The sequence below is a fragment of the Elgaria multicarinata genome, chromosome 1 (assembly GCF_023053635.1).
Source record: "Elgaria multicarinata webbii isolate HBS135686 ecotype San Diego chromosome 1, rElgMul1.1.pri, whole genome shotgun sequence".
Classification (NCBI taxonomy): Eukaryota; Metazoa; Chordata; class Lepidosauria; order Squamata; family Anguidae; genus Elgaria; species Elgaria multicarinata.
Genome location: NC_086171.1, coordinates 58,514,721 through 58,586,436, shown reverse-complemented (window position 1 = coordinate 58,586,436; position 71,716 = coordinate 58,514,721). Strand labels below are relative to the sequence as shown.

The 71,716-nt window shown below is 41.2% G+C and overlaps 3 protein-coding genes across 6 annotated transcripts; 2 read left to right on the top strand and 1 right to left on the bottom strand.

Moving 5' to 3' along the window:
• Positions 1–30,972: 30,972 nt before the first annotated feature.
• Positions 30,973–39,004, top strand: NFE2L3 (NFE2 like bZIP transcription factor 3). The gene is made up of 2 exons (XM_063115938.1): positions 30,973–31,053; positions 37,659–39,004. The coding sequence occupies exon 2, from the start codon at positions 37,668–37,670 to the stop codon at positions 38,853–38,855; it is 1,188 nt and encodes a 395-aa protein (XP_062972008.1). The 5' UTR covers positions 30,973–31,053; positions 37,659–37,667; the 3' UTR covers positions 38,856–39,004.
• Positions 39,005–41,378: 2,374 nt separating this feature from the next.
• Positions 41,379–58,524, bottom strand: HNRNPA2B1 (heterogeneous nuclear ribonucleoprotein A2/B1). Of its 3 annotated transcripts, none has more exons than XM_063128949.1 (13): positions 58,256–58,523; positions 53,012–53,122; positions 50,383–50,529; positions 48,717–48,927; positions 48,428–48,529; positions 48,257–48,337; positions 47,964–48,026; positions 46,678–46,797; positions 45,231–45,353; positions 43,721–43,803; positions 42,648–43,560; positions 42,269–42,373; positions 41,379–41,673 (listed from the first exon to the last, which is right to left on the bottom strand). In XM_063128949.1, exons 1-10 carry the CDS (start codon positions 58,292–58,294, stop codon positions 43,742–43,744), a joined length of 1,059 nt encoding a protein of 352 aa, XP_062985019.1. In that variant the 5' UTR covers positions 58,295–58,523; the 3' UTR covers positions 41,379–41,673; positions 42,269–42,373; positions 42,648–43,560; positions 43,721–43,741. The 3 variants fall into 3 exon arrangements, with proteins under 3 accessions (XP_062985019.1, XP_062985027.1, XP_062985010.1); XM_063128957.1 differs by having other exon boundaries at positions 58,265–58,523; XM_063128940.1 differs by lacking the exon at positions 42,648–43,560 and having other exon boundaries at positions 46,678–46,799; positions 47,963–48,026; positions 58,256–58,524.
• Positions 58,525–58,613: 89 nt separating this feature from the next.
• CBX3 (chromobox 3) lies at positions 58,614–69,120 on the top strand. Of its 2 annotated transcripts, XM_063128969.1 has the most exons (6): positions 58,633–58,719; positions 60,372–60,422; positions 64,174–64,316; positions 65,641–65,806; positions 67,071–67,165; positions 68,504–69,120. In XM_063128969.1, exons 2-6 carry the CDS (start codon positions 60,399–60,401, stop codon positions 68,628–68,630), a joined length of 555 nt encoding a protein of 184 aa, XP_062985039.1. In that variant the 5' UTR covers positions 58,633–58,719; positions 60,372–60,398; the 3' UTR covers positions 68,631–69,120. The 2 variants fall into 2 exon arrangements, with proteins under 2 accessions (XP_062985049.1, XP_062985039.1); XM_063128979.1 differs by lacking the exon at positions 60,372–60,422 and having other exon boundaries at positions 58,614–58,719.
• Positions 69,121–71,716: the final 2,596 nt, after the last annotated feature.

Genomic DNA, 71,716 nt, shown 5'->3' with positions numbered 1-71,716 from the left:
AGTAATTGAGTTGGATCCAGGATCCAAGAGGAAGGACTCAGCCTGTGGAAGTTCCCTTTGCCCACTTTGGGGGATCTGCCACACACAGACCACTGCTCACCCCATTCAGCAGGGACTCCTGGCTCTTTGTGTAGCATTTTCAGGGGGCTGGAGGGAGTGCCATGGGAAGGAGGTGGGAGGTGGAAGTCAACTTATATACACCCAGGCGATATTTGTGAGCACCACAGAAGGTCTTGCTGGTCATTCCAAAACAAACAGAAAGTCGCCATGAACAACCTTGATGGCGGGACATCTCTGTAGTGGCACCCACCATCTGAAAAACTACCCTTCCTTGTGTGGTTCAGGAGGTGGAAAATGTAACATCCCTTAAACAACTCCTGAAAACATATCTTTTCACACAGGCTTTCCCTAGGCTGTAACTGCTGCTAGGTTTATTTTGGTTTTATAAGGCATTTTTAACTTTTAAAGCTTTTAAATTATGTTTGTGTCTTGCTGTATTTAATGGTTTTAATTGTAAACTGGCCAGAGAATCTCAGCTATTGGCAGTATAAAAATGTAATATAATAAATAAATACTTCCAGCAGCACAGCTGAGCCAGTGTAAATCCAGATTCAAACCGTCATTTCTAAATGTGCGTCTACACATATAAATTAGTGTATGTGAATTTTGTGCAAATCCATCCTCCCTTAACCTCTTTTTTTGGGAGGGGGGTGTTAACGCATAAGTGGCCAGCCTCCCTTCATGATGAAAGCTAGATTTTCCCCATCATCATATTCATCTTAATACCAAGGCCTGGACTCCAATGGCCAGGTCCAGCCCTCCTCATGACCTAATCCAAAACTGGACTGCCTTTATCAGAGCCAGAGCATTAGGCAGGAAATCCATATATTTCCAGAAATCCATCACCATCTCTCCTTTGGAATAAACATCTTTCATCAAAGGAATGCAAAATGTAAGTGACATCTTAAGGGTGCTATCCTAGGCATATTCAGACAAATAAGGATCAACAATGTCCAGCATTCCCCAGCCAGCCATGTTGTGGGACTGTTTTCTGTCTGAACATGCATAGGATTGCATCATGATACAATATGCTGTATCTCTGGGCTATGAAAACATTGTAGGCTGTGCTTCCTGGAGCTTTTCTCAATGAGTGATTTATTGCACACTCATGATTGGCCACTCACAAATGTTTGCGGGTCTATTACACAATGTTGTCAACATCTATTACACGATGTTGTCAACATCCAAGATGTCTCCCACACTATCCCCAGGGAATCCCACTTTTTCAAAACAACAACACAGAGATAATGGGGCATTATTTGGGATGTCACAGGATCTCTCTGCCGCTAGATGGAACTGTCTCATTAAACACAATGGAGCCTTTCCGAGAGGGGAAGTTTTCAGTTCAAAATAATGTGGTTGCGTGTAAAGGAGTGCATTGCGATAGTGGAAAGTCTATGGGGGATGAAAGATTTGGTAAGGCTGTGGAATTTTTGCTGTGTGTAGAGAAGCTCTTGGTCTCACTCTCAATTGGCTTTGCATCTGTTTGACTATATGTTCTCAGGACATCAGGACATTCACTGTGCTATCTTCAAGGGGTTGCAATCACAACCCCAGGAACAAGAAGAGGCAGGGATGGGGGCGAGATGGATGAATAAATCATATAGGCACAAAAAAGATAAAGATTGGGGAACTTGTGGAAATATTTCACACCCACACACACAGCTTCCCTTTTACAATAAAAAAAAAAGTTTGCTTCAGAACGTTTGGTGCAACTCTGGGGTCAGTGTTCGCTTGGATATGTCTGAAAAGTAGTGAAATATATCTAATGTCTTTATTCCATTCATAAAATTAGTCTGGGATTGCCAGTATTTACAGGCGAATGTTAACATTCGCCAAATTTCAGACATTCGCTGTAACTATATTCCATTGTGTAGCAGGTGGCTTCAGTCTATAATTAAAGTGAGACATGTGATAAATTTAGTACATGCACATTCAGGATCTCTGGTTTAGCCCTGTATTTGTTTGATTCAGCATAACATGCTTGAGTAAGGTAATCCAATTCTTCCTCATTTTTAATGTTATTTGAGCCCTTTAATATAATTTGGTGGGCTATTACAGTTGTTACAGCTGCTAGTTTTGCCCTCAGTACTGATTTCACTTATGACCTCAGTCAGAACAAGATTTAAAGTTTGAGATGATGTAAGTGAATAAGGTTTATTAGATTTATTCATGGGGCAATTTAAATAAGAATCTGCCTGGCTTAGAATAAGATTCAAAATGAAAAATGCATGTGATTTATGGACCTGTCTATTTTAAAGATTTATATGTAGTGTAGGATGATTAAGTAAGAGACAGACCTGATTATATGAAATATGTAATTTTTGTAATGCAATATTGGAAGCAAGCTGCTAAACAGCACTGGCATAACAATGACTGGCCAAACATTTTTATTACAATATTACTGCACAGCTGGAATGCAGAGTCATATAAGTGCTGAACGCATAACCATCTAACAAAGGTACACGAATATCTTCAAAGGATGGAGGCAACTCCTCTGCTTCACACAATGAAATCTGTATTCATTTTGTCTGCCTGCCTAATCTCTCTCATGGAGCTTCGATAATTTATTTCTGATGTTTGTTACATTACATATAAATACACTTCAGTGCAAGGCCACATGCTTTAGATCAGAACTTTTAAAGTAAAACGGATCTCCCAAAGTATATACACAAAGAAATCGAAAGGCCAATTCACACAAATCTTTCTTATCTTCTTTTAAAGCGGTTGGTTGACATTTAATTATTTTGAACATTCAGTTCTCCAGTCTTAGTTTTTTACAAATGGGCCCATTTTATTGTCATCTATCATGCCTTGTTTGAGATTTTAGCCATTTCTTGGGGTGTTTTGGATTTCTAACATTGAAAGACCATGTTTTGTAAGTCTATGTTTGATAGCTTTTGCTTTCAAAACTCCTCATTCCTCAAGATGTGCCTCTGTGCATGTACAAAGCACCTTTCACTCAGAGGGGAAATAGATTTCACCACCAGCACCTTTCTATTCTCCAGCAACAAGTCTATCCAGTACAATTTGCCAGCCCTTCCTACACTGTGCATGCAATAGTGACGTGAAAATGGCGATGGTCCCACTAATAAATTCATAGAATCGTGGAATTGGAAGGGAACACAGGGATCATTTAGTACGACCCTCTGCAATGTGCAGGAAAACCAATGAATCCATCCATGAGAGACTCTTCTTGAAAACCTCTAGAGATAGAGAAACCACAACCTCCATAGGTAGACCTAACACATGAATATCGGTTAATATATATGTCCCACACACTATAGTTTAAGTAGCGATGCAGAATAACAACTCAAATTATCTCACCATCTCCTGTATAAATTACACAGCTATAATGTCATAATTTCACACAAGTAACAGAACTTGTCTAGAGACAGTTGACTGGTGCTTTCCACACCTCCCCTGCCCCAGGCAGTTGATTACAGAATGAAAGTGGGATCATTGTAGGGGTGTGTGCTATGCATTGGGAGACACATTTCAATCTTTTTGAATGGGAAAATGCCAGCAGAAAAGCCAGGAAACCACCGAACAAGCTATGGTTGGGAGGGAAGGGGTGGGGTCAGGTGAAGTGGGAGTGGCCTTGTGGGTACCCCTGAGGGCCAGACTGGCCACCCAGGCCTGAAACTTTCTCCAACCCTGGTACAGTGGATCAAGCAGCTTCCCCAACCTCTAGATGTATTGGAATGAAATTCCCATCGTAGCTGGCTGGGTATGATGGGAATTGCAGTCCTATATATCTGGAGGGCACCAGGTTAGGGACATCTGGGTTAGAATGGTAGCCCAGGGCAGAGGAGATCTAAGGTTGAATCCCCTCTCAGCCATTAACCTTGCTGGATAGCCTCGAGCCAGTCACTATCTTTCAGCTTGACCTACCTCACAGGGTTGTTGTAGGGATAAACTGAGTGGGGGGGGGGGGGGAGAGAGCCATGCGTGCAACTTTGAGCTAGTTGGATGAAATGTTCTATATGAATGTAATAAATGAGGAAAGATAAATGGTGTGACTACTCCGAGGTGTTCTAGGAAAACCTAACAGCTTTGAATTATAGTGGTTCTGGTAGGCATAATAATATAGGCAACTGCCTTATACTGAGTCAGACCATTAATCCATCTAGCCCAGTATCGTCAATACTGACTGGCAGTGGCCCTCCAGGCAGGAATCTTTCCTAGCCCTACCTGGAGATAGAAAGAGACCTTTTATAAGCAGAACATTATTTATTTACTTATTTATTCATTCCATTTCTTTACCGCACAAAAGCTGAAGCTCTCTGGGCTGTTCACAATGATTCACACACAGGAGGGGAAAATAAAAACTACAGCATGAAAACATTATACGACATTATAATAAAAGAGTCTAAAATTGGTTGAACATACAAAGTTTTAAAATAATTTAAATAGCTAAAAACAACTTCACTCAACAATTTCAGTAGACCTGCTCAAGACAGCTGACATAAGATGCCCATCATATGCTGTTGTTAAATGCCTGGAAGTAGAGAGTAGTCATAACCAAGTGCTGAATAGATGATAGTGTTGGTGCAGGGCCATCTTAATGCATGGGCATGCTGGGCAGTTGCCCGGGCCCCCCACGAGCATAGGGGCCCCATGCTAATCTATGCACAGACCAGAATTTAACACTAATTTTAACATTCCGAAGTTAACTTCCAAAGTTAACGTCTTGATTCAATCCAAGTACAATGTCAGCCACTAGTACTGCTCCTTCAACTATATCATCCACATCTACTTCCACTCCCGCACCCAATCATCCAGTTCCAGCAGACATAATGGTATCATTACCTGTTCCTGCAGCTGAGGACATTCCACAAGAGGAAATGCCGTGAAACTGTGAAGGAGTTTGCGATCCAAGACACAGATCCGGGGTTATGGGGCATGAGCAATACTAACACAGTGAATCATTACTGGATTCGAAGTGGGCCGACATCATGTCAGAATCATGACAACAACCTTTCAAACTCACGCAGAGTGTATAAAGAAGATGGAGGAGAGAATACCTGGACAAGGTATACCCGGACTTCAAGCCAATTATAAAGGAATACCTGGACTTCAAGCCAATTATAAAGGAATTCTCTGCAAAGAAATTTCGTAAATGTTTGTGTTGAACACTTGATCAATAATAAATAATTCAAAGTAATTTCATACTGTGCATTTGTGCCATCTCCGTCAGTATGATTTACCAACTAAGTACCATTTTTATGTTGAAATTTTTGTTTTTCAAGTTCAAGGCTCATGTTATATTATCTAAACATTTGTATTGATTAATCTTTGCTGTACAGCATTTTTTTTTAATGTCAAAACACTGATTTTGTTGGAGGTACCAATAAACGTAAGTTTATTTTGTCGATAATTTACGTTTTTATTCCTGTGAGTGGTTGTGTAGGCAGGGCCCAGTGCACTGCTTTGCCCGGGGGCCTGTAATGCTGTTAAGACAGCCCTGTGTTGGCACCAGGCAGGCCTCATTGGGGAGCTCATTCCACTGTCAAGGGGCCACCACTGAGAAGGCCCTATTCCTTTTTGCCACTTTCCAAGCCTCCGTTGGATGTGGCAATAGGAGGAAGGCCTCAGATGTCGATTGTAGTGTCCAGGTAGGTTCATGTGGGGAGAGGCGCTCCATCAGGTACTTAAGTACCAAGCTCTGTCCTCTGCCACAGAAAGAACAACAGCGCTTCCCCATCTATTATCTACCATAAAACAGATTGATTTAGAGTGGAAATTCAATTCTGAATTTAGGCCGATATTTATACACCAAAGGTCAGTACAGAACAATGCACAGAATGGTCCTTGCTATGGTTTAGCATCCCTGCTCAGCTGTACAATTCAATCCTATGTGTGTTTACTCAGAAATAAGCCATGCTAAATTCAATAAGACTTACTTCTGTGTGTGTGTGTGTGTGTGTGTAGGATTGCCACTTTGGACATAATGACTGACCTACCTTTACTCACTGCCAGCTTTAGTTTTCCACCTTTAACTAACATTATTATTATTATTATTATTATTATTATTATTATTATTATTATCATTATATTGCATTTATATCCCACTTTTTTTCCTCCAAGGAACCCAAGGTGGTGTACATAATAATCCTCCGCTCTATTTTATCCTCACAACAACAACCCTGTAAGGTAGGTTGGACTGAGAGTCTGTGACTGGTCCAAAGTCACTCAGTGGGCTTCCATGGCCAAATGGGGACTAGAACTTGGATCTCCCGACTCCCAGTCCAACACTTTAGCCGTTACACCACACTGGCTCTTGGGAATAATTTGAGAATAATGATGAACTGACTTGCAGGGTTACTGTGAGGGCAAATACAGAGAGTTAAAAATTGAACAGTTTGATGTAAATTAATTTTCTACTTCAGGGTTGAAATGTGGTCAAAGCCACACAAAGATACCACACAATGTTTACATTTTGTGATTAAATGTGTTAATACTCTGCTGGTGTAAAGAAGTCCATGCTGGTAATCAAGTCTAGAAACATATAACATGATAAGTGAAAGAAATATACTTCTGATGAGAAAGCTTCCCAAATGTATTCTAAATCAAGGGGTTACACTAGTAACACAATTTGCATGAAACAAAGTTTCCCCAGAAAATTATAACCTAAATTTCAATCTAATTTGTATAGAGTAATTTAATTTCTTCCCTAGTAAACTACATGGATTTTATCAATTACACTAATTAAGTTGCCAAACAGATTTATTGGCCAGTCATTTTCAAGACACATTCTTTAATATACTGTTCCAAAGTCATCAATTGGCCCAGCCTGTTTCGTTTCAGATTTTGATATCTTTATGTGTATTGTAAAGCAAATAATCGGAATGTTTCATTTTCAAAGAGGGCTGTTCCAGTGCAACTTAGTGAACATTCTACATATAAAAAAAAATCTCAATTTGGCATTGATTTGTTTTGATAGTAGCTCTGGGGTATTTATTAATGATATAAATTTTGATTCATGCTATCAATTTTAATCCCTAACTGTTCAATATGTGGAACTACAAATGAGTTCCCCAAATAACTTTTAATACCTTTATCAAAGTTAGCAATCCAGGGGATGAATCGTAAAACAGGAGGAAGATGATTGCTACCACCTGAAAATGGAATTTAACTTTTGGGGATTACATATCCGCTAGGTATTACTATTCAATTTACCTTCTATTGACGGTTTACCCAGTCCACCACCTAAAATTAATATTCAACTTTGCTAATATAAAGATTGCCATGTTTCTCTTTACTTTTGCTCTCTATCCCCCTTCCCCCCCCCAACAAGGGACACACGTTGTTCCACTTGGAGATGGAGAAAAGTCTGAGTAAATGCTAACTAACTCCCCCACAAAAATTGAGAAGTGGCCATTGTTGGGTTTTCACCCCAGTTAGAGATGTGCAGAAATGACCTATTGGAATTCTTTGTGGGCAGAGAAATTGGGAGGACAATTTTGCCTCCAAGGAGAGGAGAAATTTCCTACATTTTCTCACAGGTACGGCTCGCCTTTGTGAGGGTTGTAACACAGCTTCTTTCTTTTTTCTCTCAAGGATTTGTTATGGGGTTTTTTGTTTTTGTTTTTTTGCATTGTTACTGCAAATGGCAACAGCATCAACAGTTTTGCATCCTCCACAATGCAGGTATGGCAGGGTGGTGCTATGCCAACATCTGGCCTCCAATTTCTTGAAAGTTTTCAATGGTCATGAAAGAGGCTTCCATTTTTCTGCCTCATTTTCAGGGCATTCTATTATTTATTTTGAATTTGTTTTGGTGCTGTTTTTTGAGCTTACACAATCACTGCGAGGTGGCTGAGGGAGCTGTGTGTGTGTGTTTCTTTCATTATACCTCTCCCCATTGCGCTACACCTTCCCAGGCTGTGTACAATTCCTGATCTGAAAAAGCCCTATTGAGGAATTATTTATTTATTTATTTACAATATTTATATACTGCTCCCCATTCAAAATTTCGGAGTGGTGTACAAGATAAAATTACCTCAAGATGTCTTCCTCTAGGCTTTAATTGAAGTGTGGGAAGCTGAAGAGGCTACAGGTTTCCAAAGAGATGATTGTACAATGAAAGACAAAACACTCTCAAACACTTCTCGGCCACTTCATAAGGTAAGCACAAGGACCCTGAAACCATTTCCCCCCAAAATTTTCTTCTCCTTTTAATTTTCTTTTCAAAAGCAGCTTATTTTCTATCAAATTGAATGAGATAGGTTAAAAAAAATGGGAGAAATTTTTGTACAGCAGAAAAGGGAATTTCAGCAGGTGTTACTTATATGCAGGCAGCACCTGGTGAAATTCCCTCTTCATTACAACAGTGATGCAGGAGCCCTGCCTAGCATGACCAGATACAAAAGACAAGTTCAAGGTAATCAAAAGATTGAGTCAACAACTTGAATCCAAGTGGTGGAGGATTTGTAATGAATATGGTACTGAATGCTAAGAATCCATCTTCGGGCTTATTCTGTGTTGGGGATGAATGATGGCGAAGAAATTTTACTCCTCCTCAACCATACCTTCTGCACAATGTCAGAGTTATTTTGAGTGGTGAGGGACCTACTCAATACAGGTCTGGGAGATCAGATGGTAGAGCTCTCCGTGAAGGTCGACTGTGGCCAATTTGTATTGCATTTTGCAGATAAAAATGCTCATGGCCATGCTGACTTGGACGCTAGCAATTTAACAGAGCCAGAGGTGGACGCAGTTTGGATACTATTATGGATATTTTTCAGTGTGTGCAACATCAGGATGTCGAGTTGTTAACTTGCAGGACTGAGGCCTACAATACGTGCTCTGGGCCCTTGCTCTTCCTGGCTGCTGAAATCAACCAGAGCTGGATTGGAATAGATCTCAGTGCTTCTCTGAGAGAGGGGGTAGTTCCTGCTGCCCTTACGGAGGCAGCACTGAAACCCCTTTTGGATTAAAAACAAAAACAAGTCATTTTATGATCAAGCACAATTACCACCGTGTCCAATCTTCCATTTTGGAGTGGGTGGTGGCCTCTCCACTCTAGGTAGTCTTGGCAGAAACTGATTATTAGGATCAATTACAAGCTGGTTTCAATTATTAGGATCAATTACAAGTTGGCCTAATTTTGGATGTCCTGGTGGATTACGTAGATCAGGAAGTGGATTGCTGGGGGCAGGGTGGGGAGGAGTGTGGTTCTACCAGTTCTCCTGGCCCTCTTAGCAAAGCTTTCCCCATTCTAGTGCCCTCCATGTGTTGGACTGCAAGCACCACAATTCCCAGCCAGCATGGCCAATGGAATTATGGGAGTTGCAGTCCAGCATAACTGGACGGCCCCAGGTTGCAGAAGTCTATCTTAACAGGTTTCAATGCTATCAATAATGGTGTCCTTCTGGAACACTTCAAGAGGCACAGTACTGCAGTCACTCTTGTTCTTCCTGGAGGATAATCTCAGAAGGCCTTTGGTAAAAACTCTATCTCGTTCCCCATGCTTTTTAATAACCAAATGAATGCTGGGGGAAGTCATTCAGAGGTTTAGACTGTGGTGTCAGCATGCTGATGACTCACAGCTCTGTCTCTGCTGTCCACCTACAAATCCCAGCGAGCTGTGGAACTCTTTTGAACAGGTGTCTGGAGGCAGTTTGGGCATGAATGAAGGTGAGCGAGTTGAAACTTAATCCTGACAGGGCGGAGTTGCTTATGGGTAGGGAAACCAGTTGATCTGGCTAGAAGGGTGCATCGGGTTCTGGATGGTGTTGCACTCCTTCTGAAAGGCAAAGTTCACAGTTTAGGGGTTCTTCTGGAATTAGCACTGTCTGTGGAAGCACAGGTGGTCGAGAATGCCTTTTACCAGCTTGGACTGGTATGTCAGCTGCAACCCTACCTAGAGAAAACAGATCTAGCCTAGGTCATGCACACACTAATTACATCTAGCCTTGATTACTGAAATGTATTCTATGTGGGGCAGCCTTTGAAGATGGCCCAGAAACATCAGCTGGTGCAGAATGCAGCCCCTCATGAGTTTTGGGGAGTAGTTGGTCATTGGTCATGCTTTATTTAGGTTTAATTGCCATGACTCTGAAAAAAAAAATTTTTTAGACAGGCTGAATTATTCTTTAAATGCATTGCTGGGGTTTTGTATGTTATCATTTTATTATAATATTATCACTGTATTTGCATTTTCTTCATCTTGGGTGGACTTGGCTTAGACAGAGGGCTTAGAAATATTTAAATCAATAAATTTTATATCTCCAACTGCACTTGAATGTTCAGTCTAAAGTGTGTTTAGTGCTTTTTGGAGAATGTTTTAGCTTTCAGGCTAATGAACAAGCTCTTTCTTGGTGTGCTGGTATGCTTAAATCTTCCTACCAACTGTGTCTTTATAATGTCTTCATAGGGAAGGGACAGAAAGGCTGCCGAGAAATAAAAACCATAAAAATACTTTTATTTAGGAATGCAGGTACCTACTGATGGCATGGAAGCCTCTGATATTTTCAATTTTAAAACATAAGAAATGAACTATTGTTGTTTAGAACCCTGTGCACACCAATGTATCATCACAAGCTGAAACTGGGTTGTTTTTATGTGAAAATGCAAATACTCCTGAAGAGAACGTCTAATGCCCCAGTTAATATAGCTGTACCATGTATTTATCATTCTGCCAGGAGGACCAGTCCCCATAATGTGCCTGAAGGGATCACATCTTGTGCATGATGGGACTTCAAGCATCGAAGTCAAAAGTGAAATGCTTAACAGGGGAGTTAAGTTGCAATCCAACACATGCTTAAGTAAGAGTAAAACCCCACTGAATTGAGTGAAATTTACTTCTCAGTACACACATGCATACAATCATGTTACACATGATGGATTGGAATGGGGTGATTTTCTATCTCACTGGCCTTCAACCTCAGCTAAAGGGCAAAGGATATTGGTTTCTGGTCAAGGCAGGTGAGGCTGTTCCCTAATCCCTAAATCCTGTAGTATTGCTACTGGATCTACTCACTGCTTCAGGAAGTGGGGAGTTTGTGACAATATTGTGTTTCCTTCAGTGCTTTTGATTATTGGGTTTTCTTCATAAACCAATGAAGGCCCAGCAATTGGTTTTAATTAAAATGCACAAAAGAATAATCTAGGCAAGTAGGCACTGGCAGAAGCAACTCAAAAAAAGGTGGTGGTGGGGGGAAACCATGAAGCTAAAACAATGATCTGCTAACATCCCCCTTTACACCCACACAAATATATATTGTATCTTGTGATGGATTTTAATTATAAGCTGCCTTGGGGTATAAATATAAATTAATAAATACTTTCTTGTATAAAAGACAGAAGAAGTGGGATGCGGAGAACTTAAGAGTGTTTGTTTCGTATGCATGGCTTTAATTTAAAAGATTGCCTTGGTCTATGCTAGATGTGCTGTCTGTAGCGTTAAGCTAGTTGGCTAGGAGGAGTCCCTGAAGAAAATAGGCTTTTAGAGTGCTTGTTAATAAAGAATGGTTCTGGTAGTGGCAGCAATATCCCAATCTGAGAACCCGAAAAGAATCAAGATACACAATTGGGTCTGGGGCTGGTTACAGGGAGCATACAACTCTCCTGTTAAAACAGCTCCACTGGCTTCCAGTCTGTTTCCAGGCACAATTCAAAGTGCTGGTTATGACCTATAAAGCCCTATATGGCTCGGGTCCAGGTTATCTGAAAGACCATATTCTCCCTTATAAGCCTGCCCGTGTTTTGAGATCTTCTGGAGAAGCCTTTCTTTCAGTCCCACCATCTTCACAGGCACGCTTGGTGGGAACATGGGAGAGGGCCTTCTCAGTGGCTGTTCCAGTGCTTTAGAACTCTCTTCCCAGGGAAGCTAGACTGGCTCCCTCCTTGATAGGCTTTCGGAAGCAGGCTAAAACTTGTTTGCTCCAGCAGGCCTTGTTAAGGACTTGTAATATTGTTAAGGACTTGTAATATTGTTGTGTATTTTAAACGTTTATGTTTTAATATTATTGTGGTTTTTTTAAAAAAATTTGTACATTTCCCCCCTAGGTTTTAAAATGTATGTTTTAAATTTTGTAAGGCTGCCTTGAGGCTCAGTATTGGGCAAAAGTAATAATGATGATGATGCATGGACATGGCAAAGAGCTACACCTAGCCCGACAGATAATGCACAAGGATTTTGAAAATGTAAAAGTTTCATTGAACCTGCACACAATTAAAGAACCACCATACATTACTGTGATACACTGAAATAAATTTCATGACAGTGAGGAAAATAGCATTTTGTTCGTCATATTGAGGAAATGATAAATAAACACCTTTTTGGTGAAATGTCAACAACTACAAATGCCCATAAAACCCAATTCACTCTCAAAGTAGGTGTTCAATTTAATTAAGGGCTTACAGATTTTGTACTGTCAAAAGGACCAACCCTATTGTAATTCTGTTATCGAGTCCTTTCTAATACGATTCTTACTTTTCCCCCCCTTTTTTTGCAATTTATAATGACAGAGGTCTCAAGATGGTTAGAGAAAGGGAAAGTTCTGGAGTCTCCAATTTCAAATACACCCAGAAAGATTTAAAATTGTTAAAAGGTGAGGAATAATTGCTTGTATGATCCTGGGAAACACAGCTCTGCCCTGTTAAATATGTTCAATACCAGAATCCAGTCTTCCCCAACCTGGTGCCCTCTAGACATATTGGACTGCAACTCCCATAATCCCCATTGGGAGGGTCCAGGTTCGGGAAGGTTAGTGTAATCTTATACATGTTTCCTTAAAAGTAAATCTCACTGTGTTCAATACGACTACTCCCAGATATTGTATGTCTGCATAAGAAACAACCTAAAATAAATGTGATAAGCAATATCAGCCAGTAGAGGTCTCTCTATTTCTTTTACACTGCAAAATTTATTTTAAAAAACAACCAATAATAGTTTACATGCAGAAAAAAATATTTTGCTGATCTATAATATGTTCAAAACTGAAATGCAAAATTGTAAAGATTACTTAAATATATATTTTTGAATTCTTCTCAAAAAGCTCTCCAAATCAAGTACAATTTTTAAATGTGTATACTGAAGCACAACATAGATTCTGGCCTTCTTTACATGAGCGAAATAAGGCAGTCTTGTGACTAGCCATTCATGGAAGTTCACAGGTCTTTTTGACAACATCAGCAACCTCCTGCATGCCTCCTGCGCCTTCTCCTGGTAATTCCATTTAAAAAACCAAAAAACTGTGAAATCCTGATTCTGCTGAAATATCTTGGGATTTCCCACCGTGTACAGGGGAAGTTGCACTACAAATCACCCACTAGAGGGTGCTGTCCCATTCTGGGCTATGACCAGCAAAAGGAGGGGAAGTTTTCCATTACAGACCGTGTGATCACCCCTCTCCGGCCATGTAATGCAGCCTCATTATGATAACGCAAGAAAAGCAGGAAGCAAAGCCCGGGTAAGGAAGATGATTTCCACTTAATCTAAAGAAGCCCTCTCATACTATGCTGAATGTGTGAATACTGATTATATATCTAGAAAGAGAGGCTGGAGAACCTCTAAGCCTGCTTTGCTAAGACTAACTGTAAAGATCAGTTCTTGTGGTCGAGTTTCTGTAAGTCAGCCTGGAATTGTAGCCTAACACAGACTACTATATGCAGCACTGGTTGAGCTTGTCCTGATAGCCTATTAATTTATAAGCCCCGATTTAACTTCTGTGTTCAGCCTTTTTCGGATCATTTTTGTAATTTGATATCTTCCTTGAACAATGATCCTTTTCATGTATATTCAGAACATAATTGTACATTTCAAGTTCAAGAATTTGTTTGTTACATCCACAGTTTTCAGGAGGGGGTAGGAAAGAGGTAACATACATTCATTACAGTCACTGTAAGACTGAAGTCTTAAACACACTTAACTCAGAAGTAAACCCCACTGAACACAGTGCAACTTACTTCTAAGTAAACATGCATAGGATTGCATTAGATATGGTCCTACTTTTTTAAGATGACGAGATGAATAGCCCACACTGGCAGTGAAGCTGCTTGCTCCATATGTCAAAAATGAACACTGTGTGCAGTGAAAACTTTCAGCCGATCAAATTTCATCATAGAATTACTGTAAGTGGAAATATCCGGCCAGAATATTTATATGCACAAATAATGTAAAATTTGTCATCTCTGACAAAGCTCTGATGGTGATAATGAGGTGTAGAAAGAAAAGGAAACAGAGTAATGGTTTTGATAATGGGTGATTTGCAGAGAAGGTGTAAGAATGTACTTGCTGGGGCTAATGGGCATTGTAGTCCAAAACATCTGGAGGGCACCTGGTGTGGAAAGGCTGCCCTAGGCAATGTTAGAGTAATTAAGAAATCAGGATAAATTAGGGTGATTCAGTGTAAACCACAGTTCGGAGGAGGGCACTTCTTCACAACTTCTTTGTTACACCTTAAAATACTTCAAAACATGTCTGATAACAGATTCTATTAACCTTTATGATGTGCTTTGTAGACCCTTTCCCACATTTGCTCCTCTCCTGCTAATCCTTTCCAGTTTGCTCATCACAACGTGGTGGCCGAAACTGACTTTAGGATTCTGGGAGAGAAGAAACATCAAAGCAAGGCAGTTTGCTTTGAACTCAGGAAGGGCTGCAGAAGAACTAGCAGAAGGCATAGTCTGTGCATGTATAACGCGAAGTACACAAAGAAATGTAAGAGCTTGTAAATACTACAGTGGAAGGGTCAAGTGCACTTACAAGATAAAGGCATTGATTTGGGCATTGCCTCTTATTGATTTTCTTATTTAGAGGGCCTCGCAAATACCCCCTTCTTAGGGACCGACGAATCTGTCAATTTCAGTTTCTCTCAGTTTCTCATTTTTTTATTATTATTTATTTATTTATTTATTTATATAGCACCATCAATGTACATGGTGCTGTACAGAGTAAAACAATAAATAGCAAGACCCTGCCGCATAGGCTTACATTCTAATAAAATCATAATAAAACAATAAGGAGGGGAAGAGAATGCACCAAACAGGCAGTATAAAAGTCAGAGCAAAATCAAGTTTTAAAAGCTTTAGGAAAAAGAAAAGTTTTTAGCTGAGCTTTAAAAGCTGCGATTGAACTTGTAGTTCTCAAATGTTCTGGAAGAGCGTTCCAGGCGTAAGGGGCAGCCGAAGAAAATGGACGAAGCCAAGCAAAGGAAGTAGAGACCCTTGGGCAGGTGAGAAACATGGCATCAGAGGAGCGAAGAGCACGAGCGGGGCAATAGTGTGAGATGAGAGAGGAAAGATAGGAAGGAGCTAGACAGTGAAAAGCTTTGTAGGTCAACAAGAGAAGTTTATATTGGATTCTGAAGTGAATTGGAAGCCAATGAAGAGATTTCAGAAGTGGAGTAACTTTTTCAGTCTAAAGTTCAGTTCGTCTGAAAGTTTGAGATTTTTGTGCATGTTTCTCCTAATACCTGCATTGTATCCATTGTTACCTAATATACACATTTTTGCAAGCAATTTTCCTAATATAATACTGCTCTTTTTCTAATGTTTTTGTATTACAGTTTTTGTATTGGTGAACTGCATCACAAAATTCGGATAAGTGTAAATTTTGAAGGATAAACTGACTTTTGGTGTGCATGGTGGGTTGAATATGTGAAATTACCTAAGTTCACAATAAAACACAAACTGAATTAATTTCTCCCCTATCTTTACCCCCGTTCTCTATCCAATGTATACCTGATTTCCTTCTCTTACTCTTTCTGACACAGACTACCAGCAGCCTTACAACCAATGCATATAACTCCTACAACCCATGGGGCAGTGTGGGGAGGGAGGTAACGAAGGAGGAAGAAAACTAGAGTTTTCCCCACAGTTTCGAATAGTACTTTCCAGACACAGGCTTACTACCTCATCCATTGTTTGTTTGGACTCTACCTCATACTTAACTCTACACTGTGTCCAAATTCGTATTTGAAATGCTCCAGCCTACTAGAGCCAGGCAATCAAAATGGAACTGATCCATACATATGCCTAGGAATAATAACAACTATAATTTATTTTAGCTATTTCCTCCAAATTGCTCAGAGGTAGGCTAGGCTAAGAGGTCAGGTAGGATGGCCTATGACAGGGGGTATGCAACCAGTGCCTTCCAGATGTTTTGGACTTCTGAACATTGGCCATGCTGGTTGGGGCTGAGAAAGAGCTGTGGCTGAGTGGTAGAGCAGTTCCCAGGTCTAATCCCCACCATCTCCAGGTAGGGCTAGAAAAACTCCAGTCTAAAATTCTGGAGAGCTGCTGCCAGTCAGTGTCAACAATACTGGGCTATAATAGACCAATGATCTAACCCAGTTTAAGGCAGTTCCCTATGTTCCTATGATGGGAATTATAGGCCAAAACATCCTGAGGGCACTAGGCTGGCTACCTGTGGCCTAAGAGATAGTGGCCCTGTTCAGAAGACATCTTAAACCACAGCTTTAATCATGGTGAATAAGGCAAAAAGCCTTATTCACCATGGTTAAAGCCAAGGTTTAATATGTCTTCTGAACAGGTCAACTGATTGGCCCAAGATCACCCAGTGAGCTTCAAGGCTGAGAGGGGCTATGAACAATCCATTTTACTACATTGGAATACTGAAAGATGGAAACATAATTCTCTAACCTATCCCAGAAAGAGATTTGACATACCTCCAGTACAGCCAGATAACATGTTTCTAGGGGGCTGGACAGATCACAGAGACAGCACAGGTTCAGCTGAATGGATGACTACAGTTGCACAGCCTTGATGTCAGATAAGCTTTGGTTGTGCATGAGTGCTGACACCTCTCATTTAATGAACATGAAACTTGCCCTCTTGATGGTGCTGCATTTTCCGGGCATTTGATATGCGGCAACCTGAAAGAGGGCGGTCTCCACACAGGCACCCTGACTGTGCAACTCCTATCCCTCTACAGGTGGTCCAAGTCTTAATTTTTTTTTGGCACTAGCTAAAGACCCAGGTCTTTGGGCTGAATTTTCCTCTTTTCTGTTGCTGCATCGTGTACACTGTTATTTATCTGTTATTATTCTTCCCTGTCTGATAAGGTTTTTGTGGGTGTGTTATTTTACTGAGTTTTATAGCTTGTACTCTGCTTTGGGATTATTTTATAATGAAAAGTGGGTAAGAAACATCTTAAATAAATACTTATGAGGTTTGTGAAATGTAACCAGTCTGCCATTTAAAGCACCATCCCCTCTCTTTTATAATATCATATGCATGCTCCCTTTCTTACACCGCACGTCCAAATTGTGTAATATTAGTAAAATGCATGGACCCATCCCCAAAGTAGCCTTCAAATATGTACCTGAAGTTCTCTCACAAGTCACACAATCTACTGGTATTTTCACAACTGGTGGCACCCCAAGAGCCCTCAGCTTGACACTGATCAATGCTACTTGTAAACCTGCTCTCTTTTGCCAAGCCGCACCTATTTCACACAATGGCATGATGAGACAGGCTTGCAGACAAAAGGGGGACTACTACAGCAAAATGATTTGGGGGTTTTGTTTTCTCCCATAGCACCAACCAGTTTGGGAAACAAATGTAATTACGTCCTGTGCTGACGTCAATCATAGAAAAGGAAGGTCGTGACAAAAGCTGTCAGGAACACACATACGCACACACATTGGGTGGCTTCCAGTTAAGGAAATCCCAGGCTTCCATCAGTTGAGGAAGCGACATTTTCCCAGGCCCTCTCCCTTTCCATCTGACCTGCTTTCTCCTATGCAGTGGCCAACAGACAAGGCCAACAGGTGAATTGTTTGCCATTATGTTTCCTTAATTACACAAAAGCAGGTTTAGTGTGGGGGTGGGTGGGGAGGAGTTAGTACTCAGGGAAGCTGACTTATGTCAAAGTTTGAGCACCATTGCTTTGGAAATAGTATTCAAACACAGTATTGCGATTCCTAATTACAGGCTTTTCTTCCAGTGGGAGTGAATGCCAAGACAGCCACTGATGAAACTATATAGTTTAGAATGCTGTTAAAACTCTTTGCTTCCCTTACTATACAGACAGGGACAAAACTCTGCTCAAGCCAAAAAGACCTGGGCCAGATCTACACCAAGCAAGATATAACACTTTGAGAATGGTTTGAAAGCTGTATATGGAGCGTGTCCTGGCCCCAACAGTTGTCAATCCCCTTATAAACCATTTTAAAGCAGTAGTGTAGACCCTGCCTTGAATCGAATACCCTGTTTACTCCAAGTCTTGAAGATCAAGTGGGTGTGCACCACTCACAAAGCTCCCATTACCCCTTACAAAAGACCATATATTGCACTTGTTTAATAACTGAAAAGCTTGTGATTTCTCTAATGTAGCAAAAACACCCAACAACTAGCAATTGATAGTAGCATTACAATAGATATTGTGATGGATCCAAGACCTGCCTTTTATTGACAGAAGGGCTCCACTCATGAAAGATGCCTCCGCCCAATTTTCATTGACTCCCTCCCCTCCTGCTCAACCCAGAGCTCACCCCATTTAGCAGGGCCCTCTATGTAGCATTTTCAGAGGACTGGGGAGGGGCTGCCTTGGGGAGGAGGGATCAGCGAAGTCTGCTTCCACCAGCAGCCCAGTTGCACATGCGTAACTCTAGATCTAACCCATGTACTGGAGGAACAAGTAACATCTGAGTACTTACTCAGGCTAAAGCTACAAATTTACTTAAAGCAGTTTGCATGCTATGCTATGGGGTAGAAAAGCCAAAGGGAGGGCAGCATCCAAGTCAGGACAGAAAAAAGGAGAAACAGGTTCGCAGGATGCAAGACATTCTTTATTTCAAAGCCCAACACAGTCCGAAACATGTAGGACTTTGAAATAAAGAATGTCTTGCATCCTGAGAACCTGTTTCTCCTTTTTTTCTGTCCATGCTATAGGGTAGCATAGAACGTACCTATGCACCTTCCTTCTGACCAATCCCTGGACCTATATTCCAATAGGGGAGGGGCTGTGGTTCAATGGCAGAGCCCCTGCTTTGCATGCAGAAGTCCCAGGTTCAATCCCGGCATTTCCAGGTAAGTCTAGGAAAGGCCCGTCTGAAACCTTGGAGAGCTGCTGCCAGTTAGTGTCAACAATACTGGGCTACATGGACCAAGGGTCTGGCTCAGTATGAGGCAGCTTCCAATGTTCCTAAGAATACATCTTTAGCTGCTAGCATGATTGTCTCTTTCCACCTCACATATTACCTGCCAAAATTAAAATAAAATAATTTCTTAGAACAAGGGTGGGGAACCTCAGGCCCAGGGGCCAAATTTGGCTGTCCTGTGACCCTAAGCCCTCCAGGGTTTCCCAATGCCCATGTCCCCTGGTGCAGTTTTTCCGCCTTCTAAAAAGCTCAAATGCCTCGTAAGGCCTAGTTATCAGCAGCAAGAGATGCTACCAACTACAATATGCTGGTATTTGGGGTGCCTTCCCTTTCCCTCTGCCTCTTTTTCCTTTGGCCTCCACCCACCCCTGGAAAGTGGTCTCCAAGAGCCTCTCGGAAACTGAATTTGCCCCCTGGCCTGAAAGAGGTTCCCCACCTATCTTAATGAACTTGATTGCAGTCGATAGCAGCTAGACTCAGTCACCCCCTCTGTCTATGCCCTTTACCTTGGGAGAAACTGAACTGGGAAGTTAGCTGGGTTATAAGTACCGTAGTACTACCAGGAGCAGTACTTGACAATGGGGCAGCAACCGTAAAAGCATCCCCACCTAGTACACTGTGATAGGAGAGCTCTACTAAACTAACCCAAGCAAAACACCTGCTTCATCAGAAACCACCATACACCAATATATGCTTGAGGCAGAAAGAGCGCTATCTGGCTTGGCAGCCCATCCCTGGCAAAATATCTTGCTTGCTTGCTTGCTGGCCGCCCTGCCTCTCTTTTGCTGGCTGCCACTAGACATATGTCTTTGTCAGCTCATCTGACTTGAGTCCTTGAAGTTTTACTCTATTTCTTGCTCTGTATACTTACTGCAATGCATTTTGTTTGTTCTTTTGATTCTTAATGGTCCTTGAATTTTTGTTCTTTTTAAAAAAAAAAAGTCAGCTCTGTACACGGATGAAGTGCCTATAGAAAAGGCAAAAATATGTCAGAAATGGCATAATTTTTTTTAAAAAAAAAAGTGTGAGGGGGGAGGAGACTTGAGATCTACAAGCATGCAAAACATCTGGAGATTATGCAAAGCCTGGGATGAGTACAGGAGAGAAAAGTGGAAACAAGTTGTTTTGGTGGAGATTAACTTCTCAAAAAGTCACTTCAAATAGCCAGACACTACTAAAGTATGCTTAACTTAAATAATTGCCTATTTTCTCTGCTTTTTTCCCTGCCTCCATTTTCTGCCCTTTGCTCTATTGCAGTGGTTCCCAAAGTGGGCAGTACTGCCCCCTTGGGGGTGGTGGGATAGCATAGGGAGGTGTTAAGAGGCAAAGGGGTGGCAGGGGGGCGCTCGAGGTGGTCTCTCCAGAAGGTCCTAAAACCCAGGGACCGAGCAGGAAAGAGCAGCTGCTCTCCCCACACTGCTCCTGCTCAGGAAGGACTTTCTCACTCACGCAGCCGCTCTCTCCTCCTATCTCAAGCCCACAGCGGCCCTTCCAGAAGTAGGGGGTGGGGGAAGCGCCCACAGAAGGCAGCAGAGCAGGAAACAGCGGCGAATTCAGCTGCTCTGCCCACTCTTCTCCTGCCTAGGAGGGCCCAGGGCTTCTTTCCTGTTGGAGCCACTGCCGCCTGCTCGCTCGCTTGCTCCCTCGGCCAGAGCTGCTCCCTCCTACAAGCTGCCCTGGCAGACCTCTCGCGATAGTTGCTGCACAAGGCGGGAGCAGCAGCCCTGCAGCAGAGAGGAAGGGGCACGTGGAGGATGGGGGGGCGGTGGAGCAGCTGCCAAGAACAGTGGCCTTCTAGCTGAGTGGGGAGCAGGACTGCTTGTGCTGCTGCAAGGTACCACCAGGCTCCCTTCCCCCATCAGGAGTTGCAGGTTGGGGCCATCTCCCCTCTGAGCTGCTGCCTTCCTGTCCTAATCAGCCCGGCAGCTATTGTGAGGCTTGGGGGGAGGGGGCGTTGGAGAGGGAGGGAGAGAGAGAGATATGTTGTGTGTCTGTGTGTGTGCTCCCACCCCCCAAAAAATCTGGACTACAACAGGATTGGGAGAGAAAAGAAAAGGGGGAGGGAGAGAGAATTGCAATTCCCCAGGTCCTTCCTGGCTAAAGAAGATTCAGCAGCACCTTTTTCCAGAATGCTTGCTGAAACAATTCCTATCTGCCCTTGCTTATTTCAGGGTGTCCAATCCTCTTTTTTCAAGCGTTCTTTTGGTAAACATGGTATGTGTGTATCTTGTGTCACCATAAAAACAGAGCTGCAGCACAATCCTAAGTATGTCTACTCAGAAGTAAGCCCCAACTTACTCTGAGGTAAATGTGCATACGATGCAGCCTGAAAACGAAGAGAGGGTGACGAAAAGACAGGAGAAAATGAATTGTAGAAACAGAATAGCAAGGTAACTGTGGGATATTTAACCATATTTAAAGACAATAAGTACAGTAAAATTAGTGCCCCTCTACTTCAGTCCCAGCCAGGTTTTCCATAGGAAAACTCTGTACCAGGTGGCAGATAATTATTTTTAAATTTTAATAAAAATATGTTATCTTTTCCTATAACAAAATGGTGCTTACTCCTAAGTAAGTGTGTTCCACGGAAGAAGGAAATCCTATTTGATTCCTGTATTCATGCTAGTGTGACATGATAAGTAAAAGGCACAATTTTATGCATGTTTAGACAGAAAAAAGTCCTTCAACTCCTAGAATCCCCTCTAAATGGAAAGCACCAGCCCCAGGCTTGCCGAGGGAGGGAGGGAGGGAAAAGAGAGCGAACATCTGTTTGCAGCCAGCGTGGCGGGGCACACCAATTGGATTTTGAATAAAGTATTCAATTAATTGTTACTGTTTTGAATTTTATTGTTATTATCTTCCTTGGTAGGTCGTTAAAAACCGCTATTCTGAATAATGTTTTTTATAGTGTAGGGTAGGGGGGTGCTGGGCATGAGTTTGTGGAACCAAGGGGGTGGTTACCTGAAAAAGTTTGGGAGCCACTGCTCTATTGTTTCCCTGTGTCGGCTTTTAGATTGTAAGCCCCTTCAGAGTAGAGACCTGTCAAACCTGTCCGTAGTTTGCACATATATATGTAATGTTAATTTACAAAAAGGGAACATTCAGGCCTCACATGCTACTACAGGTTTCTTAATAGGGCGGGTTTCACCGGTGTGATGCATAACCACACCATCCACCTTAATCTCATTGGCACAAGCAGGGAGTGGTTTGGAAGCAGCTATGGGATAGCAGCAACCTCATTGTTGCATATACTATACAAAGTGGGATCAGACTGAGATGAAAACTTGCAAGAGGTGCATGTCCCTAAAAGTACTGAGATGTCTTCATCTATGGAGTGGAAAGGATCTAAAAAATGGGGTAATCTATGGGTCCCTTGGTGTTTCGTGCAAGTGTGAGTTGAAGTCCCAAAAATCTGGAGGGCTCCAAGTTGGGAAAGGCTGGTTCTCCACATGGGATAAAACCACTCTTCCGCCCCGTGTATTGCTGTCCTCGTGCTATGTCACAGAACGTCCCTTCTTGGAGGAGTGTGCATTGAAGGGTGGTCTTGTTGACCAAAAATGAGGGCGGAAGTGGTTCTCCTCCAGCGCGCCAAGTAAGTCGAACAGACTTTTGCTGCTCCAACCCCTCTCATTGCTCTATCATCCACCTGTTTCAACTTCCCTCCGGTTTTTTTGCCCGCTGTACAAGGTGCCCAGCCAATGAAACGCTAAATTGCTAACTTTAGACAACAAAACTATGTCCATCAGAATGTCCATCAACCACAAGAACCAATGAACTGGAGGGGGGAGAAGGGGCGGGGCAGCGATACCAAGAAGTGCAAGTTGGCACCATGGAAAGGTAAACAAGGCGAAATAACACAACAGTGCATGCACGTGAAAGTGTCCAGTGCTTGACACGCTAATGAGATGGAAATCACAGATGCATACGGGGGAGGAGGAGGGGGAAGTAGGTGTGATGGATCACGGCTCATCTTATGTTCTTATGACTCAGTTCTACCAAGAGGTGGCCTTTCCTGAGCTCAGCTCAGCCCAGCCCAGCCCAGCCCTCCACTCTGCCGTCCTCTGCCATTCACACGTGCTTACTTCCCCGAGTTCTCCTCCCGTCTTGCCCTTCTATTGGAAGGATCTAGTCGTGGCTGGGGCTGGCGGAGCCGCAACAGAGAACCAGTCGGCGAGTTCCCAGCAGCCTCCGCCCGCCGCCCGCCTCCCGCTCCTGTTGCTGCCTCTCCGCCCAACCGAAAGACTCGGCGCGGCAATTGCGGGTGTGCGCGCAGGTGCAGCGGCAGCAGCCGAGGCGGCCGAGCGCGCAAGCGACGGGAGTCGAGGGGGACGACGCAGGGCGCTCGAGCCCGCCTCGCTTCCCGCCGGCGCACGTGCTCTCCTCTCGCTGGGCACGTACCGGGCGGCAGGAGGAGGCATGAAAACGCCGGAGCGGCGCCGGCGCTGCTTCTCGGAAGAGGAGCGTTGGCTACGAGCGACCCTCCTGCTCAGCCTCGTCGTGGGACTCCGGCTGGACGCCGAGTTTCCCCCGCTGCCGCGGCGACTTCTGAGCTACAAGAAGGACGCGCTGGCGGCGCAGCAGCTCCTCTGTCCCGGCGCGGTGAGGGAGCCGAGGGCGCCTCGCTTCCCCGCCACGCGGGCGGGCGCTTGGCTAGTGCGCGAAGAGGAGGGCGAGGCGCCGGCGCAGCCCGCGCCGTCCACCGCAGCGCGTGGCCAGAGGAGCCCCGGGGAAGCGCGCGGGCTCCGGGACTGGGGCGGCAGCGGAAAATGCCGGTGGCCAAGCGGCGAGGAAGGAGAAGCGGCCGCCTCTGCTTGCGGAGAAAGGAGCAAACTGCCCGGTCAAGAGGTAAGAGCTGCGGAGAGACCGGAGCTTCCTGGAAACCCTCCTTTTGTCGGATATGGCGCTCGAGGGGCTTTGGGGATGGAGACGGTCCCTCAGCTATCGCGTTCAAACAGCGGCTTCAATCGGATTTTTACCACACCGTGTGTGTGTGTGTGTGTGTGAATTGGCTTACCCATTGCCGGGATGTTTTGTCTTGTCAGCTGCAACTCAGTGGCCACTGTTAGCAACGTGAGGGTAATCGTCTGTACTGCCTGCCTTTAATTTCCTTCTTGAGCTCATGGGGTTGGATCCAGATTTAGGGTGGATCAACTGTGCTGATAGAAGCGGGCTCCCTGCCCTCTCTTTCCCAGGGCAACTTTCAAAAGCCTGCTGAAAATGATATAAAAAGAAGTCAAGAGACCCTGCTGAATGTGGTGTCTCTGGCAGAAGGCAGATCCAAAATCCAACTCACTGTTTACAATTTCTCTACTGTTATTACCAATAATGACACTTTTATAACAATATAATAAAATCTTTAAGCACTTTACATAAAAAGTTATTTAAAACCTTCCTCCAGTATTGCAGAGTGACAACCCTACCCCAAGTGCATTTTACATTGCAGAATTTATACAGAAGGAGACCTACAATATAGTCCTCCCCAAGACGTTGTAATCTGTCATCTGCATAATGTCTCCAAATTTCAACCACTTACCATTGTTTGCCTTCTGGAAACAAAAATATGCCTGGGGCATAAAATATCCCATTAATCTATTCATTTTGCCATTAGTGTCTTTATAACGTAAACACAAAAATTGTACTGGGGTATAAAATTGTCCCCATGGGTTTTTCCAAAGAAAACTGATAAGAGGGAAACAAGTTTAAATACTCTGAATGTCAGTAGGAAGGCACAAACCATAGGATATCATTGGGAAACATTTACCTATTTGTTATAAGGGAAGGAAAATATTCTAAATCTTAAATGTGTTTTACCTTGAGAATGTTTAACGTTTTTTTTCCTAATATTTTCAGTTTATAACATTTTCTGACACCACAGACACATAAATATTTGTGGGGCCATTTACCACTCCAGGATACATTGGAAAATGGCTTTAAGGTAGTAAAATGATCCACAAACATGTTGCTTATATTTTTTATAACTACATGATAGATATCACATATATATCCCTTTCATATACACATGTGTACACTGTACATATACCTGAAACCCTTGATAACACCCCATGCATCTGACGAAGTGAACTATAGTCCACTCAAGTTTATGCCAGAATAAATTTGGTCATCTTTAAGGTGTCACAAGACTCTTTGCTGCAATAGGCTAATATGGCTATACCTCCGGAATTTTTTTAGATTTTGTTCTTATGCTCCTGTCCACTTCTTTAGGCTGTAATGTATATTATTTCACTTCAAATTGTGGTAAGCCAGCTTTGTTGGATTTGGGCACTGCTCTTGCTCCTTCTGCTGAGTGGGGGACTCTAGAGATCAGCCCTAAAGTCATGGTCTCAGTGCATCACTGAGTTTAAACAAATGGGTGAGACCATTTCACTTCTTGCTTTTCCAGTGTTTGGGCTGAGAAGGGAAAGTGTCTCTTAACATGGAGGAGAAGAGCCCAGGTCCACACCCTAGTTAAAGGATCTTGGGAATCGTTATTTATTTATATATTTCATCCCACTCTTCAGACAGATGTCATCTCTTAAAGTGGCTGTGCAAGAGAGCACAGGTCCTGCCCTGTCAGGCTTGTAAACTAAAAAAAGAAAAGAAAGATATGACACACAAGAGAAGGGGAGTGGGGGGAATAGGTAGAGGAGGGAGAACAGATTGACAATACCAGAACAAGTGGTGGGTTGTAAACAAACATTTATACATCCAGTTGGGGACAGACAGATCTTCCCCTTGCTGATAATCTGGCTTAGATGGTGGTGCTGCAAGTGACCCTGCAGCCCTTGTTCTTCTTGGCTGGTGTCAATAGATAGCAAGTGTTGTCAGCTCCCATGCTGGATATCCATTTTCTGTCAAGGTACACTGTATTGGACTGTACACTAGTGGTCCAGCATCTCCTTATGGCTTTTTACAAAAGAAAACATAGGGAGCTATTGAATATGCTGCTATGCCATACTTTGCTTTAGTTCCAAAATCTGTTGTGCAGAAGGCTCCAGCCTGCTTAGAAGTTGCATCCTGTGAATGCTTGTCCCTTCTCCCTTATGTGTAGAAGCTAGTGGAACATGTGAGTAGTCTGCACATGTTCAGAGGTACTCTGTTCCTCTTCATAGGATTTTGGGCTGAGTGCTGGCACTGAGAACAGATCTCAAAATTAAGCCTTCGTGAGCTCACTGAGTTAGATTCTGTTTATGATACAGCAGTGCCTGTGGTGTGGCAACTCCCAACTTCTACTTGCTATGAAATATATCAGGGTGTTGCTAAAACTGTTGGAGTGGCCTTGGGCATTAAACAGAAATATCTCTGTGCTCAAAACTGGGGGGAAAGGAAGGAAAGGAAAGGGGGAGTTCAGGCTTTGATCCACCAGGCATATAGAATATTTCTGTTATTCTTTATGTTAAGGGTGGGAAATGTGTGGTCCTCCCGATGGTAATGGACTACAACTCCTATCAGTCCTCACAAGCATAGCTGATGGTGAGAAATGATGGTAGCTGCAAACCAAAAGCATCTGGAGGACTACACGCTCCCTATACCTCCTTTATGTATTGTCTCTAATATTCTGGGGCTCCGCAGTATTATTTTGGAGAAAATGTATTTCCGAACAAGCTTTTCTTGCAACCTAATCCCCTCTGTGTTTACAGAATTAAATCCCACTGAATTCAGTAGGACTTGTTCCCAATGATAACTGGACAACAGCTTTCAAAATAAAGCACACTGTAGTATACATTTGAAATTTGATGGAGCTGACTTTCAGAAATAAGAGATGTCTTTCTGTGAAGCCATGAGACTCTGAAATAAGATCACCCTTTACATTTGGGAACACTTCACTACTGTTCATCAAAAATACTGCACACACCTAGGAAACAGCACAGGTTATCTTTTTTTAAAAAAAGATTGGTCATTCACACTCACATACACTGACTTCACAGCAGAACAGCTGGAAGGTTAAAGAGATGGAGGTCTCTGCAGCTGCACCAGATTGTCTTCCAGAAGTGATTTCCCCCTTGCCTAGTAGTTTATTCAGTTGCATCTTTATTTGGTTTTTCAGATGTCAATGCAAGTTTCATCTTTATATTTAAAATTGCATGTTTTCTGGCAGTTCTCACTGAAATCCAGGGGAGTAGCCCTGTTGATATTACTGTGAACTGGTTTGTGCTTTGTAATAATCTCTTGATTAAAAAGAGTAAAATGCTTGCAGATCAAAGCTGCTCTGTAATTAAATTGAGCTACTGGAAAGCAGTGTCAAGTTTACACATTAATCATAATCCTACAATGCGCTGAGCATATATTCCATTTAAAATTCATATCCTAACTTTGTTTCCAAACGGACACAATGCTCTCTATCCTTTCAGGGTAATTTATAAGGCAATGCTCAGTCTATTTGAAAAATATAAAAGCAAATAATACTGAAGTATAACAAATATGTGAAGATATAGATCGCTATCTAGCAGAGATAAAGGCACTTTTAGCCCATTGAAATCAATGGTTTTAAACTTGCCTAAGAATGTATTGGATTATGATCATGGCGTGTGTGTGTGTGAAATTATCATTTTGTACCCTTCCCACCAAATGTTACATTTGCAATATGCAGACTTTAAATTCAGTAGATTCAAACAGAAGGTATTTATACTGTGATTCCTGCATATAGATATATTTGGGCACTCCATTGATACTGAGGCCATTCTTCATGTTAGTACCTTTTGTAGCACAAATTTATGTTCTTTCCAAATGTGTAGTATTGTCAGTATGCATTTAGTACTAAATCTTTGGGTATTTTCAGAAGACAGGAGACTTAAACTTCTGTTTATTAGTCTGCTCTGCAAATGTAAACCTCTGTCAGCAAGCACGTATTTTTGATTTCTCTTCCATGTTCTGCCCTGAATTCACTCTTGGAGCAGAAATATTACTCAAGAGAGCTCTGCTGGATTAGACCACAGATGCACCTCATCCAGTGTCCAGTGGTACAGATGTGACCACAAAGCCCCCAAGCAGAGTGTGATAGCAATGGGTTGAATCCCGATTTATGTTGGACCAACTAAGCTGATGGAAATGGATTTCCACACCTCCTCCATCTCATGGCAACCCCTCCAGCCCCCTTAAAATGCTAGACAAGCGTTAGGAGACCCTGCTAGATGGAGTGAGCTGTGGTGTGTGACGGATCCCCAAAAATCAGGCAGAGGGACCTTCCGTGAGCGGAGTACTTCCCCTCACAGAAGGCAGATCTTGGACCACCTAAATAACTATGGCCTGGTTTAGACAACACACTAACCATGCTGCTTAACCACAAAATGGTTACTCCTCAGCAGTTGAGATTCTGTGGTATACTGCAGGTCCCATATAGCAGTCACAAGTAAAGAAGTATTGGTCATAGCTCACAGATCCTTTTTAATATCTTGTGGGCAAATGCCTTGGATGTCACAAAAATACTAGATAAAGTATTTCACACATCTGTCTGAAGTTTGCAAGAAGGCATGCTTGTTAATGAAGGCTTTGTTTTATTTCTGTTGAATCCATCCCATAGTTGACAGAGATTCAGGCTGCAATCCTATACTGTCATTTGCCTGGCTATAAATCCCATGGACTTTAGTGAGACTTAAAGGTTTACAAACAGTTGTAGTAATCCAATCTTTGTATTCAGTGGAACGTATTCCCAAGTAAATGTGCACAGAATTGCAACCTTAAGCAAAGATATGGATCTTTTGGCATAGAAAGCATCCCACGCAGTGTTAACGTTAATATGTATTACTATACTATATTACAGATTATATTATATATTATGTTCTTAATCTAGCTTGGTCTTGACACATATTTTGTGGATAATCTGAAGACAATAATTTTCTTTTTTTTTTAATATAGGAACTTTATGAGAAATATAAACTAATAATGCCTTTCAAAGTTGATTTCCAAATATAAGACAACTCTAGTCCTAATTTTCAGTTAGTTGTCACATGAATTGTGTTTCTATTTTAAAAGTATGTTTTTACCCATTTGTAATGGAATTTTGAACAAGTACTTACTTGGCTATGATTCCAGAGCTGTTACTTCTGCAAGTAGCTGTATAACGAGTTTCTCCACCCTAACCTAGAGGGATCTGTGCATAGGAGCAAGAGATGACTAATTTTCTATTCTAGTTAATGCTTACCTTCTCATGAGAACATACATTTTAGTGTCTAAAGATATACAGCATAAGATAATGTTCCAGTGCGCTTAATCCATTTGAGGAATGACATGACTTCTTTAACATTATTTTATCAGCCCTATCATGCAGTTTCCTAATACACACCCCAATTAAAAGCCATTTATCTCCTTATTAATTGTAAATATTTCTGCCCTTTGGCCCTACAAAACTGAATGTGGGTGTTTATACAGTATAATAAGCACTTGTACTCTAAAGTATTGTTTAAAGTTTTGTTTGTTTAATGGGAAAATAGTATTCTTTTTTAAAGCCTCAGTTTCTGGAAAATAAAAAGGGTTACACTCCTCTACCCATCTCCTAGCATAGATAATTTACCAGAGCAACCATGGCACTCCCAAAACCAGGTCAGAAGCCAACTTGAAAAGGATCAAAACAGATGGTTTCTGCCAGGAGTACCTTGAGCTGGCCTCCATTACATGCTTGAGTATCTTGCCCAAGTTTGGTACATTTGAGGCATATTGATCATTACTTTGATTGGTGAAGACTTTGTTTTAGAAAGAATCTTGTAATGCTCTCCTTCAGGGCTGCTGGGACCACACTTTCTCCCAGGGACAAATTAACCATCTTTTCTTCTATGGTGTTCCTGCCACAAAGTTACAACCCCTGCCTTAGCAGGAGCAGTCCTGTAATTAGTTCAAGGGTCAAGAAGGTCAGGTTCTTGTCAATTTCCATGTAAGTTTTACACTTGGTTCCCTTTGACAGCTGAAACATGCAAGGCTATATATATTTATGGCAGCTGCAAATGTGAACTTGTGAAACTGCAAAAAGCTGACCAGAAAATAATAATATAATGAATACATTTGTACAAATTCCTGGGGCCAATTCCACCCCTATTTGCACAAATGTCAAGGCCTGGTGGGGGGGAGCCAGGGAATGAAACTGGGGCCATGATAGGAACAGGGATGGGGACAGGGACAGGACAAGAAGACAAGATGAGTTTGGCCACAAAGTTCTCTGGGATATGTGGTAGAGCAAACTGTAAGACTAAGAGGGGGAGAAGCCCACAGTAAACCTGATAGTTTGCCAGGCTCACTGTGGGGTGTTCAGTAAACAACCCACACTGCGTAGCTTATTTGCAGGGTGGGTTGTTGTGTTACTCAAATTTCCCCATTTATTCATTCCATGCAAGTCTTTATGAAAATTAATTATTGAAATACATTTGTTCACGAATACAATGGGTAGGTTTTACCTTTCATGTGTTAAAATGCAGTAAATAGTAATATTACTTCTGAAAATCACCAAATTCATATGAGCAGTCAAGCTTTTTGTCTCGTCAAAGTTTCTGACTTATTTAAAAAGTTAATTCTAAAACTAAGAAGCATTTTTCTTGAAGACATTTAAATTTTATTATAAAAGAAGGTGGTGTTGGTTTGTGACTTTTCTGCTGCTGCATGGAAACCAAATGCAATTGCATGCTTGTGGGTGGCAGAATAAACAATAAAAACATAATAGAAATAAAAACAGACAATGCAAAAATAATAAAAGTAGTAATAAGGAGTAACAGGTTTGAGCAGCCCTAGGTGATTTATTCTTCCCTACTGCCTGCAGTGGCCTAAATTGTTTCTCTCTCCTGGTCTTCCTTACAGTTCTAAGTAGCCATTTCCATTGCCTATTTCAGTGTGTGCTTAACTTTTTTTCCAGAATCACAGAAGCAGTGCTGATTCTTCTTCCCCACTGGAAGGTTACTTTCCACTGCTATCATCACTGTCTGAAAATGTACTGGAAGTAAGTGTGAAAATTAAAGTTTGTAAACTATCCCAAACAGTTGTTGTGCATTTTCTACTATAAATTGTTTTAAGGGCTGAAAAGTAAGCTAATAGCAATCCCTCTTCAAATTATGATCTCAGAAAACCATACAGTTCACCTGTACTATGTCAATCTTAACAAGTTTGCTATTTGCCTTTTTTCAAGTGGTTTGACTTTTAGAAGTAAATCTGAAGAATCTTCTAAAAATATCTCCCCCTGCCTTCCTAGTTATTTATTTATTTATTACATTTATATACCGCCCCATAGCCAAAGCTCTCTGGGCAGTTTACAAAAGTTTCTGGGCGGTTTCCTAGAACTAGCTGTTGCGACAGAACCCTCTGCTTACACCAGGGTTGGACAACTTGTGGCCTACCAGATGTTGGACTGTAACTCCCATCAGCTTTAGCCAGCACAGCCAGCGGTGAGAGACTGTGGAAACTATAGTGCAACAGCAGTATATGGTATAATGCATGGGTGGGAACTTGTGGCCCTCTAGATGTTGTTTGGACTTCAGCCCCTATCAACCATAGCCACCATGGCCAATGATCAGGGATTATGGGAGTTGTTGTCCCAACATCTGGAGGGCCACAGGTTCCCCAACCCTAGCCTAATGTATAAAATTGCACTTGTGGACAGGATAACCAAATTTGCATGAAAGCAGGTTCACCCATTAACACACTTGTTTAGGTCAGTCATTCACTACAGCAACAGTGATTTGTGCATGGAAGCAGACTTTCCATGAGTTATCTTGCTAGATACTTTCCCTGTGCACAAAAAAGGTTGTGGAAACTCCATATCCAGTCCCTATTACTTCTCCACCTGTGATGTTCAGCTGCCTTGATATGCATTAAATGTAAATATTTGCAAAGTTATTGTTTAGATTATGCATAAAGTTCCAAGAAGTAAGTAGGCCTCAATGTACTTAGAATTTGTATTCACGGGTTGGCGAAAGTATGAAACGGGGGGGGGGGGGGGGTGAATGCCTGAGTGCTGATTGGATGGTGGAGGGGGAGTGCTTGGATTGGCTGGCTGTGTGAGAGAGAGAAGAGCTGGAAAAATGGAGTGTTCTCTCTTATATCCATATTTCTTTGATTGTAAGATGCCATCAATTGTAAGACGCACACTAATTTCAGTACCACCAACAGAAAAAAAAAACACCTAAGACACACCCCATTTTTAGAGATGTTTATATGGGGAAAAAAGTGTCTTAGAATCGAAGAAACAGGGTATATATATATAGTTTTGAGCTGACAAGACAGAAGTGTATGATTCTTTGAGTAGAAGTGTATGATTCTATAGAAGTATATGATTCTGTGAGAACAGAGATAGAAGTGGATGATTCTGTGAGAGAAGTATATATTTCTGTGAGAGAAATGGATGATTTTGTTAAGAGAAAAGAGATATATGATAGTAGTATATGGATGATTCTGTAAAGAGAGTGAGAGGCAGATAGATACTAGATAGGAAGGATTGGTGTGGCGTATTGTTGAGGTTAGTAGAATTCTGTAGTGGAACCTTTTAAGAAAGAACTTACAGAAACCAATATGCAAAGAAGCCTTATAACCATGCACATTGCAACTGAGGAAATCATTAAGCTTACGTACACACAATTACTTATATTAATAAATTCCAATTAATTTCAAACAACTGGTGTGGTCTGTGTAGAGTGACTAAGGAGGGAACAGTTAATGGTGGTAGTGGAATTGGAAACTGAGGGCTGGGTCGCAGGGCGGTGGGGCCTAAGAGTAAAGGCGAGACAGGATCAGCAGCAATAAACCTCTTTTTTTTTTAACATACAAACTAAACAATGGATACAATCAAATACATCACAAATTACTTGAATATATAAATGTTAACTACTTGTTATCCATAAACAGTCAACATAATCCAACTAGTGCACCCCCTTCCCTTCGGGATCACTCCTGTTTCCAGAATCTTAACACCTCCTCTGGTGGTGGATTTCCACTTCCCTTAGAAAACACAAAAGTTAGGAACTGTTTCCATATCACATCAAATTCATTCGTCTTTGCTATACCTCTTCTTACCTTAATATTACATGTCAATTTATCATTAATAGCAATATCCCAAACTTCTTTATACCATTCTTCAATATGATAATCCCCTTGAATCTTCCAGTTCCTAGATATAATTAACCTTGCAGCAGTCAGCAAATTTGTTATCAACTCCTTAGTTTCTTTTTTACATTTTAGATTTTCAAATAGTGAGAGTAATGCCACTCTTGGTGTCGCTTCAATCTTCATTCCAACTATTTCTTTAATCTCATTAAACACCATCTTCCACAATTTCTGCACAAATTTACATTCCCACCACATATGTAAATATGTTCCCTTTCCCCCACAACCTCTCCAGCAATTTGCTGAATGCTGGTTGCTCATCTTATTTAATCTAACCGGAGTTAAATACCACCTCCAAATAATTTTATAATAATTCTCTTTTATTCTCACTTATTTTTCAACACTTTGTCTCCATAATCCTTCCCAACTCTGTTGCCCTATTTGTTCCTTCAAATCTATCTCCCACACCATCTTTCCTGAACTTCCCATCTCCCCTTCCCCGAGCATTATTCTATATATTTCACTCATTAATCCTTTTATTGGTGTATTTCTCCCTTGTCAATTTCTTTTTTAATAATTAATTCCTCAAACTTCGTTAGCTCTCTACAATCCCCATGATCTCTTAACCAATTTTTCGTCCAATGTTCCAATTGTCTATAATTTAACCATGTTAATTTCTTTTCTTTTAACACCTCTTGTAATTCCTCTCTTGTTTTCATCCCAATTAACCAATCCCTTAATTTCATTTTATTTTTCTCTATTAAAATTTTATTCAAACTAATCTTTAAATTCTCGGGGAAATTCTTTAACATTATTACCGGTGATAGAGGGGAGTTATTCAGGAGCAACCCCCCTTTAAGTAGCAGTAAACCTAAACCCTCACATGCGTCATCAGCACAGTGAGGATTGAAGTAGGTCCTGAATGCTAGTGGTGTGGATAGTCCTGTCACATAGCCTGCGGGTGGCACAGGTGAAGACAAGAAGTCACACCGCCATAAAAATATTTTGGTTCTTGGATCTATTAATTACAGACCAGTATCAAATCTTCCGGTTTTGGGCAAGGTGATTGAGAGGGCAGTTGCCTTCCAACTCCAAGCATTCTTGGATGATACAAATTTTCTAGACCCATTTCAAACTGGCTTCAGTGTGGAGACAGCTATGGTCACCTCAGTGGATGATCTCCACTTGAGTATTGACAAGGGGAGTGTGTCCCTGCTGGTACTTTTGGACCTCAGTGGCTTTTGATACCATCGACCATGGTATCCTTCTGGGTTTGGGAATTGGGGGAACTGTGCTTCAGTGGTTCTGGGCCTACTTCTCGAGTAGGTTCAAGACGGTGATGCTTGGGGAGAGATGCTTCTTAAAAAAGCTGTTGTATGGCGTACCACAAAGCGCCAACCTATCCTCAATGCTGTTTAACATCTGCATGAAACCGCTGGGAGAGATCATCCGGAGGCATGGGGCAGGGTGCTATCAGTATGCCGATGACACCCAAATATATTTCTTTACGCTTTCGATAACAGCATCAACTAAAGATAGTGTGTCTCCTCTGAATGAATGCTTGGAAGTGGTAATGGGCTGGATGAGGAAAAACAAACTGAAGCTAAATCCAGACAATACGTGTCAAGGGCCCTGACCTGTTTTTTTTGGGGGGGGGGGGTCAACCAGTTCTGGATAGGGCTACGCTCCCCCTGAAAGACTGCGTTCACAGCTTGGGGGTGCTTCTGGATCCGGCACTCCAAATGACAGCCAGATGATGATGATAATTAATATTTTTATTTGTTACCTGTCTCTCCTTCTGGATTGAGGCGGGGTACAACACAAATGCAAAACACCATAAAATATCCTGCGATGGCCAGGAGTGCCTACTATCAGCTTCAGCTGTTGTGCCAGCTACACCCTTTTCTAGAGTTGGAAGTCCTAAAGACAGTAGTGCTCGCACTGGTAACCTCAAGGCTCGACTTCTGCAATGCGCTGTACGTAGGGCTACCGTTGTACAGAGTTCGGAAATGTCAATTAGTTCAAAATATGGCAGCCAGGTTGGTCACAGATACATCTAGGGGTGAGCATATTACCCCAACATTAAAATTACTCTACTGGCTGCCAATTAGTTTCCAGGCAAAGTACGAAGTGTTGGTTGTTACCTTTGAAGTCCTATATGGTTTGGGTCCAGGTTGCTTGCTGGATCACTGTCTCCCGTGCAGTCCGCCCCACGTACTTGTCCTCTGGGGAGAACTTACTTCAGTTAGCCAGAATTAGGCTGACAACTATTACCCAGAGGACCTTTTCTTCTGTTGTCCCTAGACTGTGGAATGGCCTGCCATAGGAGATTCATTAACTTAACACTCTCTCTCTCTCTCTCTCTCTCTCTGGATTCAAGACAGCTTTAAAGACTAGCCTTTTCTGGCAGACCTACCCAGGTGAATGTTAAACCAATAATTTTTAAGATGTGTTGTTATTTTGATGTTGTATTGGTTTTATGTGCTTTTAATTTGATATATCTGATTTATACTGTATTGTTGTACTAATGTTGTTCCCCACCTTGACCCAAAGGGAGAGGTGGCAAATAAATAAATAAATAGTCAGTTTCCATCAATCCATCCAAGTTGGTGCCTGGGGCATTATGTTCATTACAACTTGGCACAGAGTACATTAGAGTAGAGAGGTGGCATGTTCTGCACCTGCAGCAAAGCAGACAATGGTGCCCAGTTAGTACATCTCCCTTTGTCATGGTTTCTTGGTCTGAGAAGGCCCTATATGTGATATTAAATTTAGGTTAAGGATAGCAAAAACATCTCTTTGCCAAGACTTTATCATAAAGAAAAAAGATGTAGGTACATGTTGTTGAGGCTGGCTGAAGCAAGCAGGTCAGACAACTACCTTGCTGTGGCATGGATTATGATAGGCAGGATCTACACTACTGCTTTAAAATGGTTTATAACAGTAGTGACAACTGGTGGGGCCCAGGACACACTCTGTATAGTGTTTTCAAACTGTTATATCCTGCTTGATGTAGATCTGGTCATGGTCTCAGAGTCTCAGCAAGTGTAGAAGAGCCATTTAAGATTTTGTAATCATGCTGAGATGACCCAGCCAATTATAAATCAAGTGGCCAGTCCTCTCTACCTTTTTGGGGAGATAATAGTACAGCTTGAAGCTTTTCTGGATGAGTTTTTCCTTGACCCATTCAAAAGTGATTTTTATCCTGCTTAAGAGATAATCTTAAGAATTGGGGAGAATTCTATATAGGGAATACCTCTGGATCTATCAGCGATTTTTGACATTTCTGGATTATCTTAGTTTTAATTGTCTTTAGATGGCATGGTAGGGCTAGGTAGTGTGTTTATAGTGGCATTTAGGGATACTGAGTAAACACTTTAGGCCCAATTAAATCTCACGAAGAAATAAGCAAGCTTTCAAAAGATTTTAGACAAACATGGCTACCAGCAATTTTTGTTAACTTCATTTTGATTAGACAGTTAAACATTTCCTTGTATTGATTACTTGTTCTTCAGCCTGCAGTGTCAGTATTCTCCTGCATCATGGAATATCTACATGGAGCTGTTCCAAATTTGGATGGCAAAATTATCAATAAGCTAGTGATGCCCAACTCTGTATTTTATTTACGAAGTATCCAGTAGTAGCTGTCTCTAGTCCAAAGGATGGTTTCTGGGCCAATATTCAAAGTGCTTATTTTGAACTTTTTCAAGCTCTTCCTGCATACCTGGCCAGAAGAGGAGGGAGTCCTTGCTGCCGCCGCCCACCTCCCCGCCGGCCTCCTGCTGCCGGCGAAAGAGCCACCCGGGTCGGAGAGCTCAGCGGAAGAAGGCGGGGCTCTCCGATCCGGGTGGCTCTTTCGCCAGCAGCAAGAGGCCGGCGGGGAGGTGGGCGGCGGCAGCAAGGACTCCCCAGCGAAGCCGCCAAACCCGGGAACTTTTCGCCCCGTCCCCGCGAGGGGCGATGCGGGGCCGCCTCCTCCTCTGGTCAGGTAGGCAGGATCGACAAGAGTTTCGGGGTGCAATGGAGGCGCACGCAAGCGCCTTCAGGATGCTGTGTAGATCCACCCACCTGTGTATCTTTCCCCATATAATCCCCATGTCTGTCAAGTAGGCTGTTACTGAGAATTTGAATCTTTGAAAGAAGTGACAAGGGAAGGGTTGCAAGCTGTAAGAGTCATGCCACAGGGTTTTATGCAGTTGAGAACACCTGATATCTAGAAAACAATTCAAACTGCACCTATTTCAGCAGGACTGCGTAGTGATGGTGGCAGCGGCCTTCAATATGTATTTTCATTAGATAAGAACTAGACAAACTGATACTGTACATCTTATATTTTCTGACATGTACTTGATATTTTGTTTTTGCTTTGATAGGTTTTTGTGGTTTATGATTTTGTTCTGTGGACATAGCTAAATATTCTAAGTAAAAACCGGTTCCCTGGGAATATAAAACTAGGCAATACTGTTAAGCCTGATCATTTTTTTGTTTTCTTCCCCCCCCCCCCCCCAGGAACACTTGATGGGAAATATTGTGCCTGTTAGCAACAGAAGTGTGGACTTGTCAAACTTTCAAAATACTGTAGATTTGACCCAAGCTATTAGCCATGATGTGAGCCTTCATGATGCTACAGTGATGGGATCAGACCACACTACTGCAATAAACAGAGAGAGAAGGAATTTGGAGATACTGGAGAGTTTGTCATTAAATTCTAGCCTAACAGATTTCAACACATCACTGATTGATGGTACCAGCTTCCTGGAGAAATTTGCACCTGATAATTGTTGTAGGAACCTAACCAACCAGGATTATTCCTTGGGCCTGGATACAAATGGATTTGATGAAATAAATCTCATGTCATTAGCTATGGAGGAAAACTTTGATCCTGTGGAAGCCTGCCATCTTTTTGAAGAACCAGATTCTGATTCTGGACTTTCTTTAGATCTAAACTGCAGCAATTCGTCACTTGTTTTTACCTGCGACAGTGATGTTGAATCTTCCACCTCAGATGATCTAGGAGCTGTAGGAGGTTGCTGCCTAGAATTTAGCAAATATTGCCACACGGATTATCAAAATAATTGCCTTCGTGCAAAATTGCATGTAGATGTGTTTCATGATCACACATACAGTCAAATCACACATCAGCTGGCATCCTCTATGTCAGAACATTACCTCACTTGGCTGGAGAAATCCAGTAAAACCACAAGTAGAAATGTAAGTAATATAGAAAGAAACCAAAGCCATGATGAATACCGTGCAAAAGCCCTGAGAATTCCGTTCTCGGTAAGTGATATTGTGACCTTGCCAGTTGATTCCTTTAATAGCATGTTATCAAAATACTCCCTGACAGATGATCAACTATCGCTCATTCGTGACATAAGGCGGAGAGGAAAAAACAAAGTTGCTGCTCAAAACTGCCGTAAACGTAAACTAGATGCAATTACGAACCTGAAAGATGATGTATATCACCTTCAAGCACAAAAGGAAAGGCTTAAGAAGGAAAGGGCCCAATGCAATAGATCAATTAGCAATGTAAAACAAAAACTCAATGATCTTTGTTGGGACATTTTCAGTAGATTAAGAGATGACCAAGGAAGACCTGTTAACCCAAGCCAATATACTGTACATTATTCTAGCAATGGCACTGTTCTGATTATACCTGGAAAAGGAATAAAATTGGAACGTAAACTAAACAAAACTAAAAGATGACACAATTATAAAAATTGCTTTAGAAAACTAATGGAAATTGGTGCTTGTTTTTAAAGTGTATTTGAAGTTAAGCTTTTACATAGAAAATAAACTGATCAAAATTACCCACCTACCTTATGAATCAAAGGCTTTCAATGAAAGTTCCTAATTGTACTTAAAAAAATAGACCACTGGCAGTTTACTTCATTTCTATGGATTCTCAAATATTACTCCTATAGAATAATATACAGAGGGATGTAGACACACTGTTCTAAAACAATTTAATTCTTGGCCAGGAAAGGACCTCTCTTGACCTGAATAAATAATGGCTTAAATTAAATCATATTACATATTTTGCATATTTTATACAGCTGCTAATTATAGAAAGGACTTAGAAGAGCTAAACTGAGCTCTTAAGCAAGGCTTACACCAAGGCAAGTGTGCTTGGGGTAAAAATAGAAAAATGCCAGAATACAGCAATCAAAATGGTAAAGTTACATACTTGTTTGTCTATGAAATGGAAATTAATTTCACAAGAGTTCTCTGAGCACTGAACTGAATGCACATGATAGTATTTTGAGTGGACTGCATATATTAAAACATGTTCCAAAGCATAAACTTAAATTTATAGAACTTATTTAAACCTGCCTTTCTACCTATTTAAACCTTTGTCTTTCTACAAAAGTAAATATTTTTACTTCTTCGCTTGTCTCCATTACTTGTGTTTGCAATTATTTATTTCATTCCAAATGGCTTGAGCAACTCATTTTATATAAAAAGATAACTGTTTCTGCCTCCACTTTGAGGCCTATTTAGGATTATCCAACGATTTGTGAAGCAGAAACAACTTCCTGTACACATCACACCCGACCAAGTACCAGTCATTTCGAACACCAGGAAGCTGGTGTTGAATTTAAAGGGGAAACAGTGATTGGGCAGATACTCCTCAGCTGCCTACACAAATCTCACATATCCAAAACTTGCTTCCTTTAGAGAAAATTTAAGTAACTTCATGTGAACATGGCTATGGAAAAGCTAAGAGATTATCTGCTTTTAGAGTATGTGTTCTTTCACATAGGAAATCTGAACTGAATGCAGTATAAAGGTCCAATGTCAATCTTTCATACAGAAGAAAAGCTTTTATTCTAAGAATGCTACCAGCTGTGAACTACAAATTGCTCTGGGGTATTGCTTTAGAAGGCACATGAAGATAGGTACAGTAAAATTTAAAATACAGGCTAATGTACACAATCATCATAGCAGACTCAGAAGATGAAAAGCCATAAGGTTTGAGGCAAGAAAAATGAGTAGATGCATCTTTTGCCTCTTGTTACACAAGAATATGCATACTTGTTTAAACTAGGGTGACCGTATGGAAAGGAGGCAGGGCTCCTGTAGCTTTAACTGTTGAAGAGGGAATTTCACCAGGTGCTGCATGTGTACAAGTGACACCTGCGGAAATTCGCTTTCCTATACAACTGTTAAGACACAGGACCCTGTCCTCCTTTCCATATGGTCACCACGTTTAAACAATACATGAAGACTCATTTCTGCTCATGTGTTTATCTCCTACACACACAAAGAGAACATTCTCTACCATTTTGAACTTTGGACACTGCATTCTCTTATTGAAGGCAAATTACAGTTGAATGAACCATTTCCCTTCCAAATTTTTTGTCTGCATATGTATGTTCGTTTCATTGAAGATGCTTACAAAACCAGCAATACAGGATTTAGCATGCCTTAATTACACTGTAATTTCTGTCCTTGAAGAGGGGTGAAATGGACAGTATAGACACTAAATACTACAGAAATAACATGCCATTCTTAACAATCCCTCTGTAAATACTAAATGCTGTTGTCTTAGGCATAGGAACACAACTCATTCTTCAGCTCAGCTATGCAATAAAGGTACAAAGACCATGGTATTGCTAATAAAAAAATTCCAGCAATGGCCTTCATTTGGAGATGTGGTATACACAAGATCCATACAGACACTCAGCCTTTTAACTTGCTTTCTCTAAAGTGTCAGAACATGTTGAAGGATGTACACAGACATATCCCAAATTGCTTTTAATTTGATGAATTGTAGCTATTCAAACATAAATGTGCTTCTGCAGATAAGGCGCAGTAGATCTGGCATTATGTTCATCTGGGTCTTAGAACAGTCTTAAAATTTGACTCTTGGCTAAAAGTAAGCATTTTTAATTATTAAGCCTTGCTTTGGATAATTAGCCTATGTTTAGGTTAAAAAACAAAGTAAACCTTTTTTAAAAAAGCACTTTTCAGAATGCGGTCATCAAATGAGACCTGCAACAAAATGTCACAATACGGTTCCTTCTTTCCTTCCTCTGCCTTTTGTTCCCTACCACTACTCACCATTCTGTGGCCATTTAGTCCACATTGGGCTGCTTGGCTTTTCTTCGCTGAAGATGCTGTGAACAGTTTTTATTTCCCAACAAGTTCTGCACTAAAGTGTCATAGAAGATTTGTGTTTAATGTTTTAACTGTGTATGAAATGTTAAAATGTTATCAGACTAGGAATATTTTTGTATAAAAGTTTATTATATAACTTATAAAAATATCATGACACAGTCTTACTGTCTTAACATTAGTCTTGATTTCCGATCCAGACTGAATTCTAAGAACAGTTGTAACTGTAATTTTATATATTTTAAAAAAGCATTACAATAGGCTGCAGCAGGATTTCTTTAACCCAAACAGGTTTTAATAAAGTCAGCAAAACCAACTACTTTGCGATGACAATAGAAATATCTTATTTCTTGAAGTTTCTGTGGTTGACCACTTCTTCATTAGTTACCTGCAGCCTGGCACCTTCCTGCCAAAGAAAAAGAAAGTATCTGAAGAAGTTTTTCAGGTATGCCTCATCGTATCACCTACAGGAACATTTTAGCAAATGGCTATGAACCACAGATGAGGCAAATGCAGGCTTTTAAAGTGTGCAGATTGTACCAAGCAATAGAAATGTTAAGATAGAGCACCCAACCTCCCATGTGTGATTGATTCTGCCACTGTAAGTTTATCCATACCAATCAACTACACTACTCTAGGTAGAACGGTCTGACGTTGAAGACATAGTTAACCAATATGCAGGGAAAACACATTAGCATCATAGCCCAACTCCGTAAACCATAAATTCCACCTCAAGCATTTAACAATCCCTTCTATACAACTTTTTACACAGTGCTAACAAGAATCAGTCCCATAAACCATTGAAGAAAACTGTTTCTATGTCTGAAGTTATACCATAAGCTCATTTTCAATAATACTGTTAGGAATTTCCATAGCATTAGGATTTCAATTGCATTGCCCTATTTCTACAACCACCATTTTAAGTGTTTAGGCTTTAAAAGAAAATGAAGACTGAAGAATAAAAACATTAAATTGTACCATGTAAGTGAGCTGCAACATACCATTTTAACTAACCATAGCAGGGATGAAACCCTTGCAAAGCATTAATGGATACTTGGCTGGTTCATTTGCTCAGCAGGTCTATTGGCTGTCCATGGTGCATAAAGCTAGATTCCAGTAGGGGAAAAGATAGGTTAAGTAGCTGAAGTTAAAATAAATGAAAATATAATAGCAAAACAAAAACAAACAAAAAACAAACAAAAAAACCACCCCACCCCAAAACAAACAAAATTCTTAATTTTCCAATGCATAATTGTTAACTTGGTTCATTGCTATGTTAAACTAGATAATATAACCACTATACTGAAACAGTACACTGTCATATAGTATTAGTTTCTTGTTTTTGGAATATTAAGAAAGGAAAAGTAAATAAGATCTTACCTAAAGAAGTTTAACTGAAGCTTAGAACTATTTTGCTCTACACCCTCAGCTTTCGTTGGCATCCTTAAAACTACTGTAGTTAAAGCTTTGCAGAAGTACAGCACAGCTTTTTAAGACTGGCTGAACTTAGTGCCGTTCTCAAGAGTTCTCTTGCACTAGACCTGTGTCCCTGGAAGAGTACCTCGCTGGGGTATTTCCTTTCCTTGCCATTGAAGAAGCAGCATCTAAAAGATCTAAAAAGGTGTTTCTCCTTGCAGAGATATCCCTTAAGTTATCTAGGTATTTTAAACCTGGTGATTTACAGAAAACATTATCTGACCAGCATTTTACATGTACAACAATGACTTTGTAGTATTTGTGGGACCTTCTACTACCCACTCCTTGCCTTAATTTACAATGTATTTTAAATAAATCTATAATTACACAACATTTCCTTTAGAATTATTTTATTAAATCATAAATGTACAACAGCTTCTTAACTCTACACACGCACTTAAATTTTTAAAAGGAAAACGTTATGTCTTATTACACCATGATCCTGGCTAATAGCTTTTCAAAACTTTGAGAAAATTCTTTAAAAAAGGTTTCACATGTCACCTGAAACTTACAAATTTAACATTATCAAAGGAATGCTTCTACACTCTTACAAAGACCACTAAAAAGAAACAACAATTAAAAAGCTAAGAAACTGTCTCAAAGGCATTTTTACAATCCTTCCTCCACAGTAAGGTATGTTATTAAATAATCCAATCCATTCACAAAATGGCTCTCTGCATCTGCTCTGGTGTCTTCTGCCATATCACTGCATATTTATGCATGACTGAGATAAGTGTTTCCTTAACAATGTTATTTCGAAAACCTGAAGCTGTTCTGTTACCTCTGGGCTCATCCTCTCCTATTTATACAGTGAAGCCTGTTTCAACAGAAGTAAAGAGTAAAAAAATAGGTTATGAAATTATCCATCTACCCAGTTTTTTTTTAAAGGAAAGATAATATGATCCTAAAAAGCTTTTACCCCTGCAGCTAAAAACCAAGAAACACTGCAATTTTAACATTTTAAAAGGTACACTCACCCATGAAAAGCTTACAGAAGTTCAATAACGACTTCTCCCTCCATATCCCCCACTTCCTCCACTTCCTCCAGGACCATAGTTTCCTGTATTTGGAAAAATGGAAAGCAAAAAATTAACAAGAATGGTCAAGCACTTATAAAGATGAATAAACATCTCATATTTAATGTAAATATTTTCCCCTCACCCCAAATCTCTGATGAGAGCTCCATAATTGCTGACTTGCACAACCATGGAATACTGCTCTTAAAGTTTTCCAATATGATAGCAAATATGAAAAAGGTACAGGGATCACGAAATCTAATGAAGTCTAACAAACTCAACCCTTGGAAGTACATTTCCACCTTAAAACCATTTTGATGATTTACAACAGAGGTGGTATCACATGCATTTTAAATGGCACACCTATATCTATCTGAATCTACATCCATGCAGACATTGTATCACATTTAAGCCCTCTTCAGTTCTACTTACCTTGTTGAAAGAACGTGTGAAGAGAAGCACACTCCGGCCCGCCACCTCCAATATCCAATCTGTCACCCTGTACATGTGTAGGGCGACAGCCTTAAGAAAAGTGCCTCCTGTATCAGTGAAGGTGGTTCACAATTTAAGAAAAAAGAACCCTCCTCCTCTTCAAGCCACGTGTGGAGGTTGAATGATGGAGGGGACTGGCTGGAGTACTCTTCTCTTCATGCTTTCTTTAGACATGGTAAAATAGAATGCCTAAAGAGGGTTTTAGATTCAACAAGAGAAAACCAAAGAAAAGGACCCTGGTGGGTAGGAACAGGTGTGATTCTTAATAGCTAGGTCAACCAAGGACCGCTCACTTCAATGATAAGTTACAAGTTATGTTTTTGCTATGTATGAATTGCTTAACCCTTTCCTGCCTAATCCACTCCCTTGCTGACCATAAAGTAAAGCACTGCCTTGGGGTACAGTTGCAGTGGGAGGAAAATCCACCCCACCTTGTCACTCCAACCATGACTGACAAGAGCATTTTAACAGCGTTTAACGTTAAGTTTGTTTTTAATGGACCCCAGAATTGTTGTTTTTAAATGGATACTGTTGTTTTTATACTGTTTTTATGTTTTTTTAAAATTTTTGTATACTTTTAATGTTTACTATTTTTAATTGTTGTAAACTGCCCAGAGAGCTTCGGCTGTGGGGCGGTATATAAATGTAATTAATTAAATAAATAAAATAAATAAGAATCCTTCTGAAGGCAGCTCTAGTGCTTGTGGAAAGGAGAAAATTTGTTTTTTTAAGTGGGGAGGGGAGACTTTGAAAACATAAGCCATGTTCAGAAGAGGAGACAGATGGCGTCTCCAACACAGGCTGTAATGGGAGGAAGGAAGGAGAAGCATGTCCTATCCCTCTCATGGGCTGGCTTATGTTAAGAGCCCAGTTTAGAAAAGCAGGTGTACCACACCACTTTCTCTACCTGTGACAATGAAGTTAATGACAGGCAGGTAGGTGGGAGATAGATAGTTGCTACTTCATTTCAACATGTTACCTCCACCATATGGTCCCCCCATGTTTCTGCTTCCACCAAAATTTCCGCTCTTCATTGGACCATAGTTTGAGGGCTGTTGGTTGTAGTTTCCAAAGTCATTGTAATTTCCACCTCCATAATTGCCTGAATAAAAAGAGTTTAATTCACAATAACCAGAATGCTAGCTTTGGATATAAGATGTCATGGCTTCAAATCCCAGCACACACATGCAAATAAATGGGTATCTATCTAAGCCAGGGCTTGGGAATTTTTTTCCATCAGAGGGCCACATTCACTCATGCATAATCTTCAACGGGCCACATACCAGCTGTGGGTGCGGTCAAAGCAACAGTCTCCATCTCCCTTTTTTATCCCTCCTTCCCATTCTCTTGCTCTCTCCCTTTGGGCACGTTTGGAAGATCGCAGTGGGGGAAGAAGCCATCATGGCTGCTCCCCATGAGTGCTATGCATATGACCGCCATTTGCATTATTCCCTGCGCTGCAGTGTGGATTGTCATGTCATTTGAATCCGGCACATATTGTAGGATCGTATCCACCCTACAACCTCTACTGCACATCATGGGTTGTAGGGTGGATACAATGCCTTCCCACCGTGCGCCAAAGCTTGGACGACACACCAATCTGCGCTACAGCACGGAGAATAATGCAAATAGCGGTCACATGCACGGGGCAGGGAGCAGTTACAATGATATCTTTCCTCACTGTGGTCGTCTGAACCCAGTCTTTATCACATTGGGACTGCAGAGGGAATTCAGTAAGCTGGCAATACAAGAAGAGATCATCCTCTTCTTGCATCATCAACTTGCTTTACTTCCATACTGTGCAGAGAAAGGAAAGCCTTAAAAAAATCACAGCATGGAAAGGCAGTAAGGTGGCAATACAGGAAGAGTAATCTCTTCCTACACCACTTACTCTGTTCCCCAAGGCCCATTTCCCTATTTCGCAGCTGTTCTCTGCAGATGGGGGGACACACACCTTTCCTGTGGTTTTTGAACCCACCCCACCACTCAGCTGATCCATAGGAAACAGCTGCAAACTGGAGAAACAGCTGCAAAGTGGTTTTCCTTGGGAAGAGGTAAACGGGAAGGATAGGAAGGTCTGGCAGGTCACATTTAGCCTGCAGGCTAGCAGTTCCCCAGCTCTAATCTAAGCCATTTTTTTTCACACTTCACACATTTCCCCTATACAGTTTACTTTCTTCTGGCACAGACTAATATACTTGTATAGGAATAATATGTGTGAAATAGCTTAATGAGAATATAAAGCATATGCTAAAGAAATAGTAAACAAGATAAAAAGAACATTGTTGATCATGACTAACACATTCTTTTAATCCTGTGATTATCCAATTCTTAATAGTCTGGGAAATATTTTGTTCTAATTTCAAATTTATGTCTAGACCAACACTATTTTAAAATTGTTTTCCCCCCACCCCTGCAAGCATTACCTCCTCCATAGTTGTCATAGCCACCTCCGTAGCCCCCACCCTGGTTGCCATATCCAGGTCCTCCACCACCATATCCTCCTCTTCCTCCTCCATAACCAGGACTGCCTCCAAAATTGCCACCTATTGCAAAGCAAGACTCAGTAAGTAATATGTTGCTCACACGAGCTGATCTTATGTTGGCAATTACTATGGGTATCAGTATTTTAATTTGGAACAGACTTCCATACCATATCACAAACGGTCCTCCCTGCATTTCAAAAGTACATTTATTATGGAACATGCTGTTGTTTGACCAACACAAGATCCACATTTCTGCACCACATGTTGAGAGAGGCAGCCACACAGATCTGTGGTCAGTGGCCTTCATCTTGTGGCTCTGGTTTTACAGTACTATGCAGAATAATAAATCTGATTTAAAGAAACACAATGAAAAATATAATCCTATCTTGCAAGCCACTTGTTTCAGTGATGACATCCGTGTAATTTCTCTCATATATTCACATACACACTTAAACTGGAAGGGATTATTTGCTTCCAAATGAGAACTGGTCGGAATTCAAGGTGCTGGTAATGACGTTTAAAGCCCTAAACGGCTTGGGACCTCGATACTTGAGAGAGCGTCTCTCCTTATATATGTCTGCCTGAGACCTTAGATCTGTTGGAGGAGCCCTTCTCCGCATCCCACCAATGCAACATATGCGTTATGATGGGACAAGGGAGAGGGCTTTCTCTGTGGTGGCACCCCGACTGTGGAATGCCCTCCCCTTGGAGGCCCGATTGGCACCAACATTGATTGCATTTCAACGCCAAGTAAAAACATGGCTTTTTAACAAAGCCTTTGATCACTGGCATATTGTTTTAACTGCATCTATTGCTTTTAAATTATATATTGTTTTAACTTGGATTATGGCTTAATTTGTTTTTAACTGTCTATATTTATTGTTTTATACTGTATGTTTTTTTTCTGTATGCCGCCCTGAGATCTTAGTGATATAGGGCGGAATATAAATATTTTAAATAAATAAATAATAAATAACTATACCTGAAATACTGGCACATCAATATAGTCTAAAACGGATTTAGGGATTTATGCTAGCGACTAGATTTATTTTGAATATTCTAGAATATATAAGAACTATGGTAATATGACCAGAAAGAGAGAACATTTATATTACTTTTCTGTTAGCAGTTGGTAAATTGTTTCAAGACAGTTGCACTGTTTTCATTATTAGTCAAGAATGAACACATGCTATATCTTCACAAATAAAAGAATTTAAGAGACTAACCTCCTGGTCCTCCACCATATCCATTATATCCATCACCAAATCCACGACCACCTCCATAGCCATCTGTAGAAAAGAAAGTTTCCATTAATTATCTACAGTATCAACACAACACAGGGAACAGTTGTAAGTCACATCCATACTCATGTGAACATCCTTTGCTGCCAGGGCTCCTTACTTCCAGTAGTACCACCTGCCAGTTTCATACAAACCCATGTCAGAAAAGTGTCATGGATGAGTCAAAGAGGCGCATTTATTTAGAGTTATTTGGAAAGATCACCATGATCATGACTTACCAGATCCACCTCTGAAGTTACTTCCTGGTCCTGGACCAAAGTTTCCACCACCTCCACGGGAGTCTCCAAAGCCAAAGTTACCTGAAAGCATTTTATAGAATAAGTTTAAGTAATCCACAACATTATTTTTACAATATTTAACATATAAGTATAATGACGTTCAGAATATACCTCCTCGTCCACTCCTTGAGCTTTGAACCTCTTGCATTTCTTGTCTGGATAAGGCTTTTCTTACTTCTGCATTATGACCGTTAATTGTATGATATTTCTGCACTATTAAAACAAACAAAAGAGACCAAATTTAAAGCAAGTGATATAACCATCAAATTAATCCCCCAAAACAGGCTCACTTAGCACTACATCCTGAAACAACTTACTTGCTTGTGTAAGTGGCCTTGAATAGGACCAGGCCACAATCACATGTATGTAAAATGTTTAATAGTAACTAAGCTTTACTTACACACAATTTTATCCACAGGATCATGGTCATCAAAAGTTACAAATCCAAAGCCTCTCTTTTTCCCAGATTGCCTGTCTGTAATTATTTCAATTGTGTCAATTTTTCCATATTCCGAGAAGTAGTCTCTAAGGTGATGTTCCTCAGTATCTTCTTTAATTCCACCAACAAACAACTTTTTCACAGTAACGTGAGCCCCTGGTTTTCCAGATTCCTAGAAAAAGGTATACCAGGTTGTTAGTTGCTGGTCAGTCTAAAAAAACTCTGAATTTCCACCTGATGGTGTTAAAAGAAACAGTATTAAAGGTATTAATCTTCACTATTGCTACAATCCATATCAGAAATTTAAAAATAATATTTTTAAGAGCCATCAAATGAAGTATGAGGCTGATTATTTTTATTGATTTGGTTAAGGAACTTTTGTGTTACTGCTATATCATTTTGACAATATACAACATTAATTCTTTTTGTAAACCTGTAAGACAAGTCAGTTTTATTTTCACCACCTTGTAGGTTGGAGCCTGAAAGAAAACAGCTTGCCTTAGGCCATCTAATGGCAGAGGCGAGATTTCAACTAGAGACTTCCTAATTTGTAACCTACAGGGCAATCCTATCCTTAATCTCAGAGTGCTTCAACTTTGCATCCTCTGAAATATCCAAAATCTGTCAGGCTCAGCATTTTTTCTGTTTTCCTCCCTCCCCAGCTGGCTTTTTTGTCTTCCATTTACCCATTTCCTCTCACTGAAAATAGGAGGGAATTGATCCAGGCCAGTTCCAGGATAGGCATAGATTTCTGCCCAGGCTTTTTTTTGGGGGGGTAGGAGAGGGGGATCCAAAGTTGGAGGCCTTCTTTCTTAGCGGACTTCTTTCTCCCCTCCAAGGGGGAGATCCAATCAATCCTATGGCCCCTAGGACACTGCCCCAGGGACCTCAGGATTGCAGACTGAGAGCAACCCTACAAACAAACCCTGGGGGATCATGGGATGGCTTGGCAAACCCCTCCAAGGTTGGAGACAGTGCTCCAACCTAGAAAGGGGAAGTCTGAAATTCATTCCCACACCCCTTTCCCTTGCAGCCAGTGGCTGCCTCTCCGAGGTTGGAAAAACAACTTGGGAGGATGAGGAAACCAAGTGTTCTGGTGGCTGGGGAAGAGACCAGAATAGAAATTACCCTAAACCTCCTCCCCTACCACTCTGAAGTGCCCTTGTTAGACAGGCTGAAGAGCCCATCTAGAGTAAAACAGGAAACATGGGGGTTGGGCAAACAAAGACCACCTTCATCCTCTTACCCTGCCGGCTTCAGCCTGGTAGGGCATAGGAAATCAGCAGCCTTCGAGTTCAGGGGCTTCCAAGCATCAAGGGTGCAACCGATAGGATTGCGTTCTTAGTTTCTTAGGCACTGCTATACGAGATCTCAATTCTCGTATAGAGATCTCGTAAGAGCATTAAGTTTATCCTCTTAATTTCTTATACTCATACCTATTAAGGTATGTGGCTCATTGGCTATGACCCTCCTCCAAGTTTCAGTATCCCACACCCACTAGCAATAAAGTTCTCCAAATACTACTATAAACTTTTTTGCACATAGTCTGCTTTAAAAGGCAAAAACAAGGAAAAACAAGTAGGGTGTTCCGTAAGATAAAGTCTCCCAGGCTCAAAATAAAACTTACCTCTCTTGCTACAGCTCTTTTAGGCTCAACTACTCTTCCATCAATTGAATGAGGCCTGGCAGCCATTGCTGCATCAACTTCAGCCATGGAAGAGAATGTTACAAAACCAAATCCTCGAGAGCGTTTGCTTGCAGGGTCTCTCATTACCTACAAGATGAAGAAATGTGCATTTCAGCTATTGAGTTTTCTGAATTACTACACAACTATTGCCATAGTTATTTCTAACAATTATACCCTGCTTTTCTAACACAGATTCATAGATTTTACCAGTATGAAAAGAGTCCCAGATTTGGAGCTTGTGTTTTATTCCCCAGTCAATTTACTGACAGAAATGAAACTAAAATCTGATGTATTTTATCTGCAGGAACACTTTCAGTACCTACAAAAGCCACTGCTTTTCCTATTCTAAAGATATAGCTCTAAATTTTTCCCTAAACCCTCTGCTATGCCTAATATCTAGTAAAAGTCTCCAGCCATTCTTTATTCTTCTTACACCCCTCAATTCCTCACAATTACTTGCAGCAGATCCCTGCACGTACATTTCTTGTCCCCTAAAAAAATCAAACATTAATATGCGATCTAACAATCATACCTTGAATGCTATGTTTGACAGACAAAACATTTCATATAAGCATCATGACTGAAATTCTATTATTAAGATACACTATAGCAAATTACTCATTTAACCAGTTAGTAAAAAGGTATATAATTGTAGCTTAAAATGGTTTGAGAACTGAAATCTGAGCAAATAATTGAGCAAGGAAAGAGCCCAGGGAAGAACTGAGTGGAAGCAGCTATAGCCAAGGGTCATATTGTGGACACAACTACCATCAGGTAGTGGGCTTGTTCAAATATAACACTAAACTAGTATAGCATTAAGAGAACAACTCCTATGTAATTGGGTTCACGTGTCCCTATTCCCCTGCAGTGTGAGTTCAAGATGTTTGGAAGCGTTCATTTCCATTTTTGATGATCCGTGGCTTGTTGTGTCAATTGAATTGAACAAGCTATATTTAATCTGAACTAAGGTTAGCGCTAACCATAGGGGCTGCCTTATTTTCACTAACTAGAGTGAGGATTGACTATAGTTTAAGGTTTGAATGACACAATGGGGATGTTCAGACAACACAATAAGCCATGATTAGGCCACTAAATCTTTTGCAGTAAATGGTTATTAAGTCTGTTTAAATCATATTTATGTAGCCCCTGTGGTTCGGAATGATTCACACAACATGCTAAGTCATGGTTCATACAACACGCTAAGCCATAACGTTTAGCTCAAAATGCTTAACCACCATGGCTTAGCATGTCGTCTGAACAGTACCTACATGCACCAATATACCCAGAGAGGCTTACCAGAGTGCTCGATAGACTCTCTACTTCCCTCACTGCCAGTAATAACTTCTAGCTCATGTTGTCTCTCAGGCCTTTCTACCTTTCTGATTGGCTAGTAGACTCAAAAAAATAGAAGAGAGGAAACAACTCTTAATTGGTCTCTCTCCACTAGTTGTGTCTAATTATATCTATTCTCTCTTTGCTAGTAGTTTCCAATTAGACCCATCCTCTGAGAGAACAATTAAAACTGTTCTCTAATTGGACACTACAAGCAGGCAGAGATGTGGACCCTAAGGAGAGAACAAACTAGCATCTGTGCCTCCATGGAAGAAGGAAAGGTAAATAATGGGAAAATGGAGGGGCCTTGGGAAAGTAAGAAACAACAACAACAGAGAAGCAGGGCCTGAGGAAGGGAAAAAAGGAAGGCCTGGGATGAGGGGAAATGGAGAAGCCTGAGGAGTGGTCTGGGGAAGCAAGAAAAATTAAACTTGCCATCTATGAAATGGGTATTCCACTAAAACAGAAAATTGTGAATGTATAGGAACGGCTTTATGATTGGGGGATAATACCCCACCTCTGCCTTGTTCTCAGGCCAGTTACTTAGCTTTTAGCCTCACCACTTTGCCTCCTTTGAAATGGATACTTAGTTGCAATAGTTAACATTGTGATTGTTCACATCATCACAGCAGCCATTTTGTGGCAGTGTCCATAGCATGCCCCAGAGAGGGGCAACACATGAGCCCAAGGCTTGTGTTCGCAATGGTAAGCCATGGCTTAACATTACATACAAAGCAGCTCAGTGACAGGAGAGGGCTTATGTGCAGCACTACCTATAACATGGAGTACCACAAAACAAACAGATTAAATCAAAATGCCACAGACCAGCACTCTGAATAAAGTAGGAATTTTACAGACCAGTGGTCCATTTAGCTCAGTATTGTCATTTCAGACAGGTCTTTCCTAGTCCTATTTATAATGCCCAGGATTGAACCTGTGACTTCCTGCATGTAAAGCATGTGCTTCATCTCTGAACTATGTTCCTTCCCCTTCATATATTCAGCACCGTTCAACAAAGACCACAATAGTGTTTCTCTTTCCAGCCTAATCGTCTCAATCTTTAAAGCTTGGTATGTCTGCATTGAAAAATCACTGTGTTACCATACACTTTTTATTTCCCGCAATTCAATATAATATAAAAATCTGGTACTTAGAGAATGGTTCACTGCAAAGGATAAGACTGCATACCACTACAAATATTGTTTAAACAAGGAACAAATAAAAAAACACAACTTACCACACAATCTGTTAACTTTCCCCATTGCTCATAGTAGTTTCTTAAACTTTCTTCTGTTGTTTCGAAGCTTAAGCCACCAATAAACAGTTTGCGGAACTGCTCCTTTTCCCTCTAATTCAAAGAAAGACAGTAATATAGTATACAATCTTACTAAACACACTTCCATAATGCTAGATGTTTTATCTCCAACTATATAGTTAGGACACAGAATATTCTCATCTGGGTGGCTTGCATGCAGCACTACCTATAATGTGAGGTACCACAAAAAAAGGAAAAGAAATTTTATCAAGATGCCACAGATCAACACTATGAATAAAGTAGGAATTTTACAGACCACTAGTCCAAGCACTTTATTGCTGGCATGAAAGAAAGCATATAATCTTAGTTATTTTATGCTAGTCACCAGGAAAGATGTGGAATAACTCATTAAGAGCTGAATGTCTACAGGTCAAGAAACCCAGATATTATTCTAAACCAGAAAATAATGTGGCTAATCTGTTTTGCTATTCATAGGGAGGAAACAGATTTAATGTAAAAAATACTCCCCCCTCCCCGGAGAAAAGGTACTCTTCTGGTCATCTGTGGCAAATAATGTTCTCAAAGCAACCACAGGATTATTATTTTTTAATCTTTCCTGAGTTCACCTAGCTAGGCAAACAATGATCTGACTTTCATCTTTTGGCAGGGAAGCAAACAAAATTCAGGAGCTAGAAAATTTCATTCTTAAACCTCCAACAGAATAAAATAATTCTAACCTGGAATGCTGTTGAAGGTGCTGTGGCCAAAGAAGACATTACCTGAGATGTGCCACATGCAAATACATTTTATACATAATAATGATATTCATTAATATACATAGGTATTCCAAGCCAAATCTGCAGGCATTGCTTCCTTCTGGGAAGCAGATATTCCTCTTCAACTTGTCACCAAAGAAAACTACCTGTTTCACAATGACAAGGGCCTCATGAGCCCCTGCTAAAGGAAGTGAGGCGGGTGGCTACCAGGAAGACAGCCTTTTCTGCTGTGGTATCCCGGCTTTGTGGCTTATCAACACTGCTACATGGAATACTCGCAGTGTGAATCCTTGTCTGCAACCAAGTTGCAACCTACATGCAAACAAGGTGCTCTATATTCCCATAATGCTATGATGTAAAACAGCCTTCCTGAACTTCATGCCCTCCAGATGTTTTGGACTATAACTCCCAGAATTCCTGACCATTGATTATGCTGTCTGGGGCTCATGGGAATTGAAGTCCAAAATATCTAGAGGGCACCAAGTTGAGAAAAGTTGATGTTAGCTATTCCTACAAGTTGATACACGGGCCCGATTCAAAGTGCTGGTATTAACATTCAAACCCCTAAATGGCTTGAGGCAGGTTGTCTGAAACATTGCCTCCTCCCATATGTACCTGTCCAGACCCTAATATCATATTCAGGGGTTCTTCCCCATGAGCCCCTGCTAAAGTGAGGCGGGTCGCTACCAGAAAGACGGCCTTTTCTGCTGTGATACCCTGGCTGAAGAACGAGCTCACTAGACAGGTTCACCTGGCAACTACCTTGTACTCCTTTCGGTACCAGGTGAAGCCCTTTTTATTTTCCTAGTATTTTAGCATCTTAGTCTTCTAGCTGTTTTAAATACGTTTTTTAAATCTCTTTGTTGCTAGATTTTATTCTGATTGCACATTTATATTATGGTTTTAAACTTCCACATTTCTTCCATATTTTATGCTGTACCGTGTGGTTTTAATTTTTGTGAACTGCCCAGAGCTTCAGCTGTAGGATGGAATAGAAATAAAATGAAATAAACAAATGGATATGTTAGCAATGGGAAGAATGCTAGGTTCTAACAGAACTGAAAAGGGCAAAGTCTAGTGAACAACCTCCACAATAATAGAAAATGAAACACCACTACATGGTGTTTCTCGCCTGCCCAAGGGCCTCTACTTCCCTTGCTCGGCTTCGTCCATTTTCGTCTGCTGCCCCTTACGCCTGGAACGCTCTTCCAGAACATTTGAGAACTACAAGTTCAACCACAGCTTTTAAAGCACAACTAAAAACTTTTCTTTTTCCTAAAGCTTTTAAAACTTGATGTTGTGCAGACTTCTACTGTTACTTTCTACTGTTAGTTTTTCCCTACCCAGTGCCTGCTTACCCTACCCTGTACCTGTTTGCATTCTCTTCCCCTCCTTATTGTTTTACTATGATTTTATTAGATTGTAAGCCTATGCGGCAGGGTCTTGCTATTTACTGTTTTACTCTGTACAGCACCATGTACATTGATGGTGCTATATAAATAAATAATAATAATAATAAATAATAATAATGGAAATAAAGTTCAGCCTGAGTGTTGCACTGCAAACCTTCCTCCAGAGCTGAAACAAGCTTCACGTTCATATAGCACAGAGGTTTTCACAGAAGACTTGCCTTATGCTTAACTTCTAATCACCTTTATTATGATGGTCTGACAGATACCACATTTTTCACAATAACCATCTCTAAGGGAAAAACCATTTAAAAACATTTAACCCATTTTTTCTTGGATTACAGGTGCTCATTTTTAAAAACCTCTAAAATACCTTATAGACAGTATCCAACAGGATACGTCAACCCTGCTGATTCCCTTCCAGCCTGCCAACTCTCTTTTGCAAGCAACACCTACCGCTTACACAAGGGAGATTTAGTGCTTCCTAGAATGAGCATTTCTGGAAGGAGGCATGCAGAGTTCGCTTATGTGAGCTCCACCAACCTGCCCCTTCCAGAAATGAGTGTTTCAGGTTGCACCCAGGAAGTACTAAATTGCTATTACCCAAGGCCATTTGCACAATGGAATGGGGGAGGGGGAGTGCCCTACTGGATACTAGGGTATGTGTCCCTGAAATAATTCATGCAGAGTGTAAAGCATTTAAGAATTGTATACGTTTCCAAACTGTACTTAAACACTTCTTAAGATATCAAACTGCAGCATAGCAAAACAAGCGTTCCCAAGTCCTTACTCTTGTGTGTGTGTGTGTGCCTGGTGATATCAAGTACTCCAAGCACAGAACAAGGACTCTGAATAGAACAAGGACTCACAGAATGATTTAAGATTAAGATCTTCAAGAAACACAGCACAACTGCACTCAGCTCTGAAAGTGGTCACACCATCAAGAAAATAACACAGGATTATCACACTGCCATTTCAACAACAGGCTACACATTAGTAAAGAGAGAAAAATATAATGGTCAACCCTCTGCCTACTTCAAAAATCTGGATTCTTCTGGGTCTTCAAAGACTTTACAAGAACCATGAGCAAGAATATTTCTCTTACTACTTTGAAAAAACCTTGTTTCTTGCATACCAACTTCTCTTTACTGCACTTGAATAGAACTTCCAATAGTTATCATACATCTTAGGACCTGATGGGATTGGGTACTCTACTTAAGTATGGTGAGTTCTAAAATAAGTGTGCAAAGCCAACTGGCGCGATTTCGAAAGAGGACCAGAAGCTCCAGTGATAAAGGCCGTGCTTCATGGAGTTTATGCCTTAAAGTCCCTAAGTTGACGACTCTAACTGAACGGTTCTAAACGTCAGTGAAGGGCAGATGAAGAAATAAACAAGAAACGACACAGAAGCGAGTATCTAAGTCTTGCTCAGGTCTGAAGTAGTTAAAGCCCATTTTCAGGGACTAGTTTATTCCCGCCCCCCTCCAGTGAAGATGGATCCGCCATGTGACGGCTCAAGAAGCCGAGGTCCTCAGCGGGCTATGAGAGAAAATGGCGCCGAGTAACACCGGGAGGGGGTTCTTTCCCAGAAGGCCAAGAAAGACTACCTTGTTCCCCTCTTCTGCGCAGGCGCGCTTCCCCTCCCCTCCGTACTGCTAGATTAGGCAAGAGAAGCCGGAGCTCTCGACAGACGAGCTCATTTGCTTCATGATCTCGCACGCGATCTCTTCTGCCTTGTATCGTGCATAGCTCAGTCTATCCTCGTTAGACACGAAGCAGAAGAGCCACTGACCTCCATAATTCTCCCTAGGCCTATGTGGGGATCCTGAGCTCGCCACAACTGTTTAGCCAACCCTCTCCCAACTGCCATCGGCCCTTCCAGAACCTTCCTCCCCACTAACGTCTTTAGTAGAAGGCACCAAGTCCCGCAAACTGCGCCACCAAGTGTTTCCAACTAACGGGCTCTGCGTCATCTCACGGATCTACGCTAATAGCGTACTGTGCCGCATTTCGTGCTCTCATCGCCACCGACGCACCGTAATCCCAGAACACGAGAACACGTTAGCGTACTATGGGCCGCATGTTTAGCGTAACGCCGTTTGAGAATACGACCCCGTCTTTCTGGTAATGGCGGCATTCACTCTCACGTAAAATTCACACATCGTTCCCTCCACTCCAAAAAGGGCCTCAGGGGTGTTTTTTTTACTACGTGAAACCGCAAAATGGTAACAATACACTGGGTCAAAAATATATATTTTGAGTAATATCAACTTATTGGGCCATTTTCTTTAGAACAATAATTTCCTTGTGCGAATAGGAGTGACTTCGTGGGGGATCTTTTTTTTAATGGCTACAAGTACGTTCATTCCGACTAGCCGAAATACGCATCGTCATCTCAAGAGTTCTTTTCGGCGATTTCCGGACATAGCCGGCTACTTTCGGACGCGGCCGGAAGACGGCCGAAGAGTACTCGTCCTTCTCCGCAGTCCTTTCGGTAATTTCCGGGAAAGCCGAAGGCCGCAAAAGCCTATCCCTCTCTGCTTTCCGGAAATTGCCGAAGAGGCACGAAGAAAAATAGTCGCGCCAAAATGGAGGGAGGGGTGTAATTAACCAAGGACCCATCGTCCCTTTCTTAATAAACCAGTATTTTTACCACTGCACCAATGATGGAAACGGTGTAGAACGACATTCTCTCTTTCAAGAGTTTCCTTTGTTGGTGCCTAATTGTAGCTGTGGAGGTGAATAATTTGATCGCTAATCGTTTTCATACTTCGCACGTAATATTCGTTGGCCAAGTATCTCACAACGTTAAGTGATCGTACCGAAGCCCGCCATTAATCGTCTCCCAAGCCTCATCAAATTGGGTTCGCGGCTGCTTTCAAAAGCTGCTGGGGACCGAATTCAACCCATCCCGCGCCCGCCATTTTCCCTCCATCCTGGCTTTGGGAAGGCTCGCCCGCCCTCCCATCCCGCGAGGAAACCCGATAAGGACACAATGGGTGTAAAAAGGTCGGCCATTACTGAGCCACGCCGTCCGTTACCTCACTCACCCAGTCGCTCTCCCGGTCTCCGCGAGGCATTTCGACCAGTAAGAAAGGAAAGGAAAGACGTGGGGAGGCGAATGGGTGTTTGGGGGAGGATGCTCTCGCGGTGGTCGAAGCGGTGCTCTCCGTCCACCCGGTCCGGCGGTTCCTCAGTTGCAGGCGCGGCGGCGGCGGTAGCGGCGGCAGCAGAAGTGTGTGAAGCGGCTAACGACTGTGGCGACGGCGGCGCAGCGAAGGGCGGGAACGAAAGAGGGCGGCGTTTGCTGTGCGCAGCGGCGCTGGCGGAGCCCTGCCCAACCCCTCGCGGCTCCCGCCCTGGCTGCGGCTGCGGCGGCCTCACTCCCGCCCCATTTTTCCTTCCGTCTCTCCCCGCCCCCTCAGATGTCGCTGCTGCCGTTTCACTGCGCGCCTGGAGCCCGGAGACTGACTACAGGGGAGCGGAACGGCTGGGCACCATTGAAGTCCGTATCTATCTCTCTTCTCTTCTCTCCTTTCCCTCCTTCAGCTCCCTTCTAGCTCGTTTCTCAGAATAGGATAGGGAAGCGCGAGCGGGGTGTGGTGAGGGAGGGCTGCGTCCCATTTTGAGAATACGGTTTACATTTTATGTAACTACAAGAAATGGCCAGGCGTGGCCTCTTTTCCCCCTCGTTTCTCCCCCTCCCAACCCCCGTCCATTTTTTCCCCTCGTTGCTGTCGCTGCCGCCGCCTCATGGCTCATTTAGGGGCTTAAAGAAAGAGAGAGAAAAGGCCACAAGGCGACCTTTCTCGAGTAGGCCTTCCCCCGCGCCCCCACTTCGCTGTCTGCTTGTAGTCGGAGAGAATGGCAATAATCACGCATGCCGTGAGACCGGTACCACAATCCTCTAGCCGTTTATACTTCCGAAGTTTAAATGTCGCTGAATTCAGTGGGGGCTTACTCTCTAGTTAGTGTGCGATGGGATCGCGGCATTGGACCACTTCTGCCGTCCCTCCCCCACCCCACCCCCGAGAAAAGCACCCTGCAGCAAGTGGAGGAGGAAGAGGCCCAGGCCTCGGACAAAGCAAGAGATTTGGAGGCGTGGATATTTTTTTGAAAAATAACAATCCGTTGAACCTTTAGCGCTTTGGATGGGTGGCGTTGCGCTTGCAGATGTAAGCGAAACATAAGGCGTTTGATAGAGCTGCTCGAATTGGGTGGCGGTGGCGGTGGCAGGGAGTCGTAAGTGATTTGGCACTTTTCACCGCAACTGATCATACCTTGTATACTTTTGGTTATGGGAGTCCCATCTAGGATCACTTTCCATCCCCACCCGCCCTGCCCTTGCTCAAGCACTACGTACTGAAGGCTCATTTTAGTCTTCGATCCTTTGCAACAGGCCTTTGTTGCTCTGGCATTCCATTTCTTCTAAATGGAAGCACGATGTGCAGCTGCATGGCCTAAAATTGGCTATGTAGTCTCTCGCATCTGCAAGAAGACATTGCTGAGTCAAAGAGGGCTTGGGTATCTTGGTTTTTCTTTCTTGCTTTGCTGAATCTCATGGCTGGTGCTCTATATAGGTTTAGGAAGAAGCCACTGTGAAATTAAGTTACAGAGAAGTTAGGGGAAGGCTTTTGGCCAGTTAAGCTGTGTATATCTAATACTTATGAATTGTTGAATGGGATTATTCTAAAACTAAGTTGTATGATTATCATTTTAAGGTGCATAGGTTACCTATATAGTATCTGTACTGCAGGCTAGTCAACTGTAATCCTGAACTCTCTTTAATAGTTAGGCTTACTGTTGATTTAAAAGCATGCAAATGGATTCAGGATTCTGTAATGTTACAACGTATTATTGAAGATTTTATGTTATTACAACCTGTTGTCCCAGTGTTTTGCAAAATAAGCCTCCCCTATAAACTTTTATGCGCTGGATTATAATTTGTGAAACATGTCTGGTGAAAAAGCATGGCATGTCTTGTAGGTAACTGTTAACTCCAAATAACCCTAACAGAATGAAGATATAACTTCAAATGTGGTTAATATGCTTGATATCTTTTTTTAAAAAATCACATGGATAGAAAAAGGACCATACATGTATTGAGATGCCTTTCTCTGAGTAATGCAACATTCCTTTTGTCATGCATTTTTCTAGTAAAAGCTCAGCAAGTCTTCAATAAAAATGGCCACCAATAAATCTACATTGGTAAGTTCATGACCACCAAAAATATGTAAGGATTTTACCACCATATTTCTTCAGATTTATTGTTGGCATCTCTGTGTAAAAAGATACATCCACATCTCCCCTCCTCAGCATTATTCTACCAAAATACCAGACTCTGAAAGTAAGTCTTATAGAAAGAATGCAAACTCTGGCTTTAATAGGTTTGCTGCTTTCAGTTAAATTTATGTAGTGATGTACTTAATTTTTGAAGCCGATGCAATTCTTTACCTCCACCTCCTTGTGGGAAAGAAAATAACCCAGGTTTCACTGAGGGAATAGTCTGTGAGTGGGAAGTAAGTTGCCAAGAGGGCATGTGACAAACTGAGCATGTAGTAGAAGTAAAGAGACCAGTGCTGGTTCCAACTATAATAATATAATTCTATTAACCCACCTTACGTTGACAGGCAGCAGATGTATAAACATTGGTATGCTTACAGATGATAATTTAAGTATAATGCTGACCATGAGTCCAAGCAAGCAAATTTATGATAAACACATTGAATGCAAGCTCAAAGTTGAAGGACTTGGTTTAATAAGGTTTGTGTTAACCAAACTCTTGTTGCCTGAGACGCAAGTTAGATTTTTTCTTGGATTAACAGTGGAAACACACTTCACTCTTGCACTCAAAGATATATCACATAAATGCACATTTAGTTGCTCAGCTTTGTTTTGCAACAACTGACTGCCATGGCTAGTCATTAGGGATGGAACAGTGTGTTCTGGGCAAAAGTAACAAATATTCCTGGGGCTCCTGTGTGTTTAGCAGCTACTACATGGGTGGCATCATGGACGGCCTTCCACAATCCTGCTTGCCTATTTTGTCGGGCAAGGGTGACAGGGCTTCATCCTTCTCTCCAAGTAGGTGGGAGGATAAATCCTTTTCTGTTGCCTAAGCTTCAGAAGCTCAGAACTACTACAGGGAAGACCCCTCTCCAGCCCTAAGCTGAAACTGGTTGTTTGGATAGCTGTAGTTTTCCAAATATGCCTCCACTGTACAAATGAGCGCCATCCTTTTCATTCCAGAGCCAGAAACAAAACCAGGAATTATTTATTTTTTTAGACAGTGGATAACAGGTACTCATTGGGCCTCTGCTACTTAGCACCCAAATGACCCCCTACTTTCCTCTCCCAGCTTCAGCTTTGAAGCTGGAAGGAGGGCAGGGTAGAGTCCCTGCAGTTGCACTGTGCTTCTAAACCCCTTTCATGTTCAGCACAGCTGCAGGGACCTTACCTACAAAATTTATGAGCTAGGTTACAGGAACAGGGAATCATCTCTGACCTCACAGATGTCAAGGGCAGACAGCTCAATCGTATAATCTATTCTTAATTGAGTTTGACTACGTTTGATGGGCCTCACTCCCAGATAAGGATGGTAGTTCCCTTGAAGTAATCCCTCTTGAACATGATGGGACTTCCCAGTGAATATGGATAGGATTCCACTGAAGAAGAAATGAAGGGATGACGAGAGGATTGCACTGAAACGGAGAGGCAGGGTCCTTATTACCATTTTGGTATGGCTAGTAAGGCCAGCCAAAATTTGTGGATGTGATTATGGTATCCAGTGCATCTTTACTACTTCCCTTGTGATAATAGTCTTGTCAATATATCGTATTGATAGAGAGGGATAAGTACTGCCTGGGTTCTTTCCTGTTCCACCAGATATAGAATGGTGGATGCAGTGAACATAGTGGCTTAGTTTTTAAGGCACACATCAACCCCTCTGTCAGAACAGTGGTGTGCTTTGGCACACAGTTTGAGAACTCAAATGGGTTGGTAACAAGTGCCATTTATGAGAGAGGGAAGTAATTTCTCAATTCAATGTGTGTATTTTGAGAATACAGGAGTGCAGATTAGTTCCCATAAGATCCTATGACCTACATTTTGTATTTTAAACAAAACCTATAGGAAAGTATGGCTTTATAGTTTTATATAAATAATAAATATTACATCAAATGAGTGAGAATTTATCAGGAACATATTTTGTAAATGAAAGAAATTTAATTCATATCTGAGCTTTTAACTGAAGATGGAGTTTGAAAATGGAGTGCTCGTTGTATCAGTGCATGCACCCTTCTAAGGAAGGGAGCATTAATTCTGCATCCCACAGACTCAGCAAAGAGCTGCAAGTACTATGTAGCTGGGGTCATTTGATCACAGTGGGTCACAGCACATGCTGGTAGCAGTGATCTTGCGAACCGGCCTTGTGTGTTTGTCTGTCACCCCCAACTGTATATATCTGCAGGTAAAACTGAATTTCAAATGGTGGGTGGGAAATAACAATTTTGAAATGGGGGAGTAGTAGATATGAAGGACTTCGGAAGAAAGATACAGGCTTAATTGGTACTGTGTTAATCATTTTGATTTCTTTTATAGTCTATTCCAATGGTTAGGGTAAATTGCAAGGTATTCAGAAACAAGTATGCTTTCCTCAGCTCCCCAATTTTAGAGGTGAGACAACTCACAGAGTTGCCTTACTATCTTTTAACTGGCAATTTTATCTTTGAAAACCTTTCCACATAACTGTCTTCACCTTCTGTCGGTAGAGATATGATGTGTTGGGGGGAAAGGTTTTTTTGTTCAGGAACCATTTAGTTTTGGGGGGATATAACTCCTATAAAGTATTTTTACTTGGAATGAGTAAAATGCGTTTAAGGCAAAGTTTTACTCAAAATGTGCAAGCCAATAATTCCTGTGTAAACTGTAGACAGGTACAGCTCTCAAATCCAGTATATATTTCTGCACTTAGGTTGCTGCCATTTTTATGTGGAGAGCATACTGGGCCTTTGTTGCTCAGGAATTGTTACTTCCCCCCGCCCCCAAAAGGGGAGGCATCAAAATCTCCAAATGTCCTGCATCCGAAGTCATAATTTCCTTTGCTTTTTGGGGGGTTAGAGGAAAACATATTTAAATTCAGTTTCCAAAGGAATTTGCTATATGGCAGAAGGTAGCTATTGTTCATAACAAACCACCTGTACAGTCTTCCTGGTCTTGCACATCTTGAGGCTTTTGGATCCTGGCTATTGTTTCTCTCAATCTAGTTTTCCCACAGTATTGTATACTTGTAACATGATGGTCCCCTAAGTAATGCATCCAGAATTGTGTCTACAACTCTACATTTGATTCTAACAGGACTGCAGCACTTCTAACATGACACTAATATATTAGTTTCAAGCCAATGCATAGGGGAATTGTGGAAAAATAACATTGTATCATACTGAACTGTGCCTTATTGAAGTTGGAATGCTTTGAGGATGATGTGGATGTAATAACTTGCTATCTGAATAATGTTTGGCTGCTAAGTACTTTTCTATACCGTTTAAAGCCATTTTAAACATTTTGAACTTACCTCACCGATGCTATTGAGAGCAACCTAACTACATTGAGTTTTAACCTAACTACATTGAGAACAGCTCTGTATCTTTTTCACAAGTATGTTCTATTGGCTAAAATGGAAGCTGAAATCATGCATGGTTATGATTGTAGGACATATGTTTTGAAAATCACATCAGAAAAATGCCAAAGTTGTTATTGATTATTAAAATTAACAGTGCATATAACATCGTGAGGAGCTCCTTTTCTATCTTTTGTGTGCCTTCCCACACAAGGGGGCTTGTATTAATTTAAAACTAATTCTCAGTCATTGCACTGAATAGAATATTACTTGTGGATCGAAGTAAGAGATTGATACCAGTGTAGCTGTTGAGATGTTGTTTCAAATGATTTTGTTTTGTAGCATAAAATGGGGAAGAAACAGAATGGCAAAGGCAAAAAAGTTGAAGAAGCAGAACCTGAAGAATTTGTTGTAGAAAAAGTCCTGGACCGACGTGTAGTTAACGGCAAGGTTGAGTACTTCTTGAAATGGAAGGGATTTACTGAGTAAGCAGCTTCAAAACAACTTCTTCCAAAATGTCACCTATACCTTAATTGGGGATGTAGGCCACAATTCCACACAGCCATAGTGTCAGTAAAGGAGAGGCATGGGTATTCCTGGAAAGATTTACTGCAGCCAATAACCTAGCCAAAAAGAACCACTATGAAACTGTGGCCTACTACCTATTTAGCTCTGTAGTTGGCTACAGTAAAAACAAAAAAAAATTAAAACATCTCTGTATGCACATACGCATTTCTTCTCAAACCACACTGTGTGTATAGGCCATGGCAGTAATCTTCTGCAGTTAGAAGTATATGTCATTTATAGTACAGTCCCTTTTCCCAGATAAACTGAATATGATCTCAGCCTTTTAATAACTGGTTATGTTTTCTGTAGGCCTTTCCTTCAGGTGTTAAAAGATAATAGACAGAAATTTGTTACGCATATTGATGCTTCAATAATGATGTTGTGAAAACCCATGCTGACTAACTTTTATCAGTAGCACTAATTAATCACTTTTCCAGAAAATGCTTTAAATTGTAAATAGACTATTTTTTTCTGTCAGAGTTCTTTTAAAAATTGAGTTGAAAATGTTTCTTGCTATATGATCACTATATATAGCAACATAGTATAGTACAGAAAGAAACAACTACCAAGTTGTTTAAAATAAACCAATTTACCAACTGCAGATTTATTCTTATTCTAGTTCACATCTGCATATGTATACACTCCGAGATACCCACACACTGTAAACTCAATTTAAGATTAGAAACCTTTGCAGTTCCGTTGATTTCCACGCATTGGGCAATAATCAGTGGTGCACGTGTGGGTGGCCCAGGCCCACCAGTGGGTTGCTCCCCTTCCAGAAATTAGCATTTCCACTCATTTTGGTGCTTACTCTCGTAAGCACTACATTGCAGCCGCCAGCTGTAGGGGCCAGCCCATTGAGCTTTCCTGTACTAGTATACCTGTTACGTAACTCAATTGATCCATATTATTGTTTATATAGTTGTTATATGTGAGCTATAAATCTTAATAGTTCTTTTCTATACAGCTAAGTAAATCTTGTCAGTTTTTAAGGCTTTAAAACTTTAATCTTAAGTCTGAGCAACTTGGCTTTGAACTTTTCTTTACTGAAGTGGGAGCAAATTATTATAGCAGCTGGCCTGCATGAAATGAAGTGGAGAACAGGACTTTTATGACAGTAGTGTTGTCCTAGTAACTAAGCACAACTGAACTGTATTTGATTAATAACTTATGATGGGTTGTTGAAGTTCAAGCTCAGTCCTTCTGATTTACATTTCTATTTTTTCATAAACTTCATTTCAGTGCTGATAATACATGGGAGCCTGAAGAAAATTTGGATTGTCCAGAGTTAATAGAAGCTTTTTTGAACTCTCAGAAAGCTGGTAAAGAAAAAACAGATGGTGGCAAAAGAAAATCTCTTTCAGATAGTGAGTCTGATGACAGCAAATCAAAGAAAAAGCGGGATTCTGTAAGTTAATTAAAACATTTGTTTGGTGTATATCTTACTCTTGAAATGCATCAGTGAGGTGCGTTCAGGGAGACCAAGGATCAAATCCACCAGTCAGCCGTTATACTCACTGTGTGACCTTGGTCCAGTTTCATAGACTCTCAACCTCGTCTATCTCACAGTACAATGATGCACACATACACATCGCAATCACTCTGCCTGGCAGCCTTCCCTCCTTTTTTTATGGTCTGGCAGTGGTGGCTCTTCTTTCATCACCTGCCCAGCCCTGTTTGCTTGGCTGGCCAGCCATGCCTGCAGGCCCCATAATGCAACACTTCAAAAGAAAACCTTTTTAAAAGGTACATTTTGAGTAGCAACACTCAGATACTGATTTTTCGGGTGGGGGGATGACACCCAATGATGGCACAGGAACAACATAAAAGATCGGTCTGTTCCTTTGCGAAGCTGGATCTGCAGGCTAGACCAGTTGGCTTCCATGGTGTTTCCTCTTGCCAGCAGGGCCAGGCAAGTGGGAGGGGGAGTTGCTGCCACAATGCACTCCATAATTGGTCCTAGCTGTGGCAGAGTCATGGCAGGAATGGGCCCCTTTCTGCCTCTAGACCAATGGTTCCCAAACTTTTTCAGGTAACTGCCCCCTTGGTTCCACAAACTCATGCCCAGTGCCTCCTGCGCACGGCCCCTTTAAATGGGAAGCACCCACCACAGGCATGCCGAGGGAAAAAGAGAGCGAACGCCTCTGTTTTGCAGCGGGCGTGGCGGGACACACAAAGCAGGGTATGTCTCTTCATTAGCGTTTTGGTGCTTTTGAAACATTTCAATTCATCGTTAAAAGGGCTCTTCTTAAACGATATTAATACATGTGTGGATTCTTCCCCTATATAGCTTGGGACCAAATTGCCTTCTCCCATAAAAATGTACCTGGGTTTTAAGACCTGGGGAGGCGCTTCTCAGAAAAGACCACCTCGAGCGCCCCCCTGCCGCCCCTTTGCCTCTTAGCATCCCCCTGCCACCCCCTTGCCTCATAACGTCCCCCTATGCAATCCCACCGCTCCCAAGGGGGCGGTACCACCCACTTTGGGAACCACTGCTCTAGACCCTCAGCAGCTGCTTACCAATGCCAACTGCAGGCACTGGACCTGATGGTGGCAGGGAAGTACCATATAAACTATTCTGAACTTCTTGGGGGAAGGACTATGTGGTGATTTTTCTACAATAGAAGATATTTAAAGTATAGATGATTCTCTCTAAATATTTAACCAAATAGGTTGATAAGCCCAGGGGATTTGCAAGAGGTCTTGATCCTGAACGAATAATTGGAGCCACAGACAGTAGTGGGGAACTTATGTTTCTTATGAAATGGTAAGTTGTAGAATGGAAATGTCAATCTAAGATGCATTTTGGACTGACTTGATAGAAAATAGAATTTTCTGCTGTTACGTATAGAACAACAGGATGAAAGGACTATTAGAGGCATTGGTCTTCCCTTCCTAAGCATAGATAATATCAATGCTTGCTACTTACGGGGTTTAGAAAACAAGGGCAATCTTCAGTTGCAGTTGTCATTGTTCAGTTGCAGTTGTCAGTACCAAGCTTACTAATAACGCTCACTAATGTATAACTCTAAACTTGAAAGAGCGCTAACCATATTGCCTTATCACATTTATCAAACTTAAGCTACAATTCTTGTTAGTGTTTAGCATTAATGTATCTGTATGCATGATTATTCATACTGTTTGGTATCAATTTAAAGTATAATTTTGCTCCAAAGAGCTCAGCTAATAATACAGTTGCAGCCCAATTCTATGCATGTGTACTTGGGACTAGGGATGCTGGAGAAATTTGAGACTGACTTAAATGAGTTCCGATTTCAAAGAATTCAACCTGTGGAATCTGTTGTGGACCAGACTCGCCAGGCTGCATGGAGTCTAGGGACTTCTGGATTTTTACGCAAATTCATTCTTAGGAAAATATGCAAGTTTCTGCTGACACATATGTCATCCTGGAAAATATATGCGGGGGAAAGTCTAATGGAATATTTATACAATAAATATTAGGTACTAACATAAATTATATAAATTGTTGCAAACTTCCTTACAAAATTATTTGTGTATTTTTCTGCATAATGGTGGTGGTGGGGAATTCAAATCTGTCTGTAAGTGGATACCAAAATGAATGACACTGCACAGTCCATGAAACGTATGTGGGACGGATTTCACAAAATCCAGGCATTCCTACTTCGTACCAAGTCCCACTGAATGATATTTCTCGCATTAGAACTAGAGCATTAGCAGCAATATTAAAAAATCTTCCCTCTCAGAAATGTTATACTGATGGAATAATATAGCTACAAGGCTATTGCTAAAGTGGAAGTGAGATCTAGCATTTTCTTTTCACATTGGTGTCTTGAAGAGCGATCTTCTCAAAAGTTAACAGATTTTGAGTGACTTGAGTAAGAATTCACTCATTTGACTTTTATGATGATAAGTATAAGGTAATCATGCACACACTTGCCTGGGAATTATATTCTTACTGCATTAAATAGGGCTTACTTCTGAATAAGCATGCAAAGGATCAGGCTGCATGCACTACTTCTGAAAGGTGCTAGTAGCAATGCTTAAGATTCAAAGCTTATGAAATCCTGATCCCATGTTTTACGGAATATTTTTCAATATATTAATTAGAGCTGTCTTTAAACAGGAAGGACTCTGATGAAGCAGACCTGGTGCTGGCCAAAGAAGCTAACGTGAAATGCCCTCAAATTGTAATTGCTTTTTATGAAGAACGGCTAACTTGGCACTCATGCCCAGAAGATGAAGCGCAATAATTGTTTGAGTTTCTTTCCCCTGCCCCTGTTTTTATATATGTATGATTTTGACTTACCAGAAATGTGGAAAGCTTCTAAGTTCTAATGAGACAAGTTTGGTTATTTTTGAAGTAATGTGTTTTGAATAAACAGAAAGGATAAAAGGGTTTGTGCTTTTTGCTTTGTTTATTACAGGAGAGCATTTGATACTGCTTCCTGCATATTAGGTAAAGTGTTTTATAAAACTTGATAGTTAATAGTGAATCTTAATGGCAGTTTGTTCAAACTCACAAGTGTTTTTGTAGCCCTCTATACAACAGACGTGCATGCATTTCCCCCCAATTTATTCCTCCTTAAATCTGTAAGACCATTCTTTTTAGTATTTGTGGCTACTTGGTTCTAAGGGGACCAGGTAAAAACTTTGTAGTAAGTTGAAGTTGCGAGACTGTATATTATTTACTTTATTGTAAATACTGGTGAACAGTTATCAATAAAATAGTTTTATATTCTTGTTCCTTCTTTGCCAAACAGTGAGAAGCTAAGAGTCTTCAGAGAGTTATTTTTCATGTTGATCGTATCCTCTAATAAGTACAAGCAGATCTTTCCCTAAAATATACTGTTGTGTGAAATCCCTACAATTTCTCAGCTTTTCTTGGGCTGTTGCCCAAAATCAGTTAACAAATTGATTTCAGATGGCCATAAAAATCCCCAGGACCACACTTATTTTGAAACATCAGAGCATTTACATTTTTTAATTCTTGGGGTCATTGTCCAGACTTGGGTCTCATCTACACCAAGTAGGATATTGCACTATGAAGTGGTATATAAAAGGCAGGAGCCACACCAAGCAGGATATAGCAGTATGAAAGTGGTATATGGTATGTGTCAATGGGCCCCAATAATAATATATTTGTTACCCGCCTCTCCCTCTGGATCAAGGCGGGGTACAACACAAATGCAAACACCATTTGTCAGTGCACTTCAGTACCGCTATAAAGCAGTAGTGTGGCTCCTGCCTTTTATATACCACTTTCATAGCACAATATCCTGCTTGGTGTAGATGAGGTCTTCATTGCCACTTTTGCAGCTCATATAGGTAGACTTGTTCAGACAATCATATCCTGGCTTAATGCACTAGGAAATGCTTGAGCTCTGCACCTACATGCAAGCTCCTTTACTGCTGCTGAATTTCTCCCTTTGCACTAGCTGCATAACAAATCATGCTTTATTGGTTTTTAAATCCTAGCTCTTTTTGGTGCTATTAATCATAGTCGCCAGGTTGCACTTAAGAGGGAGGTATGCTTAACTGGATTTCTGATTTGTTTTGCTGTTCACACAAAGAAGAGCATTTAAAGGGCTGTGTGTGGATGCACAGAGTTTCTGCATGGTTTATTAAGTCAAGATTTCATTATCTGAACTGGGCCACACTATTCCATTGTATGCAAGAATAGTAGGAAACCTTCGAATGGAGTTACTCAGTGAGGACAAGTTATAAGTCTAGAGATAATCCATCGTTCTTTACCTGAAACTAGTATTCATTATAACAGCAAATCACTTGCTAACGGTACACAATGCTACTGCTATTTGCAGTTGATCTTGTGCTTACAATGCTGCTCAGACAAAAAACCAATATGGTCCCTTCTGTGCATGGAATGGCATTTGTATACAGATGATTTTTCCCTCACTTGTAGCATCAACTGTATTTATGGATTCTTTTGAGAGCGATTAGCTTCTTGGGAGATAATGGTTAGGTGAAGAGTCAAAGAATGTATGACTTTCTTGTTAAATCATCTGATGTTTATCCTAGTCAGATCAGTGGCTCTTCTTGTTATACCAGGCAGCAACTTTTTAACAGCAAGAATTACTGAAGCTTTAACTAGTTTTTATAGCTTAAGCTGTATCCTCAGAATTGATAAATGAAATGGTACGTCTCATAAATTGGTGTAAGGTTCCTTAAATATGACACTACGCTGAAAAAATTAAGTGTTTCATACCTGAAATGAGTCCGCTTCGTTTCAATAAACAATTTCTTTGTACTTGTTGAGGTCCCCTCTTAGTTTTGTTTGTTTTTTTGTGCTATTTTCCCTTGTTTATCATTCCTTTTGGGGAGATCCCTCTACTGCTTTTTTCTCAAACTTTATGTGAATGCTTCTAAACTTTACAAGTTTTTTTTTGCAGGTGAGTATGTGCAATTGTATGTGAGCAACCTGCTATGCCAATGCTCTAACTGCTAAATAAAGGACATTTCTGAACATTCGTCTTCCTAAAACTACATCTACTCCCCATTGCTTAGTCTCATCACAAGGCCCTCTGACAGCAGTAGTGGCTACCCAGTATTAAACATGGCTAGTGGTGACAGACTCTAGCTACCGCAGGGATCTTTTGTTTTCTAAAGGTTAACACTGCAGCATAAATTGAGGTCTAGAGATGCAAGTGCTTAGGGTACAGAAATTCAAGAATGCGAAGGAGGCATCGTTGAATTTCTGTACCCTAAGCACTTGCATTCTTAGACCTCATTTTATGCTGCAGTTTTATGAACATGCAAACAAAATCTATTTGTGACCGTTACTCTTTCTGTTACAATTGTTTAATTTCATAATTATTTGTTTCATGAATGAGCCAGACAGCAGGCTTTGGGGAATTGACAGTTATTTATCAAATAATATAGTACCTTATATAGGCTTCCAATATAAGCAATAAGTAAAAATAACATGACAACATTCCTCCATTTTGACATTTGCTCCTGATGAGGTTAAAATCAGTTAATGGCATTTGGCATCTGATTATTATTATTTTTGCTTTGTAGGTTGGTTCATTTCTGAGCAGTTATGCCCTAAATCCTTCAAGGATTTGCTCAAATATCACATCTAAACTAACCTGAAACACTTGTCATTCTGCCTTAGATGCTGAGGTCATGTTAAAATACTTCAAACTGAAGATAGGGATACACAAAATGTTCCTTCCATAACTATTGAGACACCCCTCAATTTAGATGTCAGGAATTGATGGTCTTCTGATTGTTTTAAATCTACTGCCTACTTAGCTGATTGGCTAAAAGCTATTGCACAGTAAATGAGGGGTAGGAGGCAGTCATAGTCATTGAAGTC

Coding starts and splice junctions, on each gene's coding strand:
- NFE2L3 (XM_063115938.1), top strand. CDS start 37,668: ATGGGAAATATTGTGCCTGTTAGCAACAGAAGTGTGGACTTGTCAAAC.
- HNRNPA2B1 (XM_063128940.1), bottom strand. CDS start 58,294: ATGCCTCGCGGAGACCGGGAGAGCGACTGGGTGAGTGAG. Junction 48,530..48,716: donor TCCTGTGGATAAAATTGTGT/GTAAGTAAAGCT, acceptor TTGTTTTAATAG/TGCAGAAATATCATACAATT. Junction 45,354..46,677: donor CTATGACAACTATGGAGGAG/GTAATGCTTGCA, acceptor CTTTTTATTCAG/GCAATTATGGAGGTGGAAAT.
- CBX3 (XM_063128969.1), top strand. CDS start 60,399: ATGGCCACCAATAAATCTACATTG. Junction 64,317..65,640: donor AAATGGAAGGGATTTACTGA/GTAAGCAGCTTC, acceptor ACTTCATTTCAG/TGCTGATAATACATGGGAGC. Junction 67,166..68,503: donor CTTATGTTTCTTATGAAATG/GTAAGTTGTAGA, acceptor GTCTTTAAACAG/GAAGGACTCTGATGAAGCAG.